The sequence below is a fragment of the Peromyscus californicus genome, unplaced genomic scaffold (assembly GCF_007827085.1).
Source record: "Peromyscus californicus insignis strain IS unplaced genomic scaffold, ASM782708v3 Scaffold_6__1_contigs__length_162567912, whole genome shotgun sequence".
Taxonomy (NCBI): Eukaryota; Metazoa; Chordata; class Mammalia; order Rodentia; family Cricetidae; genus Peromyscus; species Peromyscus californicus.
Window position 1 is genome coordinate 161938962 of NW_026294584.1, and position 72089 is coordinate 162011050.

The window sequence follows — 72089 nt, forward strand, 5'->3', positions numbered from 1 at the left end:
TTACATTACCATAAGCTCCTGGGGGCCTAGTTCAAAGGAGCCTCAGCCTCAATAATCCTCCATAGCTAGGATTGGTTTGTGTTTGGGGGCAGCTACCTCTTTCCAGCATGAACATTCATTTTTCCAATAACCCAATCTGTGCAGTAGGCATATTGGACCTTTTGTAAAGGTCTCCTCTTTCTTTTTTTTTATCCTGGTGTGCATGGGCAGAGTTGAAAATGGCTGGGGCTTGTAGGACAGCTATGGTGGCATACCCAGTCTTCTTTATCAGAAGATCTTTGCTGTCTCTGCCGTCAAACACTTTCTGGGTTATTTGTAATAGTTCTGACCTGTTCTTTCCTGCAAACCCATCCATCTTTTGTATCTTTCTATGTATGTTAGTGCGGGCAGAGTTTTTCTTTGGGACTGCCAGTTACCCAAATAACCACACAGAGACTTATTAATAATTATAAATGCCTGACCGATAGCTTAGGCTTGTTACTAACTAGATTTACAACTTAAATTAACCTATATTTCTTACCCATGCCCTACCAAGTGGTGGTACCTTTTTTCAGCACAGCATGCTCATCTCCTGCTTCTTCTGTGTCTGGCTGGCAACTCCACCTTTATTCTTCTCAGTGTCCTTTCAGTCTGTCTCTCTTCCCTAACCTCTTCCTGCCTAGCTATTTAACAATTGGTTCTTTATTAAACCAATGAGAGTAATACATATTCACAGTGTACAAAAGGATTAGTCCACAGCATATCAGGGGCCAATTGTGAAACAAAGGCCAGGTTACTTGCCTTGAGATTTGCTGGGTCCTCTGGGTCTACAGGAATGGATAAGTGATAGGTGTCCAGGAGGTGCTCCAGAAAAACTGAAGGTGACTCACATCTGCTACCTTAGACAGGTTAGTGGGCTTTGGGGCTGCCCATTTTCATCCCTCCTAGCAGAATCTGGTGGTATTCATTGAATGATCTCCTACCTCTCTCTGTGTTATACCATTGGGGTCTCCTTGGCAGAGCATGATCAATTGCCTCTGCCCCCTGGTCATCAGCATTGAAACTATTCCAGGGAGTGCTTCAGTTATTTTCATGAGAATTGGTTCCTTTTCTTTGGCAGTGAAGAGGGTACAGAGAATATACTGACAGTTGTCCCACACAGGTAGATGATTGAAAAAGATATAATCTGTAGCTAGAGTTTTTCTACCTGGCCCACAGTCAGGACAAATCTCTCTCACCTGCCAGTCCCACAGCCACTCAGACCAAACCAAGTAAACACAGAGACTTATATTGGTTACAAACTGTATGGCCATGGCAGGCTTCTTGCTAACTGTTCTTACAGCTTAAATTAATCCATTTCTATAAATCTATACCTTGCCACGTGGCTTGTGGCTTACCGGCATCTGGACATGCTGTTTGTCATCGTGGCAGCTGGCAGTGTCTCTCTCCTCAGCCTTCTACTTCCCAGCTTTTTTCTCCTCCTTGTCCCGCCTATACTTCCTGCCTTGCCACTGGCCAATCAGTGATTTATTTATTGACCAATCAGCAACACACTTGACATACAGACCATCCCACAGCAATAATCAATTAGAGAAACTAAGGAATTGGGGCTAATGATGAAAGGGGATTTCTGGTTCTTCTAGTTGTAGAGATCTGTGATGGAGAAAAGGACATACAGGTAGCGACTGAAGGAATGGCCATAGGGGAGCAAGGAGTGAAGGAGGAGTCAGGAAGGTCATATGGGACTCCCTAGCAGGTGTGAGGAGGAGAAAAGGCAGGGAAGTAGAGAAGGGTGGGGAGATGATAGGCAGAAGTAAGAAAGAACTATATGGTGGGGTAGGGGTAGGTGCAGACAAGGGGGCAGAGTAGGCCTTGGTGGTAGGGACTGAGGTGGCAAAGGTGGATGCTGAGGTGAGGAGGGGAGAAGAGGATAAAGATGGTATAGGCTTGCTAATCTTACTACCCATACTGCCCATCAGTTCAGTTGCCACAAGTCCAAAATAAACCAATTAACACAGAAAGTGCAAAAGACAGAAAGAGGACAGTAAACATGAAGCCAAAGACAAGACACACAGGACACAAAACCAGATCGAGAACCTCAGATGGGTGGTGTGACATCTTGTTTGTTGCCCTGGACAGAATATTGGGGTCCCCTCGGACCCCCTCAACATCCCAGATTGGTATCCTACAAACAGAACCATTCTATAACTCACCAGGAGGCCTCCATAAACACTTACTGCTTTTCTCAACATGAAAGTTCACTCCATAGTTGTGAACTGAAGGCAGTCTCGGAGCCTTGGATCATCTCAAGGCATGTGCCTCCTGAGGCAGCCACCTCCAGCCCCCTGGAGTTGTGGAGCAAATGTCCAGGTTTAGAATTTGGGTGAGTGGTCTGAATCTCACTGGGACTCTCCAGAAAATGTTAATCCCAAAGGCAAGAATAAGACCTCTGTCACAATTTGAACCAAATTTGAGGCAAACTTGATTTTTTATTGGGGTGCACCCAAGAGCTGGCTAGCTATTGCCTCCTAAGTTGGGTTAAAGAGAGCAGTCCAGGCCAGGCGGTGGTGGTGCACACCTTTAATCCCAGCACTCGGGAGGCAGAGCCAGGCAGATCTCTGTGAGTTCGAGGCCAGCCTGGGCTACCAAGTGAGTTCCAGGACAGGCGCAAAGCTACACAGAGAAACCCTGTCTCGAAAAACCAAAAAAAAAAAAAAAAAAAAAAAAAAAAAAAAAGAGAGCAGTCCAGAATCCATCTCTTGGGCCCCTTTTAAGGAGTAAAATCATGAGTAGTTTTACAGAAGAGAGACAATGGGGCAATAAGGAAATACAAAAAGGTCTTTTAAAAAAATCATGTGATCACCATGTGATTAGGGAGGGTTCAGGGATGGTCAGGGAGGGTGTGGGAGGGTATTCTCAAAACCAAATCAAGGTCATGGGTTGGGGAAGGTCAGGTTCCAGGAAACAGAGCAACTCAACTCTTTTTTTTCTCCAGAGCTTAAAATTTTCTAGTTTATTTCTAATAACCAACACTTGGTGGTTGACTCAGGTTTTATTTGCATTTATCTATAGTATCATTTCCTTGTGAAATGAACTAGTACTGCTCAATTAAACCAAATCAAATCATAATCATCTGAACTGTTTGCAAACTCCCATGAGCTAAATTTTAATCTTGTGTTTGCCTAGTACAGCCCAAGTTTTAAACACAGAAAGCACAAGAACAAACCAAGGCTAACACGTCGGATCTAGAAGATCTGGGCAACTCAGGAAGTCGACTTTTGAGAAGTCTGAGGTACAATTACAAGAGAGTAAGAGTTCGTGTGCAACCTACAGTAAATGCAGCAAGGAAAATAAGACAAAAAAACACAGGAAGCTTGTAAAAAATATTATGAAAATATTTCTACATATGATATTTTGTTTTAGATCAGCTGAAGTGAAAAACACTCACTCTAAAATCTCTTATCAGCTTTACACTACTTTTAATCAAGAGGATATTAGCAATTGCAGGAGTAGGTTATCCATCTTATTTCAAAATCTCTATCTGAAATAAAAGTTTAAGAAATATGAATATCCTTTAAATCTAGTTACCAGATATTGTACTTAATTGATAAAGGTTTTAAAAAAGCATAAATCATAGTTAATGAGCAAATTGAAGAAAGCATTTGAAGCCCATTTCTCGGTGACAGGCTGATAGAGACATGAATTTAAGTGAACATTTGCCTGAGATGTCTGATTTTTCAACACTGTCGATATCTAAGTAACAGAAGAATTCTTATTTCTGCATAATTTAAGCACAATTTTTTTTTCTCACCTGAAAAAACATATGGCTTAAAGTGCTTTCAGAGCTTTATTTCTAAAATTAAAATCTGGTCACTTGACATTCATTTTGTTCTCTGGTTTAAAAGTTAAAAGGTTTCTTCTAACAGTCTCTCCAGCAGCAAAGTCAGGTATACAAGGGGCCGGCAGTTGTGCTGGGGCTCCTTGTTACAGGAATTGTTTTCCTGTTTCTCCCTCTAGTATTTATCTGCTCCAGTTTAAATAAGTGAAGCATTCTAAGATGTTTAGTAGGCAGATCAAGCAACTTAACTCTTATGGTAATAGAAACTTGTTTTTAACAATACAGCATAATGGCTCCTGCCTTCAAAATGGAGCCAAACAGGTTCTTCACAGTGTGTTGACAGCTTCAGATGAGCTTTTGTTGGAAGCTCAGCTGTTCCCCTTAGAGCTCCTGTTGGAAGTAATGTTGGTTCTCCCATGGAGGGATCTGTCTGCAAAGAGATTTACCCCACAGCTGCAGATTTCTGAGAATCTGCAAGTACCAATCAGCAGTACCATGGGCTACTAGAGCAATTTGTGGTACTTCAGTACCCAGGGGACTGTGTTGATAACTAGCCTCCTGTCACAACTCAGGGAAGCAAACAGCCATGGGTCATCTGAGGCCCAATCCAAAGGGTACATACTGTCTTCGTGTTCCTCAAAAGTAGCAGTAATATTGTCCTGCAAGTGCTCCTAACTCTTCTCAGCATGGTGCTCTGAGAGGGGGTCCAATGACACCATCATTATCCACCAACTGGTTGATGGGCTCTGAGGAGATGGATATATTGGTGAAATTATTAAGGCCACTCCACGTAGTTAAAAGGGAGGTTTATTTTGTGGGGTGACTTACAAATGAAGGGATAGGTTACAGGGTCTGGACAAGGTGTAGCGCAGTCCAGCGGTGTTCTCTGAAGAACTCTGCTCAGTCTACCTCCAGCGTCCAGGGTCTAGGAACCAAGAGCGCCCACGCATCTGGATCTCAGGTCTTCAGGGTCCTCTCTTGGCCCTGCCTTGTAGGCATGACAGTTACCAAAGCCTCAATGGGGGTTGGAACTTCCAGATCAAGGCTGGAATGGCTACCCACTACATCTCCCCCTTTTGTCTAAATAAGAAGGTTCTAACCTAATACCAGACTATATACAAAGGAATGGTTATCAAATATTGCCCTGGAGTAATGAGGGATAATGACCTAGATAAGATGGAACTATAACCAATGAAAACAATATTAAGCAAGAAACACATACTAAAATCCAGAGGAGTCTAGAGCGTAGGTAAATGGCATGTTACAAAGATCATTCCAAAAGGTGTCCTATCCTAAAGAACCTGAATCTAATATTTAATATGTTCTAAGATATACACTAAGTTGTAACTATAACTGTTAATCTTCAATCCCATCAAAGACCTGAGAAGGAATATAATGGTACCTGAGAAATGGAAGATGGATGCAAGCAACTTTCAGGAATCTTGAAAGAGTAGACAGAGACAGCTGGCAGCCTGGACAGTCACCTAATGTTTTTCAGCATTGTTGATGCATTCAAATTGGCTACAGGCCTAGAGTATCTGACAGACCATTTTCGGAAGCAGGAATTCTGAAAGACCATCTTACCCTGTCTTGGCAGAGTTCAGAAGTCACTTTTCCTTGTGTCCTGCTTGTCCAGAAAGGACAGCATTGCATTCGTATGTCAGCAGTCGAGGCAAGGGCAGTTCTTTGCCCAGTAGGCCATTTTGTGCCAAGAAGACAAACTTCCAACTGGAAATGTCTTAGAAGCCCAATGTTCTCTCGGGATCAAATTGGTACTGCCAGGAGCAATTGTATCTCACGTCAACAGAATTCTAAGTTATTTAAATGCCATATTCTCTAGGTCTATGAAGTGTTTGAAGATTACCTGTCCATCTGACCTATGTATCTGTAAATCTGGACAACCTAACTAACATAACTATAGAGATGACAAGCATAGGTGACTATAAATCTATAAGTCTTATCTACCGAAATAACCTAAGGACTAAGGCTTCATGTACACAAGGTAAACAGTCTATAAGCAAATGTATGGTAAAGGACGATGACTTCAAAATTGTGACAATACACAAGATATTTATAACAGAGGTAGGAATGTATAGTGCGATACACAATATGACAATAATCTTAAATATATATCAATATACAGAATATCCTAAACAGAACATACATACAGTATGACAGATATAAATTTACATTTGTATCAATATTATTTCAAATAAGAGTAGAAATATATGTACATTATAATAAATATAGTTCTGTATTTGTATCAATATACAAATTATCTTAAACAGGAATATAAAAATAGTTTACATTTGTATCAACGTGGATACCTTGTTGAACAGGAAGACACTGCTGCCAGTAAGGATCAGCTGCTCATGAGAATGATGGTAGCAGATGAGAGTGATCCCCTAGGTGGGCTAGGTGACATTCTGTATGTCATAGAATTTCACTTTGTAGTCATTTCTGCAGATGGTGAGATAATACTGCCTGCTGGCATTGAAGTCAAGGTCAACACACCAGCTGCCAGTAGATGTTCTCTAAGCAGTATATCTGGCTCATATTCCATGTGTCCCAGACCCTCAGGGTAGTGTTACTTGCTGTGGCCACCTGGTAGTCATATGGGCTCTGATACACTGCAGTGAATGAACTTCAGCTGTCCCCTTCCTTCTAATACTGCTAATTTGGCCAGCACTGCCTGGCTTGAACTTGCTTGGAAGTCCTACAGGGAATGTGGCTGTCAGCCAGAGAATTGACTTTCTTCCCATCATCCATCAGCTGCCACATGAAGCAGGCACATTGTCAATGTGACAGAACAGTTCCAATTGCACAGTGCTTGCAATGTCATTGGTCATCCTTCACATGGCCACATATGTCTGGACTCCACTATCTGACATTGTGTTGTTTCGGGTGGCCAGCACACCTTTATCTGCTGGGCTGTCACTAATGTGCCATATCTCACCTACTTGATGGAGGAGAACATTTTTATTTATAATATTATTTTCATCATCAAAATTTATGATGAGGTGGTATAGCCATATCTGATGGGAATGGCAAAAATCATAAAGCCGGCACAGCTGAGTGACAAAGATCCAGCAAAGCTGAGCCACATGACCGATGCTGTGACCATCTTTCACTTTTGGTTTTGATCTCTGCATGTTGCATGCTTGAGGGGCTTTTAATATTTGTACAACTTAAGGATATTGGATTGATAGGAAATTTCTTATGAATCATTTATGCCTTCTTCCAGGAGTACTGCTTCTAAGTCCTGAGCATACTACCCCTACCACTTTTAGAGATATCCTTATTTACTTGAAGGTCTTCCTTATGCCTTGGAGGTTGTGATGTACATAAAGAAGCTAGAGATCAGCCAGGAAGTGGTGATACACACCTTTAACCCCAGTACTTGGGAGGCAAAGGCAGGCAGATCTTTGAGTTTGAGGTCTTTATGAGGCTCTGAGATATTCTTAAAACATCTGCCACAGCACTTACATAGGAACAAGATAATCAAAACAATGTAAACTTAAAAAGGTCAATAAGATTCGGTGGGCTAGAAGAGCTGGCTGTAGATCAGATTGCAAGCCTCTTCCTACTATACACTCAGGCAATTACGCGGCATATACCACAACAAAGTTAGACTAGCTGAAGCTGTCTGTGCCCTATACAGGGCTTATATTGATGGGCAAAGAATGGTGTGGAAAGATGATATAAGAATGAGGTGTCAGTGTGATGCCTAGATCGTGGGGTCCCCCAAAAGACCACCATGGAGACTGAATCCCACATGCAAAAGCAAAGAGCCTTTATTTTCAAGTTCAGAGCTTGGGCTCTCTGTCTGAAGCAGCGGTGAGAGCAGAGAGCCCAGAGACCAGGCCAGGTGGGGTTTCTATCATAGCAGAGGATGGGGTGAGGGAATTTCCAGGGTTCGGGACCCTGATTGGCTGACATTTGTCTAGGGATATAGGGAATGTTTGGAATGTCAGGTATTTCCCCTTAGATGCAGGTCTCCCTGGGTGAGGTCAGCTTATGACTTTTCCTGGGTCCAGGTGTTGCCTGCCAGAAGCTGTGTCTGGGACTTTAAACCTGTCATGGCAGCTGTGTGGTCAAGATGTTTTGCCCCCCCCCAGTCAGGACTTCCCTTTCTTAGAAAAGTTAACTTGTTAACCCCACAAAGCCACTGTGGTATCATATCACCAAGGAACAAAAGAATGCCAAGATTATAGACATATAAAGAAATTCTATAAAGATATAAAATGTAAACATTATATTATGCTAGAAATTGAATAACTGCAGCAGCTTTGGCCTGAAGATTTTTGTTGGGCCTATTGACACTCTGACCATTCAGAGTTAATAATCCATTGCTTGGAACATGGAAATCTGCTTGGGCTGGCTTGGAGACTTTCTTTCTGTCTAGTGTCCTTGAAGCCTCACGAGCTGCCAGCCGAGAATAGGCTGTCATATGCCTCTAGAGTTTTAAAAGTTGGGTTATGGGGTTGATGAATAAAAGTGATTGTAAAAGATAACTCTGTTTTGTCAAGGTTTATCAATGATGACTAAAAGATATGCAAGAGGAAGTGAAATACATTTCTGAAAACAGAAATGATATGGTCTGTTTTGGAACATCATGAATCTATCCCTGCATACTGAATTATGTATAAATAAAGAAGCACTCTGGCTGCTAGTCAGTCTGGCTGTGAGATTCTCCTGACCACCATGGCCTGGCTCAATCCTTCCCTCGCCTACTCCTTGCCTCCTTTCTGGAACCTATCAACCACTGGCCCCCAGCAATGTGGATCTGATTATTTGATTACATCCCAACCAAAAAAATAATGGCATCTGTTTCTGTAGTCTAAGGTGTTAGAGTATGTGCCTGGAACTCCAGCTCTTAGTTCACCAGTGTGAGTCCTCCATGATGTACCCATATCCTACTTCCCTAACACTGGGCCATAACTCATTCATTTCTCCCCTCCCCCAGAAATGGACTACCAGCCCCAGGCCAGCTCCCAGTTTGGTTCCAAGCCCAAGAGTCTTGATACCCAAGGTCTGGAAGCAGTAACACAAGCGGCCACTGTGATTGCTAACTGTACCTGCTACTAGGAGTCACTGGTCACTGGATGTGGAGCACAGAGCCAGGGATAGCCAAGGCCCACAGCAATAAGCCTCTAACCATAGCACCTAATGCCACAAATCTTTGACCTGTAGAGATGGGAGCCATAATCCTGTTTTTCAGGACCCAGAGCTGCAATCCTCTGGATCTGCTAGTATAGCTCAAGGGCCCTTGACCCAGAATCACCAGCACTAAGACGACACCTATTCCTGACTTCCAACCATATAAAGCAAAAGAAACCAGACAGAAACAAAACAAAACAAAAAACTCTTCAAGTGTTCTCCCTCACCCATCCCATATTATGTAGTTCTGGCTGTCCTGGAACTTACTATATAGATCAGGCTGGCCTGAAATTCACAGAGATCTTCCTGCCTCTGCTTCCAAAGCATTGAGATTAACGGCATGTGCCTGTTTTGGTCCTGAAGTTTTGAAAATAAAGGGAGCAGACCACCAAGTCTATTAACCAGAAGCAAATTTTATTCCACCACTGTGGGGCACCAAAACTTCTAGCTAGCTAGGGCCACAGGCAAGTCAGGATTTAGCGCTGTGACCATGAGGGGAGGACAGAATCTTCTTTTTATAGCAGAAAAATATATGCAGGATGGGGAGTTAAAGGAACTTTTACAATCTCGAGGTTGGGCCTTTAGGAGAATACATTCTGAGATTTATGACTTCTGATTAACAGGTGTTAGTTCAACATGTTTATGAAAGCCTATGACTGTCCTGACACAGCTGTTGGTCTGTCTTAATTCCTAAGCAGCTGTTCTTCCCATAACTACAAGGAATGTATGGCAAAGGGTCATGTAAGAGTGACTGCTAAAGATTAACTTGTTAGCTGTGATACTCCTAGAACGTATGTATAAGCTATATAAATAGGCATATAATTTTTTTCTTACTTTTGGGCTCTTCAGTGCCACTATACCCAGCCAAAAACCACATTTATTTTTAGGCCATCTGATTGTAAATTGTTTTATTTTCACAGGTCCTTTTATTTGTACTTAAGAAAATCATAGAGGATCCGGCCACTACATCCAGCCAGATCCTGCATATCCTTCTCCAGGGCCTAACCTGGTAAACAGATGAAACTTTCTAAAAGATCATACTGAGTGAGGTAACCCAGATTCAGAAAGACAAACATCTCATGTTTTCTCTCTTCTGAGGCTCCTAGCTCCAAAACTTCAGATGTGAGTACACATGCTGGAGTAATTGCAAAACCCAGCAAATTAAAAAGAGACCATTGCTGTTGTGGGGGAGCAGGGGAGCAATAGAGGGAAATGGCAGGGTACGAATAATCTGATGGGGTGTGCTAGATAGTTTCATAACAACTTGACACAAGCTAAAGTTAAGTCAATTAAGAAAATGCCTCCACAAGATCTGGCTATAGGCAAGTCTGTAGGGCATTTGCTTAATCAATGGTTGATGCGGGAGGGCCCAGCCCATTGTGGGTGGTGCTATCCCTGGGCTGGTAGTTCTGGGTTTGATAAGAAAGGAGGCTGAGTAAGCCAGGATGAGCAAGCCGGTAAGCAGCACCTCTCCATAACCTCTTCACCAGCTCCTGCCTCCAGGTTCCAGCCCTGCATGAGTTTCTGCCATCACTGCTTTTGATGATGAACTATTATGTGGAACTGTGAGGGAAATAAACCTTTTCTTCCCCAACTTGCTTTTGGTCATGGTGTTTCATAACAGCAATAGTAACTCTAACCAAGCCATGGGAAAATGGTTGTTAAGTAAAGACTCAGTGAAACCACCAAACTAGACCACTTTATGGGTAAAATAAAGTTTATTTAGGGAACAAATGGCCAGGTTGTCTCCAAGGATAGAGGACAGCAGTCACAGGAAAAAGGCTTATCAGTTTTGTTGGGAAGGTAGTAGTGGCAGGAGGCCCATGAGTCAGAGTAGCCAGGGGGTTAGAATGAGGACTTTGAACTGTTGCAGGCTTTTTGGGTTAATCAGGAACTAGATGCCCCTTTGGGGACAGATCAGGGTGGTATTGACTTTCCTGGTAAACAGGAACCCACCTTACAAGATCTCTGGGGAATGTTGGGCTTCATTTTCTGTTTACCTAGTCAGAGCGCAGGCCATCCTCTTAGGACACTGTCAGCAGCACTGCCATTTTTGGGGCTCACTGTGGTGATATATTGTGTTCTTCAATATACTGTGTCCCCCAATAAAATTTATCTGAGGATCAGAGGAAAAAGTCAGCCACTATAGTAAACACAGAAGTTAGGTAATTGTAACACATGCCTTTAATCCTATCATTCAGGAGGCAGGGATCTGTCTGGATCTCTGTGAGTTCAAAGTCACACTGGGAACAGAGCCAAGCATGGCGACACATGCCTTTAATCCCAGTACTAACCATAGAGGTCTGGAGGTCTGTACAGATAGACAGGAAGTGACAGAGCTGGGCAGGAAGAGGAAGTGATGTAGCTGGACAGAGAGAGCAGATGAGATAGTAGAACAGAAAGGCATATAGGTGTGGGTATACAGCAAGTGGGTCTCTTTGGAGACTGAGGTGTTGGTGTGGTGAAGTTAACTTGTGGCTTTTCCTATTCCTCTGATCTCTCAGGTTTTCACCGCTATATCTGGTTCCAGGTTTTTGTTTAATAAGACCATTTAGCAATTTGTCTACAGCTCACTTAGGATCTAACAATGGGGGCTTTAATTAGGTCAGGGGAACTAAATACAGGAGAGGAGGGTAAAATAACAGTAATGATGTCTGAAAAATTTATAAGGAATGACACTATTAACTAGCTACTTAAACAAACAAACCTATAATACATGTAAGTCTGTGTATAAATACACATATATAAATTAAATGAAACTTTCCAAGTGGGCTGACAATGGTCACTCTAAGAACCAAAGACTAACAAAAATCCCAACACCAGACATGAGAAGGCCTCTTTTGAGTTGTTGGTCAAGGCTGTTCAAAAGACTCAAAATACTACAAGTTATTGCTATTGTCCTTGGTCCCCTTACTCCCAGAGGTGGACAGTAAGTACCTATTGCAGAAGAAATCATTCACTTCAGACACAGGGCCCAGAGGCCCCTGAGATGAAACTGACTTGGAAGCCTCTTCCCTGACAACTAGCTTTCATGGTACCAGAAGGCATCATGCAAGCTTCCAAAGGAGGGAAGCAAACACCGGTCCTACCCAGCTATGACACCTATGAACTACAACAATGATACTGCATGATAGCCCTAAGGGGGCAAGAGTAGCACACATACCTTGGTGGTAACCAACAGCTTCTAATTGGACTCAAAACCTGCACAACAAGAAGGAAATCTTGCCTGGTAACAGAAACCTAGCCAACTACCCAGGGCTCATAAAATTATGGATCTTTGAAGAGAATCTGTAACTACTACTTTACTAAGCCAGCATAATCCCTAACTACATTATAAATATTTGTCCTTATTCCCACATATAAATGTAGTTTTCACCACTCATCTAATAAATTTCTTTTTTGTAACAGATGGAGATTATTACCAAAAATGTAGAATTTCTCTCCTTTCTCCTTCTCTCCATTCCCTCGCCCCTACCCCAACCCTAAATAAACTTGCCAGTGGATGTTGCGCGTCTGCCATGTGAGTAACTTTCCACTGTCTGCCATGCCCGCATGGCCTGGTCTCACCTGCAGTGGGGCACCTTGGCCCAAAACCCACCAAGGCCTCCTTAGTGCCGTATGATTACAGTGAGGACAAAAGATTCTAGGATCTAGAGGATTAGGGAGTTTGCTATGAGATTGTGTCTTGTAGGGATGTCATAAACTATACTCATAAAAATACTGTTTAAACATGAGCTGAACAAGGACAACAATAATAGACATGCTAATGTGGATGGGGTATGGTGGAGTAGAAGAGGGTACCCCTAAGGCCTCAACCCTACACAAAGAACTACAGGCAACTATGGAATGCTAACATGGGAGAAATAGTCTGTCTCCTGTAAGGAAGAGCACACCATTTGGTTATCCGATACAAAATGGTCAGTCCTGAAAATACATATAAATAATATTATACAGACTGAGCAAGTTGTATTTATATATTTAGTAATATATAAGTATAAAATATACATACATGCATGTAAAATGATTTTTAAAAAGGCCATGAATTTGAAAGAGAGCTAGGAGGGATATGTAGGAGGATTGGGAGGGAGGAAAGGGAAAGGGGAAATGATTAATTCTATTATAAGCTCAAAAAAATAGAAGAAATAATTAAAAAGAGAAATGAAAACCACAGAATAACACCAGGAAATGATAGTCACAGGGCCCAAAATTCTACCTGCCAAATACATGTATACTAGAATATGGTCAGGAAGATGTTTGGATGACAGGATAATTACATCTTTATTTTTGTAAACATTTTTTCTAAAATGTGCTGTTTTCTTAAATCTTAGCAACAAACCCATAGTAATAATGTATTAATGATAACCCTGTCACCATAAAAATACATATTCATGTTACATCAGCACTGATGTATATAATTTTGAAATGTCATTTATGATTATCATTTTCTAAATCATAGTCATTATTAGATTTTCTACTATAGCTTACTATGCTTATAAGGAAAAATGCAGAGCTCAGAGCACAGCTCAGGTCAAGCATTTGCCGAACTTCCTCATGTCCCTGGGTTTAATCTTCAGTACCCCAGGAGAGTTAGGAGAAGAAATGTAAATGTATATTATCAGAGTACATGTCTCTTTGGTTTTAAGAATACTTTTAATAACTTCCATATTGAGCTAATTTCTTTTATAATCTTATATAATTCATTTTATTCATTCAAAAGTATTTATTCTAAGCAGGGAACTGTGAACTGTATCAAAACGCCAATCAAGTTTATGGTACAAAACTGTCTTGTCCAACACAGCAAAAGCTAAAACTTGGGAGTCCTGAAAAAGAAGAGCAATGACTACTCAGAAAGAGAGTCACACAGGGTTTCTTTTGTGGAGAAAAGAGAACAACTTTATTTTATAGTCTGGTATTTAAAGGGCAGAGTAGAATTACTGGGAGTGTTGGGCTTTATCAGCTTTAGAGGTCATGAGGGCTCAGAGCTACCTCATGACATACATCTCCCCAAAGCTCAGGAAAGTATTTTCCTTCTGGCTTTTAGATTGCCTTGCAGCTTTCCATAGGACCAACAAGGGCAGGATTACCTAAATCACAGGTTACCCTTGAATTTAGGTTTGCCCATGATGAAAGCTTTACAGGCTGTCTGAATAGCATCCCTTTCCCCAAATAATTCCTTTCCTCAGTAGTTATCTTCTTAGTATGGCCTAAATTAGGTTTCTAGAATTGTTACATTCCAACCAAATGAATGGAGAAAATGAAATTTCAGGACAATCCCTATCTTTAGGTATAATTTATATGCAACATTTTATAATTTGACAATACAAAGCTAGCTGCAAGGGAGTCTTGAGGAATGTAATTTCTACTTTCAAAATGACTATGACTACAAGAAACTGGGCATGAAACAAGAGGCAAGGGGATCTCTGTGAGGCAAGCCTGGTCTACATAGCAAGTTCCAGGCCATCCAGGGCTACATATTAATACCCTGCCCCTCCCCCCCCCAAAAAAAAGAAGAGGAGGAGGAAGAGGTGGTGTAGAAAACAGAGAAAAATGAAGGAAACTATCATTTTTCTTTCTATCTTAGCATCTTGAAGTGCTGGGATTGTACATATGTACCACTATAACACCAGGATCCAACATAATTTCTTACTATGAGAAATGATATCATGTATTTTTCTAAAATATTGTTTGTAAGCTTAGGAAATAGGAAGGTATTTTGTTTTGTTATTTTTGGCTTTTGGTTTTTGGAGACAAGATTCCAGGTTCAGTTCTTAGCACCCACATGACATTTCATAATCATAACTCCAGCTCCAGGAGATCTGGTGGCCTCTTCTGGCTTTGTCAGGCACCAGACACAGACACACACATACGAACACATGCACGCACACGGTGCATTTATACACACGCAGGCAAAACAGCCGTACCCATCAAATATAGACATACTGTAGCCTAAGCTGCACTGGAATTCACTATGTAGACCAAACTGACATCAAGCTTGCAGTTAGGCTCCTGCTTCTGTATCCTGAGTGCTGAATTACAGCTCTATGCCATTCTACCCAGCCTGGACTTCATTGTAATAGGACACCAACTTCTAAATTCCTGTCAATATTGACTTGACTTTACCAAACCTATACTTAAAATATCTATAACCCAAAGTATACACTGGTAAGGAGAAATGAGGAATGCCATCTTTTGTTTGTTTTCTGGGTCTCTCTATTATGTAGCTCTGGCTGTCCTGGAACTCATGCCTTGAACTCACAGATATCCACCTGCATCTGCCTCCAGAGTGCTGGACTGATGGCTTGTGTTGCTATGCCTGACCTGCTGTTGTTGTAAAGATTTCTTTTTATTTGTGTGTCTGAGTGTATGTGACTGTCTGCAGAGGCCAGAGGCACCAGCTCCTCTTACAGGCAGTCGTGAGCTGTTGACATGGGTACTGAGAGCTGACCTTGGTCCTCTGCAAGAGCAGCAAGTGCTTTTAACCTCTGAGCCACCTCTCCAGCTCCTTTGTTGTCGTTATTGTTGTTGTTTTCAGACAGTCTCACGGCTCAGATTGGCCTCCAACTAAATAGAAAAGGATGATGATGAATTTCTGACTCTCCTACATCACAAGTGCTGTGCAGCCACTACTCCAGGTTTATTTTTGCTTGGGGTCAAACCCAAGGCTTCATGCATGCTAAGCAAGCACTCTACCAATGGTGCTTTAAGGTTCACAGCAGAGCAATAAGAAATTACTTTGAATTTGAACACCAAGTCTTCCCAGCACTGACAGTTTGGTTATGAAGAAGTTACAAAGACAATCTAAGTAGGTACTCAAATTATGCTATAAGAAAGATAGCAGGCTGGGTATGGTAGTGCACAGCTTGCCTTTAATCCCAGAACTTGGGAGGTAGAGGCAGGCAGATCACCGTGGAAGAAAGAAGCAGTGACAAAAAAGAGCTGAACTCAAGCCAGACTGTCAGTACACCCTGCCATACCTGACTGGGGCAGTGTTACTGTCTAGCGGTCTTGACTGGGTTCAGCTTTCTCTGCCAGTTACACAGTTAAAAAGCAGGAAAACTTTCAAGCTCAACAGGTAGCAGTGGAGAAATCTCAGACACTGAAAACAGGAGCAGACAGGATCAATAGTTTAGGAAGGGCTTTTATTGAGGGGTGAAGAAACACACACATGCAGCAAACACACAGAGAAAAAGACTCCTCAAAGTGGAAGGGGCACTTGGGGAGCTGGAAATCCAGTCTCCTCTTGAGGGTTAGGGTTTTTTAAGTCTCTGAAGGGTCTTGCTCCCCTAATTTGGTGTTGATCACTTTGAAGAAAGACGGGATGGCTGGCTGGACAACTATTGTGAAAACATGTCCTGTTGGGGCCTTCAGCTTGTGGAGCCAGTTCCTCAGTAGGGGCCTGCAGGAAGGAGAAAAAGCTCACAGGGCCTTTGTTTTAAGATGCTAGGCTTTTGTCTCAGGTCAGGAGGGTGAGGAAAAACCATCCATCTCGGAAGTTTTCCACTTTATTATCCAGTCATGGCCCCTCTTCCTATCTGTCTGACTCCAATCCCTCAGTAGGTGGACTGCCTCCCTGGACTACTATCTTATAAAAAGACAGACAGACAGAATGAGCAAACCACCTGGAGGGAAGGTGCAGGCATTGAGAGCTTGCTTCTCTTCCGCAGGACCAGGGTTTGGTTCCCGGTGTCAATGTCCCAGAGTGTGTACCTGTAACTTTAGCTTCTGGTGACACATTCTGGTCTACACACACACACACACACACACACACACACACACACACACACACACACACACATACACCACGCACAAGGTTAACAATGCAGGGCACAGTAGCACATGTCTGTAATCTCATCGCTTGGGAGGCTAGGGCAGAACTGCCTCTAATTTGAGCAAGTCTGGGCTGCACTGCAGGCCAGGGCTACAAAGTGAGAGCTTGTCTCAAGCAAAGAAACAAAAAGGTTAAATTACAAACAATGCTTGTGACCACGTTACTTTCCTAAGGAAAAAAGGACAGGACTCTGCTTTTAAAAGGGTACTGCGGTCCTTACCTGACTTTGCTGGAGCTTCACGCGCAGGAAGAAAAAAAAATGTACACCGAATCTCCTTTCTGGGGAGAGGAAGTCTGAGCCGGCAGCTGGAAAAACACTGGGCAGCCAGAGCGAGGAGGCGGAGAAACGTGCACTGCGCAGCCGCCAGAACACACCAGCTCCGCCCTTCTTCCTAGCTGTGTTTTGTTCTGGACCTCTGGGTTCTCAAGGCAGTTGGGAACCATAAAGCCCTTCTCTAACCTTGAGACTAGGGGCCGTGCCCTCTGGTCAGTCCCTATAGACCTGGAGCGCAATTGCACAGCTTTGTGGGCCATGTCTGGGGAATTCTGATTTATAAAACCTCCTGCAGAGCTGTATGCAGCCAGCACTGTCCTGAGAGGATGAATCTGGAGAGGTGAGTAAACTTTTAATGCACATTCAGTTGCGATAAATCATAATATATGGCTCCCCTATTGTAAAGTCACAGCCCACGGCGATTTTCAACCTGTAGGGCTCAGGTTCTGAATCTCTTAGATTCCCCACAGGCCCCTCAACTCACGACTCCAAAATTAAGCCATCTCACTTTCATCAATGAAAATCTATGATGTACAAGGAAAAAAATATCCCAAACTAAGAAAACGACAAGCTCTGTTTCTGTATCTAAATTTACCGTTTGAGGAATGCTCCTCAGATGCCTGGTCAAAATCTGAATGGGGGCCTGGCTCAGTTGTTAGGAGTTTTTACGTAGCCTGAGACCCTGGGAGCCATCCCTAATCCTAGCTAACACTCAGGAGTGGATGGAGAGGTTCAAGGTCATACTCAGCAAGTTAGAAGTCAGCCTTGGCTCCATGACACCCAGTCTCAGAAAAAAACAAGAAAAGAAAAGCTGGACCCATCTAGGTGACTCAGTGTGCCAGGGCCACTGCCAAGCCTGACAACCTGAGTTCCGCAGAGCCCACAAGTGTCCTCCTACTGTCACACCCCAGCACACACACACCACAATAAATAAATGCAATAAAAACTGTAGAGACCTGTGTTTAGGGGCTAGAGAAATGGCTCGGTGTAGTGTAGTGCTTGCAGAGGATCTCAGTTTGCCTCTCAGACCCACACAGGGTGTGCCTGTATTCCAGCTCGAGGGGATCCAATGTCTCTGGCCCCCTTGGGCATCTGCACGCATGTACACAGACACATACAGATGCACATAATTAAAAACAGAAATACCAGGAGCTGTCCCCAGTGGTAGACAGGTCCCAGAGAGGAGGGTGAGGGAAGGAGTGACCGAGACATGGTGGTCAGGAGAATCTTGCAGCCTGAGTGACTAGTAGCTAGAGTGTTTCTTTTTTTTCTTTCCTTTCTTTCTTTCTTTCTTTTTTTTTTTCGACACAGGGTTTCTCTTTGTAGTTTTGGTGCCTGTCCTGGATCTTGCTCTGTAGACCAGGCTGGCCTCGAACTCAAAGAGATCTGCCTGGCTCTGCCTCCCAAGTCCTAGGATTAAAGGCGTGCACCACCACCGCCCAGTGCCAGAGTGCTTCTTTATTTATACAGAATTTAGTAAGCAGGGATAGATTCATGTTGTTCCAAAACATAGATCATTATCATTTTTTCTTTGGACATGTGTTTCACTTCCTCTTGCTCATCTTTTAGTCATCATTGATTAACTGTGACAGAACAGAGTTATCTTTTCCAATCATTTCCCCTCAAGTTTTGACATCATTGATGAACAGAATTATCATTTTTACTCATGACCCCATAACCCAATTTGTAAGAATCTAGAGGCATATGACAACCTGTTCTCAGGCTGGTAGCTCTGGTTGCTTCAAGGATGCTAGAGCAAAACAAAATTTCCAAGCCAGCCCAGGCAGATTGCCATATCCCAAGCAGAGTATTATTAACTCTTTTTTTTTTTTTTTTTTTTTTTTTTTTTTTTTTTTTGGTTTTTCGAGACAGGGTTTCTCTGTGTAGCTTTGCGCCTTTCCTGGAACTCGCTTTGGAGACCAGGCTGGCCTCGAACTCACAGAGATCCACCTGGCTCTGCCTCCCAAGTGCTGGGATTAAAGGCGTGCGCCACCACCGCCCGGCCTTTATTAACTCTTAATGGTCAGAGTGTCCAAGAAAATTCCTCAGGCAAAAGCTGCTGCAGTTATTCAAATTTTTTTTTTTTTTTTTTTTTTTGGTTTTTCGAGACAGGGTTTCTCTGTGTAGCTTTGCGCCTTTCCTGGATCTCGCGCTGTAGACCAGGCTGGCCTCGAACTCACAGAGATCCTCCTGGCTCTGCCTCCCGAGTGCTGGGACTAAAGGCGTGCGCCACCACCGCCCGGCTTAGTTATTCAAATTTTGACACAATACAAGGTTTATGTTTTATATGTTTGTAGAAGTTATATATATGTCTAAACCTGGCATTCTGTTGTTCCTTAGTCCTATGATACCACAGTGAGTCTGCATGTGCTAACTTTTCTAAGAAAGGGAGGTCCTGATATCTCATTCTTTTATCATCTTTCCACTCCATTCTTTGCTCATCATTATAAGTCTTTGTGTAGGGCAATCAGCTAATCTCTACCAGCCTCTGCCTTCCTGTGTGCTGAGATTGAAGGCATGAACTACCATGCTGGGCTCTAAGCTTTCCTTTAATTACTTTTCACAAGTTGGAATCTCAGATGGGTGGCATCTTGCCCTGAGGTCACTACTCCTTTTATTTAACTTCTTAATCTGTTTATCTCCTTGGACACAGGATTTAGCTCTATTCCACTTCCTGGTGCCTCTTTTCTCAATCTGTATATTTTGTATTTTTTATTTGCTCAGCTTGCTCCTTTTCATTATAAATCTTCATTAGAGTTAACACTAATAACCACATGACAGAGTCTGTACTAGGCTGTTTTGAGATTTCCTCTGCCAATGGAATTAATCCAAAGCTCTTCACTTTAACCTCAGGCCGACTTTTCAGACAAGGGAAAAGGCAGCCACATTCTTCACCAAAATATCACAAGAACAATCTCCAGGCAACAAACAATTTCTTCTCCTCTGAAACCTCTTGAGAAATTGTCCCCCACCTCTCCCCCACAGTTCAAATAACTCTTAGAACCACTGTCTTCTATGCTCCTACTAGTATGCCCCATTAAGCAGTACTTAAAGCATTCAACTGCTTTTCTAATCTACAGTCCCTAAGTCCATATTCATTCAAAGAAAAACATGGTCAGGCCTATCACAGCAATATCCCAGTCTCTGGTACCAACTTCTGTCTTAGGGTTTCTATTGCTGTGAAGAGACTCCATGACCATGGAAACACTTATAAAGGAAAACATTTACTTGAGGTAACAGCTTACAGTTCAGAGGTTCAGTCCATTATCATCATGGTGGGAGCATGCGGCATACAGGCAGACATGGTGCTGGCTACAGCTTGATCAGAAGGCAACAGGAAGTGGACTGTGACACGAGGCAGTATCTTTAGCATAGGAGAACTCAAAGCCTGCCCCAACAGTGACACACTTCCTCTAACAAAGCCACATCTCTTAATGAGATCAACTACCACATTCATAGAACCACTGAGGAACGTGATGAGGGATTTAAATTGAATATGGTAACTCCATTTTGGTACCTTGGATGAACATTGTCTTGCTGTGTAAAGTGCTAGTAACTGCAATGGAGAACTTGAGAAAAACTATTCCAGGAAGAAAAACAATGGGGAATATAGTCTCTTTGCAAAAGTCAGCGTTACCTATTTCTGCTAATTGCATAATATGGCTTTTGTAATTATTTGCTTAGCTTGCAGCTGCAAGAAGGAAGCTGAGATGGCTAGTCTTGGTTGTCAACTTGACTACATCCAGAATTAACTAAAACCCAAAAATGGAGGGCACACCTGTGAGAGACTTTTGTTTAATTTGAAGTGGGAAGATCCACTTCTAGTCTGGATCTTTGAGGTATATACCTTTAATATACCTTTAGATATACCTTTAATCTGGATCAGCTGAGCCGGGAAAAGACAGGCCTTTCATCTGGATCTTGAGGTGGGAAAACATATGTTTAATCTAGATCATTTGATCTGGGAATGTTGTGCCCAGAATGAGACCCCCAGAGAGACTACCACCAAAGACAAGCGGACCCGGAATGCAAGAGCAAGGCTTTATTCGGGAGCAATATAAGCCTAGGCAGGGACCTCGTCAAGCACATCCAATGGAGGCTGGAGGAGGTGCCCAGCCTGAATTGAGCACAGCTTTTAAAGGCAAAACCCACAAGATTACAATAGCAGGAAATTTCAGTACGGGCACATTTCTGATTGGCTGGTTTTCAGGGACTTTCCAGAAACCTTATCTTTATCTAACCGCTAGGGGGGTGGTGGTTTGTCACCATTTCTCATTGACTGTCCGAGGGCTGGAACATTCTGTGGTTAAACAGTCACCATGGAGACCAGAGTTGGAACATTCCGTGGTCACACAGTCACCATCACATGATTAACTTGTTATTCTGTACTTTGTACTTTTGGGTTCCTGGAACTTGGGTCAACAGTGGGAACTCAAAACCTAAACCTAGAATAGAGATTCTTACAAACTAGAGGCCTTATTTTAAAAATGGAAGAGCTTTGGTCTCACAGGAAAACCAGTTTATAACCTGGGCTATAACTTCTGATGGAAACCTACATAAAGACATGGGAGAAGGAAGCTTTTGCTCTTTGCCTGCTTGCTCTCGCCTTGCTAGCAAGTCCATTCCTTCCCTGGCATTAGAGCCTACTGAAGGAGCAAAACCAGCAGCCATCTTGAGCAATTTTGCACTTATATATTTTTTTGTTTTGTTTTGTTTTTGTTTTTTTGAGACAGGGTTTCTCTGTGTAGTTTTGGTGCCTGTCCTGGATCTCTCGCTATGTAAACCAGGCTGATCTCAAACTCACAGAGATTCACCTGGCTCTGCCTCCCGAGTGCTGGGACTAAAGGTGTGCACCACCACCGCCCAGGGGAAATTTTGCACTTATAGCTCAACCAACAATTTCAAAGGATTACCTTATCCCTAGTTCCCTCATCCAATCCTGAAATGCCAAGACATGTAGCCCACTGCTTGTAAGCTTTTTCCCTATATAAACCCCTTGTAATGGTGCTTGGGACCTTTCTCCCCTACTCGATGTATTGGAGTGTTGGACGAGGTCCTTGCCCGGGCTCGAATAAAGAAACCTTTTGTTCTTGCATTGGAAAGTTGGCTCTGTGGTGGTCTTGTTGGGGGACTCACGATGTGGGCATAACACTACTTCTTTAGGATTCCAGCATATACTGAAGATCAGCTGAGACATACAGCCTTGTCAACTGAACAACTACTGAATTCTTGAACTTTCTGTTCACAGCCAACCATTGTTGGATTAGCTGGACCTCAGCCTGTAGGTCATTCTAATAAATCTCATATTCATTCTATAAGATATATTACTCTAGAGAACCCTGACTATTACAGAATATTTGGGGACTTTCCAGAAAGGATGTGGTTTTCTTGCTTAAATATGGACTTTGTAAAAGGCTTAGCATTACACTTAGGTCCTGAATACATAGCTGTAGTCACCAGATGGCTGGAATAAAGACTTTCAATTGGCTCATAGATTGTGTCTGAGTGTTCTTCTCTGATTGGAACTTGCAGCAGTTATATCTGGCTGGGTAGACATTCCTGAACATGAAGAGGATTATGTATATAAAGCTAATTGACCTCTCACTAAAACTAGTCTCAGTGCCTGAGTTCAGCAGTTGGGGAAGGGGCAAGTACAAGGTTTGTTTTAAAAAAAGATAAGAATTTAATGTTTGTCAGAGACCAAACAAGGACCATGGAAAAGTACTAGCTAAGCCAGAGAATAAGCCCCTACCCTAAACCGGATGCCCCCAAAGATAAAGAACAGGTCAGGCAGGTCAGGTAGCATAGCAACAGAACAATGGGCCCTGACCAGTGACCTTACCACCTAGCAGCCTCACGACTTGCACGACTTGCACGTAGCCCCTCACCTGCACGTCCCCCTTCACCTGCACGTACGGCACGTCGTGCACCCCTTCCCTCCTCCCCTCCCCCTCCCATACTATATAAGCCTTGCTGAGGAGAATAAAATTTGCAGCTTGATCAGAACACACTGTCTTGCTGTCTTCTCTCGTGTCTCCCCCATCCCTCTCATTCTCTCCCACAGATGGGTCACCCCCGTTGACACTCCGCTGGCCGGGGCAAATGTTCCTTAAACTCGACATTAAACCTTCTTCCTTTGAGTGTATTGTTAATCCCACTGAATGAGAGTGGAAACCACTACCCAACTCCCTGAAGCTTACCTCAATTTTTTGTTTATAAGGAGATAAAAGTTTTAGATATATTAGCATTACCAATGTTTGTAATCTATACTGAAATCTAATTGTAGAAAAGTAGACAACAGATGTCATACCTTGAGTCTTTGTTCATGCTTTTTTTTAAAAGATTTATTTATTTATTATATATACAGTATTTTGCCTGCATTATGTCTGCACACCAGAAGAGGGCACCAGATCTCATTACAGATGGTTATGAGCCACCATGTGGGTGCTGGGAATTGAACTCGGGACCTCTGGAAGAACAGCTAGTGCTCTTAACCTCTGAGCCATCTCTCCAGCCCCTGTTCATGCTTTTTAACCCAAAGCTTTTCCTTTTTTTCCTCTGTTCTGAGAGCTGGACATATAAATTGGACAGAGATGTTTTTAGCATGATGAGAAGCACCTTTGTATCTATGCTTAGAAGACAACCAAAAGAAATTTAAAATCTTAAACTTGTGACTGATAATAGTAGTATTTTATCAGCTTATCAGAGCTCCATTGATTGATATTAAAACTTTGAACCTTCAAAATAGAGGGAGAAAGAAATTGGAAACATTTTTTTCATTACCTTAGACTACTTTCTTATACCTTTACAACTTGCATTTACATACCTTAAAATACTGGCTTTCACATCCTCAGACACTTTCTTAGACCCTCAGAACTTACTTAAGCTTTCACATTTTCCATCTAACTATTTACTAGAGACACAATAGTTATTACTGAGAACGCTCATTGCAAAGCAGGTTCCTTTAAATCCCTGTCTTATTTTGCTCTCCTTTCTCCGTCACACAGGGCAGAGATTTTGGAGGAAACATTTATACCAACATGCTTGGGTCTAGAAAAGGGATCTATAACCCAACTCCACAACCAGCTATCCAATAAAGTAGAACAGCATGAAACAACTTTAATATTAGCCACACTCAAAAGACATCTGAATCCCTGCTGAATCCAGTGACCAGAAAGCCTAGGGATAAATTCTGAGCCCTTGCCATCAGAGCAGCCATGGCAAGCAACATTACTGGAGAGGCTGGTCTGGCAGGGATAGAGAAAACAAACAAAACCAATAGACACAGAACCTAGAAAGCTCACATGCTCAAAGGAAATTACTTAATGAGAAAGTTTCCAGGTGACAACCTCCCATAAAGGGAGAACTGGGGCTGGGTTAGGCCAGGTGGGAGTTGGCTGAGGGGGTTCTATGGCAAAGCTGGAATGAGTAGCAGGAGTACCGAAGGCTTCCAGTGGGCTAAAAGTAGGTACCGGAGAGGGAGAAGGGGAGACTGGAGGGGCTAGAGGAAGAGAAGGAGCTTAAAGTTGAGGCCAATGAGGAGGAGCCTTCTCAGCTGGATTAGAAATGGTTTGTGCTTCATAGCTAGGAGTTAGGTGGGGGAACAGGAAGAAGAGAGAGAGGATTTGGAGCAGAGATAAGAGGAAGTTGGGATATAGACAATGGGGATCCTCTTCCCATTTCCTTGATCTGAAGGATCTGAGTAGTATTGGGATCTAGGCTGTGGTTAAGCAGCCATTTTGATTGGTGCCAAGCATAGAGGCTGGAGATTTTCTAAGAGGCACCCCAAGGGTGAATGAGAGGGTATGATGATACCACTCCCATGGATTGGGGTTGGGGGTTGGAGTAGCCTGTAATCCAGGGTGTCCCCAGGACTCTGGAAGGACCAGAAGAGGAACAAGCCATTTAGTGGGTGTTGTATTTTAAAAGTGACATGAAGAGTCACACCATACAACAGGGCCAACATTGGAGGTTTATTGAGGGGAGGGGAGAGAAGGGGCAGAGAAGGGGCAGAAAAATGGGAAGAGACCAGTCCCTGGGGATGAGAGCAAAGGAAGAGAAAGAGAAAGAGACAGGAGGTGTACGAGGCCTGCCTTTTATAAGGAAATGTAGCGAATGTGCACAGGGGGTGCTCTTAGTGGCTGCAGCTGAGGTTATATACTGTCAGGACCCTAAGGGCAGGCCAGTACAGATGCCTGAATGCTAACAGTGGGTCATCACCACACTCGGTGAGGGTCAGGGCTAACCACTTGAGGAGATGTGGCACTTGGTACCAGGGCTTTCAATGAGGCCTGAAAGCTTGCCAGAAGGCAATGAAAAACCGAGCTCAGGAGTGAGGTCTCGTCGACTGGAAAGGGATGGGGAACAGGTCACATACTATTGTGATGGCCATTCCTGGTTGTCAACTTGACTATATCTGGAACGAACTATAATCCCCAAATGAAGGGCACACTTGTGACCTGGATCTTGAGGCAGGAAGACACATGCCTTTAATATAGACCTTGAGGTTGGAAGGCACACCTTTAATCTGGGCCACACCTTCTGTTGGAAGCCTATGTAAGGACAATGGAAGAAGGAAGGGATATTCTTCCCTGCTTGCCCTCACCTCCATCAGCACATCTGTTCCTTCTTTAAGATACCAGCAGACCAGTTGAGACACCCAGCCTTGTGGGAGTGAGCAGCTACTAGGTTGTTGGACTTTCCATTCATAACTAGCCATTGTTGGACTGCAGCTGGTAAGTCATTCCAATAAATTCCCATATATGTATATAGAGAGGGAGAGAGGAAGGTTGGGAGGGAGGGAGAGAGAGAAGAGAGAAGAGAGAGAAGAGAGAAGAGAGAGAAGAGAGAGAGAGAGAGAGAGAGAGAGAGAGAGAGAGAGAGAGAGAGAGAGAGAGAGAGAGAGAGAGAGATTCATTCCATAAGTTCTGTGACTCTAGAGAACCCTGACTATACAACTATCATAAAAGTCATGAGGGATTACAGGCAGGTCTGAGGGTGGAGGCAGAAAGGAAGCAGGACAGTAAAGGGTCACAATAGCCAAGGAAGCCGCAGGATTGCAGCTCTGAGGGTAGGGGGACAAGGGTCGGTGAAGAGGACCAGCCAGATGTAAGACTGTGGCTGGGAGTGCATCCATCTCCAAGAGTACCGGAGGGGTGCCAGATGCTCAGTGGTCACTTCCTCCGACTTGGGGAAGAGTTCATATCGACCAAAGGGGAAATTTATGGAATTATCCCTGGTGGATGGGGTGCTGAGAGATGGTGAGCTCGAAGGTGAGTGTGTTGTGGGTGGACTGGAGATGAGATATAGGGTCCCAACGTGGCTCAGAACTCAAGAAGGAACACAGGCATCAGGAGAACCTGTCGGCGGCGTTACAGCAGCAATATAAGGGTTTTCTGTCATAAGGGCATCTTGGCAATTAGGAGCCAAGGAATATCACATAATCAAACCATGTAACAAACCTCACATAAGAGATTTATTGGGGAGAAGAACAGAATGGCCGCTGCCTCTGAGCAGGAAGAGAGAAGCAGAGGGCTGAATGGAGGGGAAGGCTTGTATATGGTTTGGAGCATGCGCTGTGAGCTTAGTGGGAAAGTATAAGATGAAACATTGTTTGGCCGTTAACGCTGAGTCATGGGTGGGGGTGGGGATTTCCAAGTTTCTGAGCTCAAGGTCAAACCCCTGGCAGGATGTTTTTCCTTTGACCTTTGTCTTGGGGTCAAGTCAGGGTTCAGGGTGTTTTTTTCTTGGCTCTGTTACCCTACAGTTATGTCTCCATAAATGTCTACACTTGCAGCAGCTGGTCCCATTCATGTGGCTCACAATCTTGTAACATAAGTGATTTCGCCCAGGCTGTATGGCTACAGGAACTACTACTGCACGTGACAAACTGAATCTGTAGCCCGTGGCTCAGCAGGAGTGGTTTTTAAGGAGAAAAATGGGGAAGTCCGTGATAGGATGAGTTGATAAGTCCCGATTGGTCATGTTAGTTTAGCCAAACATTTTTGATAGCTGGACCTTGGTGGTCAGCCTCAGGAATGAGTCAGGCATGAGGAAGTGGCTGAATGAGTCTAATGCGGAGTCTAGTGGTTTAGCAAAACAGTGCGGAGGGACCAGGACCTGTGCCATGTTTGCCACTGTGGGCTTGTTAGAGCCCTTCAGCACTACCTGCCTATCTATCTATCTATCAATCATCTACCTATTTTTTTTTTCCCTTGGTTGAGAACTTTGTCCTGGAACTTGCTAGGTAGGCCAGGCTGGACTCATTCACTCACAGCGATCTTGCTTCTCCCTCCCAAATGCTGGGTTTAAAGGCATGCACCATTACGCCCCGCAGAGGGTGCATTTTCTTTCACGTACTTCATAGAAAATGTTGCCATCCCATCTGAAGATTGATCATTGCTTATGAGATCTTCATCAACTTATCTTCACAGAATTACAGCTTGTCTGAAATAGAGTTTCAACCCCATCCCAACTGACTGGATCGGTTATATTCCCGCCTGCAGCTTGGCTTTTTGCTTCAGAAGCCCTCCAGGTGATTCTGGTGCAAATTCCAGGCGCAGGGCGAGGCTTTGACCTCCCCTCAGGCTGCAGAAGGCGCATCTGCCCGGCACTAGGACCGTGGTCGTGGCGCAGACGCCCGGGGCGGAGCGCGGAGCCAGCTGGATCCGCCCAGACCGAGGCCGCCTCCAAAGCTCCGCGCTCGGCGGAGGCCTTGATCCATGCTAGAGGCGAGCGAGCACCCGCAGGGGCGGCAGGTCTGTGGCGGAGCGGGCTTTTGTTCTCCGTTCGGGGCTCAGGGCTGGGTCTCGGTCACCTCGGTCCCCGCCGAGGGGCGTCGCTAGCGTCTCCGCAGCCCGCTAGGGTCGCGGCGCACGGGGCGGGCGCGCGGTCTGCGGTTGTTGGCCTGACCTAGCGGGCGGGCTTGTTGCAGCTTCACGTTCCTTCCTGTCTCGGAAGGAGAAGCAGAGCTTTGTTTTGCTTTTCGGTTTCTTTCTGGCTTGTCTTCCGCGCCTTCACCGCCCCCGCCCCTGCGACCCGGCGGCATTGCATTGCGCTCCTCCCTCGAACCTCCCAGGCCTGGGTGAACACCGCGGCCCGCAGCATCTCGGAAGCACTTTGCATTTGTGGTACTTTGAGTGCCTTCCTAGAAAAATGAAAAAGCAGGTGAAGTGTGTTAGCTTGGCATGCATTCCAATAGGCCAGCAGCCGAACTTGCGTGGGTATTTAAATTGTCTGCCAAATGTGTTACATTTAAGGGGAAGTTTGTTTCTTGTTAGTATGCTAAGGTCTTAGTAACTGCTTCCCTAAGCCCCAGTCGGGTTTTCTTTTACCAACCCAATAAAGAAAATTGCTAACGAAGTATTTTTTGCTTTGGAATTTAGGACAGTAGTGGACTTGGAGAAGCGCACTTGAATTCTAGTGGCAGGGAATATTTTGAGACTAGCCTAGTTTAGTAGTTTTGTTTTTAGCATAACTAATACCAATTCAGTAAACTTAGTAAATCTCAGTACTACTTTAAGGAAGATAGATATGCCCTCTGATCTTAAAAACGTTTCTTGCTTTTCCTAGGCTCAAAGGCGTGAACATATTCCTTGTGGGAGAGACTAAAAGGTAAAATTGTATTTACAGGTAAGTCTGCACTTTAAAAAGCCTGTCCTGGTTCTACAGGATAACTATTCACATTTTACCGTGGAGTAATTTTTTATGGAATAAAATGTCGTTGAATCAACATTGGTTAAACCTACAGAACTTGGCCTGCCATTGTTTGCAAGCCTTTAATTCCACCGTTTTTTATGGAATAAAATGCCGTCAAGGCACGCAGATCTAAGTTCAAGGCTAGCCTGGTTTACCTAGTAAATTCCAGGTGAATCAGGACCTATATAGTGAACTACTCAAAAACTCCCCCCAAAAGCTGAGAGATGGTGGTCCACGCCTTTAGTCCCAGCACTTGGGAGGCAGAGACAGGTGTATCTCTGGGTTTCGAGGCCAGCCTGGTCTACAGATTGAGCTCCATCCAGGTCAGCCAGAGCTACACAGAAACCCTGTCTCTGAAAAAAATCAGGAAAACAAAAAACAAACTGCCCCCAAACAAAACCCTCAGGAACCAGTGCAACAACAGTGGATTTGATGGCAAAGCTTAAGAAATAATATTATTGGTGCTTAACAGTTTTTATTTATGCCTTAGTTTTAAAACAGGGGAGAGGGTTATTATTAATATTACTATTATTTTTTTGGCAGCATTGGAGATGGAACTTTGAGGGAATTGCTACTGTAGGAGAGGTTATATTAGGTGGTGAATTAAAGTTACCTAGGCAAAGATTAGCTCTTATTTTTAAAATTTTTTTGAAAATTTGTTTTTTTATGAGCATAAGTGTTTTGCCCACATGTAAGAATATGTTGTGTGTACTTGGTCTATGGAGGCTAGAAGAGGGTGTGGATCCCCTCGAACTGACGTTATAGGAAGTTGTGTATCCATCATGTTGGTGTTGGGACTCTACCCCGGGTCCTCTTCTAGGGCCACAATACTCTTAACTGCTCAGTCATGTCTTTACATTCGGTGATCTCTGAGGGTTCCATCTCTCAGTAAAGCTTGTTAGAAAGCCTCTTCTGCTGACGGGGCAGTGGTTTCTGTAGCTGCATGTTGCAGTATGTTATTTGTGTCCAGGTGTTGGCGCCTCCACTTGGCTGTACCCCTCACTGTAAAATCTCAGAAGAATTTTACTTCCCTCTTCAGCTTCTGTAAAATGGGATAACAGTAGTATTGAAAGACCCTGACCCTTCAGGCTTACACCCCCCAAGCCCCAGGAGAATGAGGAACTAAAAAGCTAGTTCCAAGGGCAAACTGACTCAGCCATTATTCAACCACCCACAATGTAACAATGTAAAGAGATTTCTATTAAGAGATGCGCTCAACTGTGACTGGGATAATTGTAAGTGTTCCAGGAAAGACCACTGTAACTTTTGTGTAACCTTCACTCCCACCCTGATACCCCCCTTGAGGTTTTGGGAAGAATGTGCATGGGACATGATTGTACCCACCCTGTGATCAGGCTATGATTTTTGTGAAATTAGCCTCTAGACATAAATCAATCAGAACGAAATTGTATGGGAATTGTAATCTTATGGCTTTTGTGGGTTTTTTCTGCTTGACTCTAGAACACTCTTAAAATAGCTTCTGGCACATAGTAACTGCTTAATAGAGCTTAAGTTTTATTCTGTTAGAGACAGTGTATTTTTTTTCTTTTTTATGACCGTGGACATTTTAAAGCTATACTATCTTGCAGTTCAACTTGCAAGAATAAATTAATGAACTTTGTGTATATCAAACCCATCTCTTGTAGCTTGGCCTGGTCTTGAACTTGCTGTCTAGCTGGGCATGATCTCTCTTGATCCTTCTGGTTCCTAAGTGCTGGAATTAGATTTTCACTCCCTGCTTGTGAGGTCAGATTGCTCAGCAAATTCCTTGGTTACAGAGATCTTGCCCTAGTTTGGTTTTTCCCTTTTATCTATATGATTAGTTCCTTCTCTTTTACATTATCAGTGCCATGATTTTAGGAGCTCAGCTGCTTAGGGAATTGTAATCGTGTTAAAGTTTAAGGGTGAACTTCAGGCATCTTTGTCTTACTAGGGCTTCTTTTCCCATTTCTTTGGAAACCAATCCATGTAAAACAGAAGTGGGAAGCATTCAGTTTTAGATAAAGCAAGACTTTGTAGCAGCCCTGGCTACAGAAATGCAAACTAAGAAACCCTTAAGACCTTGAATTCTGGTTTTTTTTTTTTTTTTTTTTTTTTTTGAGAAGCTTTGCAGGGCTTAAAATTCTTGATATGCTAAATGAAGTTGTAAATGAAAGGTGTAGTTAGAGCCAGCCTAGTGAAATACAATCTCAAGTGAGATTAGAACTATGCCACAAATGAGTGTCTAAGTGAATACTGCCTTTGACCTCTTACCCAGTCTTAGACAAGACATCACAAAGGTGGCTGAAGTCAGGTTTTTATTTTCATATGAAGTAGAATGTATAAATTGAGAGAAACAGGTTCAATTAGAAATCAAACAAATGTTGCTTCAAAGGAAAGGATTGATTTTTTTTTTTTTTTAAAAGAGAGAAACAGGTGAAATAACTTGTTTTGAGCAATTTCGATTGGTGCAGGTGGTCTGTTCATATACTTAGGTCAAATGTGATTGGTTGTTATGTGCACTTGAGTACAGGTGCTGTTGGAGTCCAGAAGAGGGTGTCAGATTCCCTGGAGAAGGAGTTAAAGGTGATTATGAGCTTCCTGATAGGGGTGCTAGGAATTGGGTCTTCTGCAAGGTTTTGTTTATTGATTTATTTATTTTTCTTCTTTCTTTTCCTTCTCTCCCTCCCTCCCTTTTTGGTTTTTGGAGACAAAGTTTCTGGCTGTCCTGAAACTCACTATGTAGCCCAGGCTGGCCTCTAATTCACAGAGAACTACCTGCCTCTGCCTCCTGAATGCTGGGATTAAAAGTGTGTGCCACTCTTCCTGGTTCCTTAAAGTTGTCTTCAGTGTTACTGTGAATAGAAAACCTTCCTTAGTTTCTGGCTTAATTATGAAGAAGTACATTTTTTTCTTTTTCTTTCATTTTGATTTTCTTTTGTTGATACAATATCTTGGATAGCCCAGACTGCCCTCAAGTTCATGAACTTCCTGATTCTCTCTTTAGAGTTGTAGGAATATAGGCATATGTTACTATACTGTGGGAGCCCACAGTGACTTCTGCTTGTGGCTTGATTCCATCTTGATTTAAGGTCAAGCTTGTTTCTGCTCCTCAAGGCTGAATAACGGGATGTTTGGTCAAAGATATGGTTACTACATGTTTTGAGAATTAAGGAGGTGTTTATGATTGTTCGGTGAACCATGGTAACGAAATCTTTTGCTGCCCTTGCTTTGGGTATAAAAAAAAGCTATGAGATACAAATTCGGGGCTGCTGCAGTATTCGAGAGCCCTCCCGATTCTGTCTCTTGTCTCTTTCTTTCTTAATCCTCACTCCCCTATTCCAATTTTGTTCAACAAGTCGGCTGGTCCCAACACTATATCTAGCTGGTTTTATGATCAATCTTGTATTTGTGACCTAGCCAATTTAGTTATTTATTTTTGAGAAAAGGTGTCATGTAGCCAGGGCTGGCCTTAAACTCATGTAGTGAAGGATGATCCTCCTTCCTGCTTCTGCCTTCCAAGTGGTAGGATTGCAGACATGAGCCATCATGCTTGCCTTCAAACAGTTTTTAATTCAATTTAGAACAAATTTCTTTTGATTTTCTATATAGAAGATATTTTCTACAAATAGGTAGCTTTCTTTAATCTGGAACCTGAGTTACTGTCATCCACTCTGCATGCTTTATTGTAACTGCCATGGCCAGAACACCTAGTAAGTGTTGTGTAGAAGTTGCAAGACTGGGCATCCTTGTGTTCCTCTCTCTTAATGTCACTCTTAGAACATTAAACACAGCAGTGGTTGTGGGCATTTTATTTTTTGTAGTTTTATAACCCTCAGCAGTTCTCATGCACATTGATTGTATGTAGATTTTTGATTGTGGTAACAATAGGGGTGTAGGTACCAGCTTTTTTTTGAATCTTCATCCTCACACTCAGGACAGTTATACAGGGATACTGCTAATGGAACATCTTTATTTTTTTGGCCCATGGTTTTTATTGGGCATGGTATCAGTATGTGTACACACAGAGTCCCCATCTCCTTTCTGGCAAATACGTAGAGTGCTCAGGGGATTGCCTCTTGAAGCCCTTCCTGTGAATGTTGATGGTTCTTGGATTATCACTTCAGTTGAGGACAGAATGGCCCTTCTTTTTCCACTACCCTTCTTTGCTGGTACAATTCTCTTGGACTTAAGTTGGAAGGGCAGTTGGGAATATTTTAAATAAACTTTCTCTATACCTATTGAGATCATCTGATTTTCATCCTTTTTTAATTTTTTTGTTTATTCTGCATTAATTTGGGATGTTGAGTGAACTTTGGATTACTGGGATACATTACAGAGTCATGGTATATAACTAATGTGTACTTGGATTTTACTTGCTTGCATTAATATTTCTTGAGGGGTTTTTATGTCTTTATTTGTGAGAGATTATCTTCATTTTGTACAGGGTAATATTGGCTGAAAATAATTCAGTTGGGTGGTTTTCCCTGTCTCCTGTGTAAAATTGATTTTAAACCTTTAAAGATTTAATGTGACTAACAAAGCCATCTGAGCCCAAACATTTCTTTGTGGGTAGCTTTTTGGCAAATTGTTATGGTTTGAATGTAAAATGTCATCCATCCCTTCAGGTAGGGTAATGATTGGGCACAGGGCACCCCACTAGTGGTGTTGTGTTGGGAGGTGCTAGAATCTTTTTGTTTTCTTTTTGGAGACAGTGTTTCTCTATAGCTCTGGCTGTCATGGAACTTAACTCTGTAGACCAGATTGACCTTGAACTCATAGGGATCCCCACTTGCCTCTGCTTCTTGAATGCTGGATTTAAAGATGGATGCCACCACCTGTTGCTAGAGTTTTTCTGCCTGGCCCACAGTCAGGGCAAATCTCTCTCACCCGCCAGTCCCAAGCCTCTCAAACCCGATCAAGTAAACACAGAGACTTATATTGGTTACAAACTGTATGGCCGTGGCAGGCTTCTTGCTAACTGTTCTTACAACTTAAATTAATCCATTTCTATTAATCTATACCTTGCCACGTGGCTTGTGGCTTACCGGTACTTTACATCTTCCTTGTCCTGATGGCGGCTGGCAGTGTCTCCCCATTCAGCCTTCCACTTCCCAGCTCTATTCTCCTCCTTGTCCCGCCTATACTTCCTGCCTGGCCACTGACCAATCAGTGATTTATTTATTGACCAATCAGCAACACATTTGACATACAGACCATCCCACAGCACTTCCCCTTTTCTTTTCTTAAAAAGGAAGGTTTTAACCTTTACACATCTCCAAAGTCAGCTTGGTATATTTGGGAATTTGGGCGTAGCTTCTCTTACTACTTCCTGCTGGAGGGGGGCGCTGTATCTTATGGGGACACAAAGAATACTTTAGGATTATGGAGTAGTCCATGAGGGTGTATCGTCTGAGCCAGTTACCTTGAAACCATTCTGGATGTTGGATCATCTAGGCCATGGTGTCATTGGAGACCTTTCAGGTGGTCTTGGCTGGTCAAACCTGATGTATCTTAATCTGGAACAAATCCATAGCCTCTGGCTTTCTGTGAAAACAAAAGCAGAGACTCCTTTCCAAAGCAACACATCCTTACATCCAAATTTTGAAGTCAAGGTACCTTTAAAATATACATTTTGGCATAACTCAACAGCTTTTACAATCAAATGTTTTTCTGCAGTTATGAATATCAAAGAGAACATAATCCAGATTCTCTGTGTGGTAGCCATCTTTACGCGGCTTATTTTTTTATATTAGCTTGAGCCTATTGGTTTGAACTGCAGCCTTCTAAGCTAAGCCTGAAACTGCGCTGGCGCTGCTGGCTCCGCCCACTTTAGCTTTCCAACATGGCGGTGATACGTTTTCCGCCAGCTCTGGGAGCCATCAACTCTCAGAAATAGTGTGTCTATGCTTCTATCAAAGCAGCGTGTAGCCCAGAAACCTCTTTTTTTTTTTTTTGTACTAGCAAAGGCTAAATCCAGCACACAGCTTAATGTGCCACTTGCAGAGGCCTCATTCCCACCATACTGCAGGTCAAGCATGCATGCACGCTAGGAACCCGCCTGTAGGTCAAACCATCAGGCTGCTGCTAACTTGAAAGAGACAACTAGGAACTGTTTTTAGCTCCATTTTAGAATCTTTTTACTCAGTTTTTAGGTGGAAACTCTTGCCAACACGTTGGACGCCATTTGTTGCTAGAGTTTTTCTGCCTGGCCCACAGTCAGGGCAAATCTCTCTCACCCGCCAGTCCCAAGCCTCTCAAACCCGATCAAGTAAACACAGAGACTTATATTGGTTACAAACTGTATGGCCGTGGCAGGCTTCTTGCTAACTGTTCTTACAACTTAAATTAATCCATTTCTATTAATCTATACCTTGCCACGTGGCTTGTGGCTTACCGGTACTTTACATCTTCCTTGTCCTGATGGCGGCTGGCAGTGTCTCCCCATTCAGCCTTCCACTTCCCAGCTCTATTCTCCTCCTTGTCCCGCCTATACTTCCTGCCTGGCCACTGACCAATCAGTGATTTATTTATTGACCAATCAGCAACACATTTGACATACAGACCATCCCACAGCAACCACCACCAGTCGAGGTGTTGGAATCTTTAGGAGGTGGGGCATACTAGAGGCACTAAGTCGTTGGGGTGTGTCTTTAGGAGCTGTGTCTTGTCTTGATCCCTTTCCACATTCCTTTCTGCTTCCTATTACTTTGTACTTTATGAGTTTGAGCTATTGTGATACGTTTCACAATAAGCCCAAACAGTGGAGCCTGCCAACCATGAACTGTAACTCTTGAAACCATGAGCCAAGATAAACATTTCCACTATAAAGCCTTTCCTGGCTTGGAATTTGCTGTGTAGAACAGGCTGACCTTCAACTCAGAGATCTACTTGCCTCAGCTTCCTCAGTGCTGGATTAATTAACATCTTTGTGGGTGATGAGGATTTACTACTGAATCAGTTTTGGTCATACTGTCCTTGGGGATCACTGTTGGTGTTCACTTGTTTATATTCCCTTGGTTGTAAAGTTGTAAATAATGTTCCTATTTTGTTCTTGATTTTACTATTCAAATATTTTCATGGTCAGTCCAGTAAAGGCATTAGTCTTGATCTTTTCTAAGAACCTACTTATGGTTCTGTTGCTTTTTCTATTTCTGTATTCTAGTTTGATAGCAGAAGGTAATAAAATAGCTATAAGAAACACATACCCATAGAGAATGTCCTTGAAGCTTCCATAGTAGGTCTTGGCTTTCTGAAAGTAGGATGGATGTGCTTTCTGCAGGTAACAGAGACACATGGTCTCAGAAACCATTTGTGTCCTTTAAAAAGTAACTTAAGGGTTGGAGAAATGGCTCAGAGGTTAAGAGCACTGGCTGTTCTTCCAGAGGTCCTGAGTTCAATTCCCAGCAACCATCTATAATGAAATCTGGTGGCCTCTTCTGGTGTGCAGTCATACACACAGAACACTATATACTGAATAAATAAATAAATCTTTAAAAAAAAAAGTTCAGCTAAAAAGTAACTTAAGGTGGGACTAGAGTGGTGGCTTAGAGAGTAATAGTACTTACTAATGTTGGAGAGGGCTTGTGTTAGTTTCCCAGCATCCAGACAGTGGCTAACAACTGACTGTGACTTCAGTTATATATAATGCCCTTCTGACCTCTGGACAATGCATACACTTACATGAATGTAAAACACTCATACACATAAAATAAAAGTAAACCCTTAAAAAAATTCAAGCTTTGAAAGTACATATTTTTATACAGGTTAAATTAATAACACAACTCATTTAGAAATGATAGTATATCTTTACATATTAGCATTAATATTTTCACCACCACCCCAAATAAAATAGTGACTTTTCTAATTTTTTTGTAAATCATGGTAATAGTTGACTTATTATTACAAAATAGTTGAGCAAGGCATGATGGTGAATGCTTCTAATCCTAACACTTGGGAGGCAGAGTCAGGTAGAACGCTGAGTTTGAGTTTAGCCTGGTATATAATGTGAGTTCTAGGCCATCCAGAGCTATATAATAAGACCCTGTCTCAACACACACACTGTTTTTGTTTTTGTTTTTTTTTAAAGCTGACTGTTGGCATAGGCCAGTAATACCAGGACTCTCAGGCTGAGGCCTTGGATTGTAGATGTATCCAACCTTCTTATTAAATAATAAACACAGAACCAATGCAAAGAAGAAAGCCAAGAGGTCAGAGCTAAGAGCTAAAACCTTACCCTTCCTCCTGCGGTGGTCCTACCTCTCCGAACCAGAGCTATCCCTGTGTTAAAGTCTTTATATAGAGGTCCTGTCCTGCCTTCTCATTGGTTGTAAACCCAACCACATGACCGCCTCCTCACAGCCTGTCTGTATAAGCCTCCAGGTTTTCCATGATTGGTATTAAGATTAAAGGCATGTGTATCCAATAATGGCTATATCCCTGAACACACAGAGACTTACCCAGCTCTGCCTACCAAGTGCTGGAATTACAAGCGTATGTTACCACTGCCCTGCTTTCCTATGGCTTGCTAATAGCTCTGACCCCCGGGCAACTTTATTTATTAACATACAAATAATATTTTAATACAAATAAAATATCACCATATTGGATCACAAATTTGAGGTTAGCCTGGGCTATATAATGAGTTGTTGGTCAGCCTGGGCATCATGACTGAAATTTACTGTTCACTCTGGCACTAAAGACTGCTATAAATCCTGACAAGTCTATGTATTTAAATTCTACTGGACCTGGACTAGCAGGTCATTCTTCAGTGACAGGTTCCTGAGAGGGAGGACGAGGGAATGAAAAATGAAGAAGATAGGAAGACTGAGTTGTGGTGGTCTTGACGCACAAGTTATGCCAAGCAAGTTTATTAAGAACAGCATCTTATATATGATCTGCAGGGGGAAATGGGAGAGAGTCAGGAGAAAGCTATCTTACAATGGGGCAAGTCAGCTGAAAGCGAATCAGTCAAGCAATGTTGTACAAAGAGACCAGGATATCTCAGCTGCATCACTGACTGAGCACTCAGCGTCCTTGAGACTGATAACTCTAGTATTCTTCAGGGGGAAAAGTCAAGTTCTTAGGAACTGAAACCTTAACTCCTTTGAGGCCGTTGGCCCTTTGCCAAGTCTGCCTCTGGGCAAGGACACAGAACTAGTTCCCTTTGTCCTTTAGCAGGGCCTCTGGAGAAGCCTTAGGTCAGTCTGGCACACAACACATGCCTAGAACAGTGGACAAATACTGTGACTAGGATGGCTTAAATTTTAGAATTAGTTGGCAACTGAGTGGTTTCCATTCTTTCTGGCCCAGCAGACTTAGTGAACAGAATTGTTGGCCAATGGAAGGACTCCCAGGAACTCCCATTGAGTGCTAGCTGTGAGAAGGATGTCCTTGAGTAACTAGTATGTTTTTTTTTTTTTTTTCTGTTTCTTCACAAGACAGGCTAGTTAAATTAAGAGGCAAGGTATTTTGGCAAAATGTGACTAATTCAGAAAGCTAGTCCAATGAGATGGACAGTTCTGTCACAGTGGTGTTTTGAATAAGAATGGCACCCTTAAGCTCATATTTGAATGCTTAGTCACCTGGGAGTGGCACTATTTGAGAAGGATTAGGAGGTGTGGCCTTGTTAGAGGAGGTGTGTTACTGGCAGGGGAGGGGCTTTGAGGTTTCAAAAGCCCAGGCCAGGCCCAGTCAGTCTCTCTCCTTCCCCTCCCCTCCCCTCCCCTCCCCTCCCATGCCCTGCCCTCTCCTCCCCTCCTCTGCCCTCCCCTCCCCTCCCCTCCCCTCATGGATCAGGGTATAGCTTTCAGCTTCTGTTTTAGCACCATACTCACCACCACATTCCCTGCCATGATATGTACTGACCCTCTGAAACTGTGATCAAGCCTCAGTTAAACACTTTCTTTTGTAAGAGTTTCCAAGGTCATGGTGTCTCTTCATAGCAAAATAGTGACTAAGATAGTCACAAAATGTGTCTTGCTGAGAAGCTGGTTTAGGGCAGTTTATATAAGGTAATTGGTGTTCCCACACTGGGTATTGTAGCATGAATCTTAGAGAGTCTTATTAATAAAATCAAACCTGAGGCAAGTTATTGGGGTGAAATGCTGGAAGGTCAGAGAGACAGAACAAACCACAGCTAACCTCACATGGCTAACTTCTCAGCTGGTCTTCTTTCCTCAGACTGGAAGCTTCTGTGTCCTCATGTGAGGTTAACTGTGGCTTGTTCTGTCTCTCTGACCTTCCAGCATTTCACTCCAATAACTGGCCTCAGGTTTGATTTTATTAATAAGAACTTTTAAGATTCATGCTACAACTACAAGTTTAAGGTTAGATATGGCTACATAGTGAGACCCTGTCTCAAATGTGTAGATATTTGGGGACCCCTGTTCAGAACTGGGACAGTAGTAAAATACCGATATATTTTGTACTGTCCTGGATGACCTAGTGAGGTGCTCAGCCAGTGTTCTCATCTCTGCAGCCTGGAGTCCAGAGTTAAACTTCTCCCAAAGTTTGTTTCCATGGCCTGTTTCTTGTTGTGCCAGTGACTCTAGTGTGTCCCTTCCCATGACCCATGTGGTTGCAGTGCTGTATTTTACCTTCACACAACACTTGTGAGACAGGGAATTTTCTCCCTGCCAACTTCTTTAGTTTTGTGCACATGCCTTCTGGGTATCCTGATCTCCCATTCAGTACTGTATCATCAAATTCTACTAGTTAAAGGGCTCACTACCACAAGACTGTCCCAGTTCCCATTCCTTGGAGTCCTGCACTACCTGCAACTGATTGCAAATTTAAGGGGTATCTTGTAACAATTCTTTCTTTACTATACTCAGATGCAGTGGATAGGGCCACCCTTTTTCAAGGGGTGGGTAGGGTCTCCATCTCTAGGCAGAGTACACTATCCTGTAGCACTGCCTTGTATCGAAGTTTACTCTGATGCTTGCAGTGTTAAACTCTGGCTCTTCCTGCTTTCTAAAGCTATGGGTGGGGTTGAAAGTTCTGTGCTGTTGGTGCTGAGTGCCTCCTGAGACTGCCTTGAGTTCTTCCTCTTATCAGTAGTACACACTCAAATGTGAGCAAAAGAAGCTCTTGACAAAAGAAAGTAGAAGAAGGTGCTCCTGTTACTTATGGCACTGCAAGTGATGTAATGTTTTCTACCCAGGGACAAAGGTCAAATGATATTTTTTCTTTTTCGTTTTTATGGCTAGGCTAGCACAGCCTTGGACACACAGGGTTCTGGAAAGGGGGGCAGTGGTAGACAGAGACATAGGACTATGATTCTGGCTTTATTTCAAGAATGAATAAGTTTTATTTTCCCACAGTTGTTTTTTTTTTTTTTTTTTTTTTTTGGTTTTTCGAGACAGGGTTTCTCTGTGTAGCTTTGCGCCTTTCCTGGAACTCACTTGGTAGTCCAGGCTGGCCTCGAACTCACAGAGATCCGCCTGGCTCTGCCTCCCGAGTGCTGGGATTAAAGGCGTGCGCCACATTTGTATCTATAGCAGTTTAGCTATCGACTAACAATAGAGTTGAATGCCAGTCGTCCCCTTTGTACCATTCTGAGTCCCTCTTCCACACTTCTCTGTTCCTGTGGTCTTGTGTATGCTGAAGGACATTCTTCCTTAGACTTAGACATGATCTCATGCCTGTAGCTTTCTGAAGTCATGTAGCCACACCTCAGTCAGGGTTTGTACTTGAAAAAGGAACTGTAGACCATCTGGATCCTCACAGTTTTAACTTTTTATTTTGAGATGGGGCTTCACTGAATTGCCCGGGTAGGCCTTGAACTCACTCTATAGTTTAGCTAGAACTAAGAACTTAATGTCTTCCTGCTTCAGCTTTCTGAGTGCTGGGATTATGGACATGCATAGCCAGACCTGACTCAAATGTCTTGGTATATCACAAGTGATATAGCCATAAGGTTGAATGCTATGCAGGTAGAGGCATTTTTAGTGAAATATAATAGCCTGCCTGTGATATGAAAAACAGACACACAGTAGATTGTGTTTGTTAGGATTCCTTGTGTTTTAAAAGATGTTTTAGATTTTGTTTCATTTTTCAGATAGGGTCTCTCCACATTGTCCAGACATACAGTTTATGAGTAGAGTGAATGTTTAGCATGCTTGAGTCGCTCTAAGTCCATCACCCTCACCTCAAAAAATAAGTAAAAGCAGAAAAGTGCTACTTTAATTTAACAGGTGACAGCTGCTTTCTGTGGAGTCAGTTTTTACACATTTCATTGATTTTGACAATTGGCACAATTATGTTGCAACTCCCATTACTACTGCTCTATCTGGGTATGGCTTATTAATGTGAGGTCCTTTTGTAGTTACCTTAGATATAATATGCTTCTATTTTTCTTTGAAATTCTGTCTAAGCAGAGTGATTACCACAAGTTTGAAGCCAGTCTGGTCTACAGAGGGAGTTCTAGGCCAGAAAGATTCTGTCTCAAAAAAAGTGGGGGAGTAGGGGAAAAAAAATTTTATTTTATTTATTTATTTTTAAAATTTATTTATTATGTATGCAGTGTTTTACCCTCGCCAGAAGAGGGCACCAGATCTCATTACAGATGGTTGAGAGCCACCATGTGGTTGCTAGGAATTGAACTCAGGACCTCTGGAAGAGCAGTCAGTGCTCTTAACCTCTGAGCCATCTCTCCAGCCCCGGGAGAAAAGTTTTCAATAAAAGATCTTTATTTGTATTTCTTGCAGATTTGTGACATTCAAAACCACAGACTACAACAGTACTACTACTAAATCAGATCAACTATGAATTGGAATGCAAAGCCAGAGAATGCTACCCAAAACCCACCACCGTATTCTAAAAACCAGTCATCTGTTTTGCAGCAGTTTTTAATGCCTTCCACAACTTCTCAAAGTTCTTTCAGCTGTCTTGCACAGAACCAAGAAGCATGCATGTATCCCAGTAATTCAAATTCAGCTTCACAGCCACTTCTGAACGTCAGGAGTTATGTAACTCCTCAGATCTCCAATATGCATAATAGGACTGTTGTGGCCTCACAGACTTCAGTAGAAAGAGTCACGTACACAAATGTTAAAGGAGCCCAACAACCAAACCACAATTTGCAAACAGTGTCTTCAGGAGTTATGCAAAATGTCTGGATGAACTCACCAATGAGGAATTTTATGCCTTCTCATACAGAGGCAACCGTATCCCATAAACCTGATGGTGGGACTAATATGCCTTATGTGCATGCACCACAGAGTCAGCTTGTCACATCAGATACCTATTCTGTGCAACTACAAATGACTCCTTCAAATTCTGTAAGAGTTCCTATAACTTATCAAGGAAATTATCAAGGAAATCAGGGACTTAACCACTCGATACCAGATCAGCTGGTTGACTGGACACAGTGCACATCCAATGAACTTACTTACCCAGATTACAGGACACCTACAAAGCAATATCCTTATTTACCACAAAACTTTGTGCAAGACCCTTCTGTTCAGAAACAAAACTTTGTGCCATCTACATCATTACAAGTTAAAAATAATCAGCTTCCACCTTCTACACAGTCGTTACAGTCAAAGCATCCTGTACCTGTGTCATCATATCAGTATGCTGCAGAAGCCAGCAAAAGACTCCCTGCCCGCCCTTACAGCTGTAGATATGGAAGCCAACAAGTGCAAAATTCTCAGCCTATTTCTAGACATTTGCCTCTGGAAGTTCCTCAGAGTTCAGAAATACACTCATCTGAAAAAAAGAAAGATACTTACAAAGGCTTTCAACAGCAGTGGCAGAACACTAATAAAAACGTCAGCACCATTGGAAAATTCTGTGAGTTGAAAATAAAACAGTCTTACAGTGACTCTGTTAGTTCTTCTGGGGATGGTCTTCAGACTCTTGTTCAGAATAATCAAGAGGAAAGAAAGTATTCCTGCAATCCAAGTACAAATCAAGTAATAGACACAAATGCCACAAAAGAAAAGCTGGTGAGGGATATTAAATCACTAGTAGAAATCAAAAAGAAGTTTTCAGAACTTGCAAGAAAAATTAAAATTAATAAAGATCTTTTGATGGCAGCTGGTTGTAGTAAAAAAGCCAATAATTCTTATACTGAACCAACTCAGCACTCTCAATTTTCAGCAAAAGAAATGTCTGCTAAAAGTGATGGTCACTGCTCCATGGAATTGCTAGCAACATGTCTTTCGCTTTGGAAAAACCAGCCTCCAAAAAACACAGAACATGTTCCAAAACCTTTAGAAGAAAAACAGTATAATGCATCAAGAACCAGTACAATAGCAGTTGGCAGTTCAAATCCCACGAATGAAGTTCATGTTAAGAATTTTTGTTCAGGTGTTAGAAATTCTCAGAAAATGACCAGCTCGTCACAAGCCGTCATGTCCGTTCTCACACCGAGTTACGAGTCTTCAGATGTAGCTGTTGGAAAAGGAACAGAGCTTCAAATTGCTGTGGTGTCACCCTTAATTCTTTCGAATATCAATGCCTTACCTGGAAAAGCATTAGCACCTGAGGTTGTACCTGAAACTGTGTATCCAGTTGTTAAGGAAGGCAGTGTTTGTAGCTTACAAAACCAGCAGCCAGAAAATACAACAGTAGCTGCTGCTTTGCCCTTTGATGTTACAGGAGCAGTAGCAAGTACTACTCTATCAGCTGAGCTTTCCATGCCCATGCCTAAGGAAAAGCAGCACAAACCAACACAGGATGATCTAGACATAGCTGATAGCAGCCTAGGAAAACACTCTCCCCTGGGTGCTGAAGCTCTGCCTAACCCTAGTGACAGCACCATTGTGAGTGGGCCCATGTTACAGATTGAAAGTATCTGTTCTCTTGCAGAAGGTGATGTTTCCTACAATTCCCAGATAGCAGAGATATTCAACTCTGTACAAAATGAACCCCAGAAGCCTTCACCTAATCAGCAGGTAATCAATAGTCAACAAGAAGAACAAGTAGGTGACACTACTAAAAATAAAGACATTGGTTTTCAGAAAGATAAGTGTGTGCAGTGTACAGATGTTCCTCATGAAGTCACTGAGCAGCCAGAGCTGCTGCAGCCTGTAGAGCCAGCATCTAGTGAGTATGTTGGAGCACACAGAGAAAGTCTAGAGGAAAGCAGTAAGGAGAACATTGGTGGAAAAGAAACAGCTAAGGATGTGTGTTCACCAGCTGTTGTTCAGCAAGATCCTCACCCTCAGGAAACTGATATGGTCAGCAATAAGTCAGGCCACAGTCTTCCTGAAATAAATGAGATTAATGATGAAAATGAATCTGTCTCATACCTACATGACCAGCTGTCAGAACTTCTAAAAGAGTTCCCTTATGGCATTGAAACTATGACCAGACATGAAGTTTCTGTGGGCCAACAAAAGACAAATGAAATCTCAGAAAATCAGACTGGTAATAAAATTGGTAATGTGTCTGGGGATAGCACAGACCAAATAAAAATTACAGTATTAAACTCAGAACAAATCAAAGAATTATTTCCTGAAGAGGATCAGCTCTGTGTCTTAGACAAATTGGCAGAACCTCAGAATAGAAAAGTCCATGCAGAAGTAAAGAGCCTGTGTGACTCACAGGTCTCCAGAGAAGAAAGTCATGACCCTGGAATGTTGGACCTGGAGAAGAACAAAATCCATTGCTGTGCCTTGGGTTGGCTCTCAATGGTTTATGAAGGTGTGCCTCAGTGTCATTGCAGTTCTATGGAGGAGAAAGAGAAAGACCGGTGTTCTTTGGAGATTGACAGTTGCAAACAAGGAGAGCAGTCCTGCAGTAGTGGAATCACTATTTTTGAAATTAATCCTATGTCTGATAACTCAAAAACTCCTCTGATCCAAGCAGCTGAGAAAGGCCATTTTTCTGAAATACGTGGTGAAAAGATAAAAACATCTAAAACAAAAGACAGCAGTTCACCAAGGGTGGAACAGGAATTTACTGGTCATTTTTCAGTTAAGTGTTACAAGAAAGATAAAGATGAATATAAAACAAAACAAGATAGCTCACTGAAAATGGAGCAAAAAGTAAAAAATGTTTCATTTGAATGTGACGGACCAAATCCCTTAAAAAGCAATAAAACAGCAACCCCTGAAATATCTCATGTGATAACTTCCAACTCTGATAAAAATATGCTGGCATTTTCTAAACAAGCTTCTCAGGAAAGCCTACAGAAAAAACACATATCTCAAGATTCAGGTCCAGGAAAAGCACATGCAGGACTTTTGCCAAATAAAGATCCATGCAGGAGGAATAGCATTTTGGTGCAGTCAGTGTCACCAGAAAAGAAAAAATTAAAATTCAAAGCAGGTGGCTCCAGACTGAAATATTTTGAAAAAAGAAAAACAGACCATGTGCTTATCCCAGATGTGGAAATAAAAAAGAAGAAATATGAAAAACAAGAGCAAAACAAAAACACTGGAGACACACTCAAACTGTGCAGCACTCTGACAGAACCAAACGAAAGCACCAGTATTAAAGAAAAGACAGTGCCAAGTTCTGAGTCCTCAGACTCAAAGGGCAGCTCCTCTAAGAGTACCAGAGTTATAACCGTGCAGGAATATTTACAACGGCAGAAAGACAAACATATAATAGGGAATAATGCTTCCAAAAACATCTGTGTAGAGAATGTGCCGTGTGACCCTGAGCCCATGAAGTCCAGTAAGCATTCTGCACCAGCAAGCTGGGGAAAGTTAATTGAGGGGCAGGGTGTCAGTGCAGAGCCCTCAAAAGAACCAGAACGTAATTCCTCCAGCCATGGCAAAAATCCCAAAGTCCACCATTCTGAGGAGTCAAGGCTATACAGTGTGTCAAGAAATAGTAAAGGAAAATTTGATAGGAAGCAGCCAGACAAAGCCTATATTGATAAAACCAAATTAGAAAGATTGACCAATATGAGTAAGTCCAGCCAGATACCTCTCCAGGTAAAGGAACAAAGGAAACAGTACCTGAACCGGGTTGCATTTAAATGCACAGAACGGGAAAGCATTTGTCTCACCAAATTGGACAGTGCATCCAAGAAGTTTAGTAAAGAGAAAAAGAAGAGTAGGGCATATACACCCATGACAAAAGATGACACAGACAAACAGATGTTGGAGTTTAAATTATGTCCAGATGTGCTGTTGAAGAATACAAGCTCTGTTGATAAGCAGGATGCACCTGGGCCTGGGCCTGGGCAGGATCAAGCCCCTGTGCAAGGTTCAGTATGATTTCTTCATGGGGGGTGGGGGGACAGTTTCACACGGTTCAGGCTGGCGTTAAATCATCTAGGTTGGCCTTTTAACTCTGATCCTCTTGTCTTTATCTCCCAATTGGTAGGAATGTAGGCCACAGGGCCCAACCAGTGATTTGTTTATGTGTGAGGCACCCATAGAGGTGTAGTCCTAGGAGTGCGTGAATGGGATGGGTTAGAGTTGGGGTGACAGTGAGTCAGTGTTCATCGAGCAGCATTTGTTTTGTGTTTGTTGCCCTTTATTTTAAATTATAGTAAATTAGTACTGGCAAATTTTCCAAACATTTCCTGAACACAAATATTTTATTAAGTCCCTAAGAAACTACACTGAAAAGCATTTCTTGTGGTACAAGTTTAAAAAGTATAAAGTGTATATTTGTTTCAAGAAGTTTTGGTTTTGTGGTATTGGTGGTCAAACCACCAGCACTCTGCCACTGAACCGCAGCCACAACTAGTGTCTTGGATTTAGTTTCCTTTTGTACTGGTAATTTCAAAGCAGCCTGTATGTGAAACTTTGTTCCAAATATTGAGAGGTAATGTACGTGTTAATTAATGGGTCAATTTGTTGCCATCTTTGAAACTTAGGATGAAGATGTTATCCCCAAGTTAAAATGGTAACATCTAGTCTACTTATAAAACAGAAGACCTGTAGAAGCTGTAATTGCTTGGAACAAATTAATCTCTAATTACAAAGTCTAAATAATGATTGGCAGAGTGGTACATATGGAATGCTAGAGGCAGAAGAATCCTGGGAGTTTAAGGCCATCCTTGGCTATAAGATGTCATCTCAAAAACTAAGAATAGTGAAAAAGCCAGAGTCGCAGTCGTGAGTCATAGGTATTATCTCCATGAAGTGTACAATTAAAGGGGAAAATGAATGAATAGTTATGGTTATAAGAGAAGGTTTTGAAGTTGTAGATATTATAGCTGATACATTGTGCATTGAAACTCAGATTGGAAAACGAGTCTTTTAGTTGAAATTTTAGTTTTGTCTCTTTTTTTTTTCTTCTGAGTATATCTGTGGTGATGAAGCTATAGCATAAACAGTACTTTTTGTGGAAAGTGATAGGTATAGAAGACAAAAATAATTTTGTTTAAAATGACTGATTTCAAAATAAGACATGGTTGCACACATCTTAATTTCAACATGTAAGAGGCAGAGGCAGGTGGATCTCTGAATTTGAGACCAGATTGGTTGTAGTAAGCTCCAGAACTACATAATGGGACCCTATCTCAAAACAAATCAAATTAGAACCAAAAGGATCATTTCAATAGGCGTTTTTATTAGGTTTTTAGAATCTGAGACCTTGAGTGTAACTGGGAATTTGGAATTGAACAGGGGCAATGAGTGACTTCCTGTCTCATACCTTTAAATAAATACCCTGAGAAATGTTGGTGATTCAGCCCAGATGAGGAAATGTTTATTTAGTGTGAAAATTAGAAACAATTCATTTACCTATTATAAAATATTCAATTTCCTTACCTGGTAAAAATAATTTTTCAGGTTCTTTAAAAAAGTTACATTACATATGGTATATAGGTATAATATAAGATACCCCATGATGTAATATATAGGTAGGTTTTTTTTTTTTTTTCCGTTGTGCTAAAATAGAGGAGGAATAAAGATTATATATCTGAAAACAAATATTTAAACAGTTTCAGGAATAAAAACTACAAAAGAAGACTGGTTAAAATGCATCCCTACAAGGACAAAGATGTCTGAATCAAGTCAAGAAATAGGTAAAACACCATCTGTTTTCATTTTTTGTTTTGATTTACCAGCTTGTCTATAACATGGATATAATCACAGTACTGTCTCAATGCATGATTTTATTTATATTCTTTTTTTAGTCCCTTGGTGTTTGTTTCTGAAGGTAGGATAGCGTTCTGTTTTCTCTGTCAGGATGGAGTGGGAGGCCAGGATCTAGTTCCTTTTAACAGAAAAATAATACACTGAATTAGGTGAGTTTTGACATAAAGTCTTGAATTTTCTGGACCTGAGCGGACCTCAATTTTGACATTGTGTCAAGTGATATGTGAATAAGAATATTGTGTAATTGTGATTAAACTCTTCCCTAAGATCTGTGGCAGGCTGGATTGGCCTCCAGTAATGTCTGCCAACCTCCATTTGCTGATTTGCAGGCTCATTCATTCAATTCCCTAAACAAGATAGGCAAGGACATTCCCATTTGTCATCTGGCTTATTGCGTTGCTAGATTAGGAACTTGAACCTGGTCTCTCTCTTCAGAGTTCATTGAGGATAGCGGTGCAAGTGTTTTAAAGGACTAAAGGATGGTTGTCCTGGTAGCTTTCAGTTTGTTGGAGATTGGGCTCAGCCTTGTACTCACTGTGAGCTTCTGATCCTCTTGCCTCCACTCTCACATGCTGAAGGTTTATGTGCTGCTAAGAATAGAGTCCAGGGTTCTGTGCACATTAGGCAGGAACTGTGTTAACTGGATCCTCCGTTTAATTTAAAGTGGAATGAATGTATTTCATAGAGTAGATCTGAGGAGTTCTGCCTTCGTTTTGCTTATTTTAAAAGAAGCCTTTTAACGAGTGGTAGTAGCTCACACCTTTAATCCCAGTACTTGGGAGGTAGAGGCAGGTGGATTCCTCTGAGTTCAAGGCCAGCATGGTCTACAAATCGATTTCCAGGCCAGCTAGGGTTGTTACACAGAGAAACCCTGTCTTGAAAAAAAAAAAAGCAAAGGTAGTTTCAGAGTCTTGAAATTGGGATTAATTTTACTAAGAGCAATGACAGAATCTTTTTAAAAGATTTATTATTATTATTATTATTTGCTTTTTTTGAGACAGGGTTTCTCTGTAGCTCTGGCTGTCCTGGAACTTGCTTTGGAAACCATGCTGGGCTCAAACTCAGAAATCTACCTGCCTCTGCCTTCTGAGTGCTGTGATTAAAGGTATGTGCCACCACGCCCGGCCAAAAGATTTATTATTTTTAATTAGTGTATGAGTATGGGTCTCTGGGTCTGTGTACCTGAATGCCCTCAGGGGTGTAAGATCCTCCTGAACTGGATTTGTAGGCAGTTTTGAGCCACCAATATGCATGCTGGGAATAGATCTTGGGTCCACTACACTGTTATACAGTGTTAATCACTGAGTCATCTATTTTTTTTTTTAATTTTAAAAAATTGTATTTTTTTATGGAGGAAATTTGACAAAGGTGAGAATAGAGATTCAGACATGTATAGGCAAACATGTACAAACTGAGTCATAGACATACTGAGATAATGCACATAAGAAAAAGCTTAGCTAGCCATGCTGTTTCATGCTTATAACCCCAGTACTTGAGGGGATAAGGCAGGAGGAGTATAGAGAACTGGAGACCAGCCTGGGTTACAAAACAAAGTTCTGTCTCCAAGAAGGAACAAAAAATGGGCTGGGGATATGACTCAGTAGGTTGGGTGCTTGCCTTGCATTCTTGAGGCTCTGGATTTGACATTCAGTGCCAGCCTGTTAGGGGAATACACAGGATCAAAAGTGTAGGTGTAGTGAAGAGGGGAAGGAGGCCCCTGAAGTGAGAGAGAGCAGCTATAAATGCATGGAAGCAGGAGAGACAAGACCCATGGAACAGTAAACTAAAGGGTTAAATGAAAAGGGAAGGTACAGGCTTTTCAGAGGTAGATTATTAAAGTTAACCCTTTACATTCACTGTTTGGAACTGGCCAAGCTCTTTATTGCTCTTTTCTTTTTCCCTTCCGTTTCCCTTCCCTTTCTCCTTTTCCCCTTCCTTCCCCCTTTCCCCTTTCCTCTCTTTCCCTTCACTTCCTTTCCTTTCCCTTCCCTTCCCTTCCCTTTTTCTTTTTTAATTAAAAAGATAGTGTCTTGCTGGGTGATGGTGGTGCACACCTTTAATCCCAGCATTTGGGAGGCAGAGCTAGGTGGATCTCTGTGAGTTCAAGGTCAGCGTGGTCTACAGAGTGAGTTCCAGTACAGGCACCAAAACTACAGAGAAACCCTGTCTTGATAAAAACAAACAACAACAAAAAAGATGGTGTCTTATGTAGCCCAGGCTTGCCTTGAACTTTGTATGTAGTTAATACTGATCTTGAACTTCTGGTTATCTTCTCTCTTCCTTAGTGAGTGTATATGTTGGGTGAGAGAATTATGTGCATTTGGATGTAGTGCCCTCAGAGTCCAGAAGAGGACATTGGATCCCCTGAGTTACAGGCAGTTGTGAGCCCTCACTGTGTAGGTGCTGGGAATCAAACTTGTGTCATTCTTGCTCTTTTTTTCCCCCTTGAGACAAGGTCTCACTGTGTTGCCTTGGCTGACTTAGAACTCTCTTTGTAGAAGCTGACTTCTTCTCAGAGATACACCTGCCTCTACCTCCCAAGTGCTGGGACTAAAGGTAGCTACCACTGAACCATCCCTTGAGTTCTTCCTTTGGTTTTTGAGGCAAGCTCTTGTTGTGAAATTCAGACTAGCCAGGCGGTGGTGATGCACGCCTTTAATCCCAGCATTCTGGAGGCAGAGGCAGGTGGATCTCTGTGAGTTCAAGGCCATCCTGGTCTGCAGAGCGAGTTCCAGGACAGCCAGAGCTACACAAAGAAACCCTGTCTCAAAAAACCAAACCATCCAACAAACAGAAACCACAACAAAAACTCAGACTGGCCTTGAGCTGAAGATCCTCCTGCCTCAGCCTTGAAAATGCTGTGGTTATAGGCATTTACTGCCATTTCAACAATCTACCTCAGTTTTCTGCCCCCACACACAATGCACATTTCCTGTCTCATTTTTTTCAGTGTATGTTTGTCATATTGAACATTAAGTATCAGTTTTGTTTTCTTAGATCGGGCTGATTCAAGACTCTCTAAGAGAAGCTTCAGTGCAGATGAATTTGAAACGCTACAAAACCCAGTAAAAGACTCAAATGTCATGTTCCGGACCTACAAAAAAATGTACTTGGAGAAGAGAAGCAGAAGCCTCGGGAGCAGTCCAGTGAAATAGGCACAGGATGTAGTGGTTTTACTTTACCACCCGGCTATCTAACTTTTTCTTTTCAGGCTCCCTTGCTGGAAATAACTCAGGACTTTCACATTTGGATTTCTCAGCCAAGGAGTTCAGTTACAGCTCATGTCTTTCATTGATACTGTGTGACTGAAATGTTGGATTAGCTGCTGGTGAGCAGGCAAAGAAACAGATTGCATTTGTCTGGGAACTACAAAGTATGTGATCTTCTATATATTGAACCATGTTTACTATTTTAAGTCTTGTTGGGACAGTAGTGCACACCTGTGATCCTAACATTTGGCAGATGGAGACAAGAGGATCAAGAATTGGTCATCTTCAGCAGCATAGTCCATTGAGGCCAGTTTAGACTACATGAGGCCCTCTCTCCAAAAACAAAACAACGGCAACCAAAAAGAATGTGAAGGTGACTTATACAAATCTTACTTTGAAATGCTGTTATGCTGACATAACTGTTCATTAGCTAAGGACTTATTTGACTGGGACTGTAAATATATTTTTGTTTCTAATAAGCACATTAGCAAAACTTATTTTTCAGAAAATGCCTCTGTGAATGTCAAAAGTATATTCCTAAGTATTTTGTACCTTATTGTAAAGGTTTTTTCAGAAGTCTTGTTTTATACTTTTGTTAAACTGAATGGAATTTTTGGATGATGTCTTGACATTACTTTTCATACTTGAAATAAACATTTATTTTTTAAAGAACTACAGTTGAAGTCTTCATGGTTTCATTTCTCTTTGTTTTCTTACAATTACTAATAGACATTATAGGATAAGTTAGGCACATCTTCAAGGAGGCTAAGATGGCCTTTGCTATAGAGGACACAGAATGTTTACTTCTAGGAGAGCATTGGTTATTTATAGAAAATTCTTCCCTCTCCCAGTGGTGGAAATGGAATTCTAGACCTCATGCATGTTAAGTGCTCTGCCACTTAACTACACCTCTCATCCTGTTTCTTTTTTAACCCCTAGTGTTGTATATATAAACATTGAAATATGAAAGTACATTGAAAGTGTAAGGTAGACAAGAAGATTTTAAGATAATTATGCAGAAAGTTCCTTGTAGATTCAGCTTCCATATACAGTTTCCACCAATCTTGTGGGAAACACCTACTTACAAGCTTTTTATGAAGTATCAAGGAATACACATGATTATTCGAAAATGCTATTGTACTTTTTTTCCATGAAAAAATATGAATGGAAGGCTGAGGCAGGAAGATTGCTGCTAATTCAAAAATAGTCTGGGCTAGGGAGTAAGATCCTGTCCCAATCAAAAGAAAAGGTAGAGGTTTAGGCAGTGAAGGAAACCACCAAAAACAGAAAGCTGGTGAAGATGTAATTGAATGAGGCAGCATATTTAAGCCCCAGCAAGCAGCAGAACTTGGTAGCTTTAGCTATGTGGTTCTGGCTTTGGAGTTAAGGATACAAGAGAGGGGTTATGGAATCTCCCTTCCGTAACTAAGGAAAGCTGCTGAGCCCAGGCATGTGTTAAGGATGTCCCTGTATGGAGGCCCAGAGAAGACATTGTGTGAAGCTATGAAGGTGAAGCCTGGATTGCCTTGGAGACCCCAAGATGTTTGAAATGCCAGAGTCATGGGGTACCTGCCAAGGAAATCTGCTAATGGATTATCAGCCCAAAAGAATTGTGTTGCAGTCAGCAAATCTGAAAGGAGTTATAGATCTGAGGAGCATTTTGACAACAGACATGGAGATGCAGTTTGGAATTTGCCCAGCTGGATTTTGTCTTTTCTTTGGCCTAATATTTCCTTAATATCCTCCCTTTCCTCCCTTTTAGAACAGTAATGTGTATCCTTGCCATTATATGTTGGATGTGTATGATATGCTTTTGATTTTGACTTTATAGGGGATTACAATCAAGAGATTGCCAAGATTCCCGTGAGAGATGACTTTTACGGGGTTGAGACTGTCGTAGCATATGGGGACTTTTAAAATTGGACTTAACACATATTTCCATTATGATATTGTTACAAACTCATGGGGGCCAGGGAGTAGAATGTGATAGTTTGAAAGAAAATGGCAAAAAAAAAAAAAGAAAAAAAAGAAAATGGCTCCCATAGACTTAGGGAGTGGCTTTATTCTGAGATGTCACCTTGTTGGAATAGGTGTATGTAACATGAATCATAAAAGGTCTTATTAATAAAAACAAACCTGGAGCCAGGTATTGGGGTGAATGCTGAAAGATCAGAGAAACAACAAGCCACATCTAATCTCACCTTGCCAACTTTTCAGCTGATCTTATTTACTCAGACTGAAAGCCTCTGAGGCCTCATCTGAATGGATCTCAACTGAACTGCTAAAAAGCCTAAAAGTTTAAAAGCCACTAATTCCTGGTTTTCACAGCTTATATACCTTTCTGTTTCCTGCCATCATTTCCTGGGATTAAAGGTGTGTGTTGCCATGCCTGGCTGTGTAGATGTAACAGTCTTATTTAAATAAGAAACACAGAGTCAAATGTAGAGTTAAAAGCCCAAGAGGTCAGAGCAGTAGCTAAGAGCTGATACTAAAAAACCTTTCTTACCTTTTGCTGCCACTGCTGTCCTTCCCCTGACAAAGAGGCCTACTTTCTGTGTGTCTGTCTTTTTATTGACTTTCTGTTCTGCCTTCTTACTGGTTGTAAATCTAACCACATGACCTCCTCATCACTGCCTGTCTATACAGACCTTTAGGTCTCTATGGTTGGTATTGAGATTAAAGGCGTGTGTCTCCATACTGGTGGTCTCTATGCTGGTGGTGTCCTTGAATACTTGCTTGTCATGTGATCAGGATTAAGGGTGTGCGCCACCACCGCCCAGCTTCTGCTATGGCTTGCTATTAGCTCTGACACCCAGGCAACTTTATTTATTATCATACAAATAAAGTCACATTTCAGTACAAATAAAATATCACCATATTGCCCCCTTTCTATTTTAATAAAAAAACAGGAAAAAAGTTATAACTAATATAAGAAAAACTATATACAAAAGTACAATAACTATATACCATATATACAAGCAATAAATACCTAAACAATGTCTAGTCCATTTGCATTTGACAAATTCAGAGAAAATAATTCCATTATCTATCCTATTTTGGTAAGTCCAAAATGTACCTGATTCACTTTCTATCCTAACTTATATTACTAACAACTATCTTATAATGTCTTTCAAATTTATACACTTACTCTTTAGTGAGTTTCTTTTCTAAAATTCTTAACAAGGAAAACTATAACTATCTAAACTTTAACTGTAACTATCTAATCTTCAACTCCCTCAGAGACCCAAGAAGGAAATATTACCTAACAAAAATAAAAGCAGGAAGTCCACGCAAGCAGCTTCCAAAAAAAATGTGAGTTGACAGAAACAGCCAGCTGCCTGGACAGTCATCTGAGGTTTCTCCACAGTGTTGGGGTATCATCTTCAGCCTATAAGCTTAGTGTATCTGACAGACTCATTTGTGAAGTAGGATGTACACAGGGTAACAGTTTGACCTCACATTTGGTGAGAGCGGTCCATGTACCAGAAACACCTGAATTCCACTAGTGTCATGCCATGATTTAGGATTTTAAACTCTGGAATTGTTGTTTTTTGAATTCAGCTGTCTATTCTTCTTGGCTATGTGTGTGTGTGTGGCTTCATCTTGGCATCCCGTTCTCCACATCCCATTATTAAATGCCAGTCTACTATTGAGAGGTATGAGCTTAGTTACTCTTCAAGAATAACTGTTTCAGCTGTCATTCCACTGCACGTCAGAAGCCATCAGCCCACTTCCTGTTCATTTGCCTTCGAAGAAAAGGGCACTGTACCTTTTCCGGATGGCAAAGGCCACTTCAGGGATGGTGCCATATTGTCCTGGCCTCAGAAGATGCCTTTTGTTAAAGCCACAACCACACTTGTTTTCGCAAGAATTGGTAGACCTTTGTTTCATGTCCTGTCTGTCCTGTTTGTCAGCAGTCAATTCGAGGATACTTTGTTGTTCAGTGGCTAACTTTTGCCACAATGAAAGTCAACTCCATATGCAGTTTCTTCAATGCCCATATTTTCTCTGAAGTAGATTGGTACTGCCAGGAGCCAACATGTCTCATGGACATAACAAATAAGAAAAATTTTCTAAGTTATTAAAACATTTTAAATGCCATATTCTGTAGATCTCTGAAGGGTTTGAAGATAACCTGTCTAAAATATATCTGCTCAATCTTGAAAACATACCTAATATGACTCCAAGTTCTATTGCAATGTCTAACTACTAACTTTCATTTCTTTTTATCCTAATAGTTGGTAATAATAACATTCAAGGATCAGCAAATTGCATTACATTGTTAAATGAACGGTATAAGTACAATATTTTGAACAAGATTAGAAATATACATATAGCATTTTCTAACAATACCAATCTCAATATATATAATTTGTATACAATATACAAAAATCCAATCCAATGTAAAGTATTTAAAACTAGTAATTGTCTTTTAAAAGTAGATTCAATAATCTTATCTTTTTATCTATATCATATCTATATCTTCTCTTTATTTTTCCAAGTAGACTCAATAATCTACCCTCTATTCTATCATTCCTTTGTATCTTTTTTTAAAAACAAGAAGCTTAAATCTACTCTCCTTTGCTTAGCCCTTTTCCTAACCCTTAACAACAACTTGTAACCAACCCTCCTAAACAATGAAAATTATCCCAGACCCAAAACCCATTAAAAGACCAAAAATCCACCCGCCCCACACCACCTCTTTGAGAATGTGGGCGTTGTATTCTTAAAATTGCTTCTTGCTGGATATGGGCGAAGGTATCTTTATTCTGAAAAGAAAAATTTTGGGTTAATTGTCAAATTCTAGGAAAGGTAGCTATATCCTTTGTTGTCCAGTCTGTATATAATGCCAAAGTTCAGGGTTTATCTCAAGTCCTTATTCAAGTAGTCTTTGAAACTGGATCATCTCAGCTATCCCCCTCAAAATTGCTATGAGCACTTTGTAGTCCAAAGCTGATCTGTAGATGATGTTTGTCAGCTTAGTGGTATTATTATTGTCCATGTGGAATTACTGTTGTGGGGCCCCATCTTCTTCCTGGAGACTTCAGTTGATGTTAGGCCTGGCCGTGATTTCCTGCAGAAAACTGATAAGAGATTCAAACACAAAGACATGTATAGGCAGCTAATTAAAGCCTTTTTTTTCTCTAGAATTAGTTAGTATTCTATATGACCATTATTATCTTAACAAAGTTTAATATATATATTAATCTTGTAAATTTTGATATAAAATTCATACTTTAAGAAAAGTTTAAAGAATCAGAATAGAATAAAAGGATTGATCTCCTATTCCTTGTTCTCCCTCTCTGTTGTTGATCCAGCTGGGATCTCCCGCTCTCCCAAGCTCTCTTTCCCTTGACCCTCGCCCTTCACTACCCCCACTCATGTCCAGGCTGTTCATGTAGATCTCATTCCATTTCTCTGTCATTGGGCAATCCCCATGTCTTTCGTGGGGTCCTGTTTTCCAGGTAGCCTCCCTGGTGATGTGAGTAGCAGTCCAGTCATCCTTGTTCCACATCTAGTATCCTGCTATGAGTGAGTACATACCATGTTTGTCTTTCTGAGTCTGGGTTACCTCACTCAGGATGATTTTTTCTAGATCCATCCATTTGCCTGCAAACCTCATGATGTCATTGTTTTTCTCTGATGAGTAGTATTCCATTGTGTATATGTACCATATTTTGTTTATCCATTCTTCAGTTGAAGGGCATCTAGGTTGTTTCCATGTTCTGGCTATTACAAACAATGCTGATATGAACATAGCTGAACAAGTGCTCTTAGGAGACCATGGTAAATGAAGACCACATGAGCATAGGAAGAAGCAAAGTGCTAGAGAGGCCCACAGAAATCCACAAAGATACCCCCACAACAGACTGCTGGCAATGGTCGAGAGATAGCCCGAACTGACCTACTCTGGTGATGGGATGGCCAAACACCCTAATGGTCATGCTAGAAACCTCATCCAACTACTGAGGGATCTGGATGCAAAGATCCATGACTAGGCCCCGGGTGGATCTCTGGGAGCCCAATTAGCGAGAATGACCAGGGTTTATATGAGCAAGAATTGTTGAGACCAAGGTTGGATAAAGCACAGGGACAAATAGCCAAACGAATGGAAACACATGAACTATGAACCAATGGCTGAGGGGTCCCCAACTGGATCAGGCCCTCTGAATGGGTGAGACAGTTGATTGGCTTGATCTGTTTGGGAGGTATCCAGGCAGTGGGACCGGGTCCTGTGCTCATTGCATGAGTTGGCTGTTTGAAACCTGGGGCCTATGCAGGGTCGCTTGGCTCGGCCTGGGAGGAGGGGACTGGACCTACCTGGACTGAGTCTACCAGGTTGATCTCAGTCTGCGGGGGAAGGCTTTGCCCTGGAGGAGATGGGAATGGGGGGCGGGCTGGGGGGAAGGTGAGGGGAGCAGGAGGAGGGAGAACAAGGGAATCTGTGGCTGATATGTAGAACTGAATTGTATTGCAAAATAAAAATAAATAAATAAATAAAAGAATTGAGATTAGTAGTAATAGAATAGTCCCTTAATTAATTTGGTTTTTCTCCTGTCCCATATCAGAAGATGGCTCTTTCTTCTGGCATGATACAGGGAGTTTGCATTTTCCTTTTAACAACATGCTTGAGTTTAAAGAAGGAGAGAGCCATTCTCCAACTCCAAAGCCAGCTTTAAATTTTAATTGAACTGGGACTACAAGAAGACCAATAGTGTTAAATGTCTTTAGAGAGGAACAGAAACAAACATTGAGGAAGACTTATGAAATTTTATAGATGATATACCAATAGGCCATTTTACTCTTTTTCTTGGAACATTTTTTCTAGATGATTTGTTCTTTTTCTTCAGATGTCTCATTTGTCCAGTGTTCTTCAGATTCCTTAACTGTCATTCTCCTAAAAGACAAAAAAACAAAAAAGAAAGAAAAAAGAAACAAAACAAAAAGAAAAAAAAATCCCACCTTTCCCCAAGACCTCCCCAAGGCAAGGTTCCCTTTTGGCAAGTTATATCCGATTAAATGAAAAGGCATGTGTTAATGGTATAAGTTAGTTTAAATTAGATGATCATGCTGGTTGATGAACTATCACCTCCTCTAATTAAGAGGTTTCTCTTGTTCAAATCGAACCTTAATCAATTTTGATGGTATCCACAGCTTATCTTCTCCTGTAGAAATAAAAGCAAAACCTCGTCCCCAACGTAACACATACCCTGGTTTCCATTCTGAGGTCAGCACATCCTTAAAGTATATAGGCTGATTTAATTCTGTAGTTTATTATCCAATGTCTCTCTGCAGCTGTTGTTCCTTTCTCATTAGCATTGATAAAATTCAAAGTTAATAGAGCATTATGCAGTCTATTTCTGGGGGGTTTTGTTACCCCTTTCTGTTTATTTAGCATATCCTTTAGAGTTCTGTTTGATCTTTCTATAACTGCTTGACCTGTAGAATTATGTGGTATACCTGTAATATGCTTTGTATTGTAATAAGCAAAAAACTGTTTCATTTTAACACAGACATATGATGGAGCATTATCAGTTTTGATTTGTGCAGGTATACCCATGATGGCCATAACTTCTAGCAAATGGGTAATTACAGAATCAGCTTTTTCAGAACTCAAAGCAGTTGCCCATTGAAATCCTGAATAAGTATCAATGGTATGGTGTACATATTTCAATTTTCTAAATTCTGCAAAGTGAAACACGTCCATCTGCCAGATTTCATTCCTCTGAGTACCTTTTGGGTACATCCTGCTGGTAATGGCATCTGATTGTAAAAGGAACAAGTAGGACATTTCATTACAATTTCCTTGGCTTGTTGCCAGGTTAGGGAAAAATCCTTTTTTAAACCTTTACCATTGACATGATGTTTTTTATGAAATTCTGAGGCCTCCAGCACATTTCCTATCAATAATGTATCAATCTCATCATTACCTTGTGCTGGAGACCCTGGCAGACCAGTATGGGATTGGATATGAGTTATATATAAAGGATGACTCCTTTTCCTGATTGTATCTTGTAACTGAATAAATAGTGAAGTTAATTCTGAAGCATCAGGGATAAATTCTGCAGTCTCAATATGTAATACCACTCTTTCAGCATACTGAGAGTCAGTAACTATGTTGAGAGTTTCTGAAAAATCCATTAATACCAACAGAATAGCATACAATTCTGATTTTTGAACTGAATTATAAGGACTTTGAACCACTTAAATTTTCTGATTTGTAGCCTGCCTTTCCTTGTTTGTTGGCATCTGTATAAAATGTGCTAACTCCAGATAAGGGTTTTTCCCATACAATTCGAGGCAAGATCCAATCAGCTCTCTTTATAAGATCAATTCTATTGCTTTTGGAATATATGTTGTTAATTTCTCCCAAAAAATTACTGCAAGCTCTTTGCCAAGGTTCACTTTCATTTTTTTTTTTTTTTTTTTTTGGTTTTTCGAGACAGGGTTTCTCTGTGTAGCTTTGTGCCTGTCCTGGAACTCACTTGGTAGCCCAGGCTGGCCTCGAACTCACAGAGATCCGCCTGGCTCTGCCTCCCGAGTGCTGGGATTAAAGGCGTGCGCCACCACCGCCCGGCCACTTTCTATCCATAATTTTTCAATGTCCTCCTTAATTAAATGTATGACAATTTCTGCTGAGTCTATTCCTGCTAATTGACGAAGTCTCAATTTTCCTTTTCAAATCAAGTCAGAGATTTTTTCCACATAAGTTTTTAATTTTTTATTTGGTTTATTTGGTAAAAATATCCATTCCAATATAATATTTTCCCTCTGCATCAATATTCCTGTAGGAGAATGCCAAGAGGGTAAAATAAGCAAAATGCAATCCTGCCTCAGATCAATATGATCCACGTGTCCTTCTTGTACTTTGTTTTCTACCAAGGCCAATTCTTTCTCAGCTTCAGGTCATAATTCTGTTTGACTATTTAAGTCCTTGTCACCTTCTAAGGTTTTGAACAAATTATTTAGTTCATTCTGGACCTATACATTTGAGGCATCTTGCACTCTGTTTCACCTGAGATAATGTTCCAATTCCTAACAGCTGAATGTTTACCTCCTGAAGAGGCCAAGTTGGATGTCAAAATTCTGGTGCAATTATGGTCACGTCAGCACCTGTGTCTACCAGACCAGACAATAAAACACCATTATTTTTATTGTTAATTTTGGTCTTTATTCATTTATAGAAGTTTGCCAAAAATTTTTCTTTATGTTTTCTCTTGAATTTTCTGTTCTCTCTGTCTCAGCTGTTTCATCACCCCAAGCAGCCTGGTTTATTCCATTAGGCATTTGGTTATTTAATTACTCTGAGTAGGGGTTTCCTCTATGACTGCAGGAAAGATCTGAACTGGATTTGCTATGGGGGCCTGCCTGAGGCCCCTCTGGGAGTTTCCCGAAGCTCGAGGCAGAGGGTTACCCTGTCTGTCCCTTGTTGATCTACATTAGTTGGTCCAGTGTTTTCCCTTACCACACCTTCTGCATACTTTAGAAACATTCTGTTGCTGTTGTTCCTTGAAGAAACATTGTTTTTGTGAATGCCTTTTTTACAGTCCCTTTTCAAATGTCCTTGCTTTCCACATCCAAAACATCTGACATTCCTCAAACCTCTTGTCTTTAATGGCCTGATTATTCTCTTGCATGTTGTATTCGTACTCTCAAAAGCCAAAGATTCAGTTATTGTCTTGCTAGCTTCTGAATTTGGGACCATTCTCTTTACTGCTGAAGTCAGTCTTTGTAAGAAATCAGTGAAGGATTCTTTTGGGCTCTGTATAACCTTTGTAAATGACTCAGTTTTCTTTCCTGGTTCCTCAATTCTGTCCCGTGCATTCAAGGCTGCCATTCGACATAGAATTAGGGTTTGGTTATCATATAAACATTGCGTTTGTATTGCAGCTTATTGGCCTTCTCTAACAAGCTGATCCTGGGAGATTTGTGTACCTTTAGCCATCCATTGTTTTTTCTATGTTTTTAGCTTCCTCTTTGAACCCCATGAACCACTGCAGCTGTGCCCCAGGTTCCAGAACAGCATTTACCAGCTCTCACCAGTCCTGTGGTATAATCTTATTATAAGTTGACCAGGAGTTTAACATTTGCTTTACAAATGGGGAATGCATGCCATAAGATACCATTGCCTCCTTATACCTTTGTAAATCTAACATTTCAATTGGAGTCCAAATATTTTGTGCATTCACTTCACCAGGTAGCTGCTGTACAGTTACCAGATAAAGTAAGGGTGATTGTGTGAAAACAGGCTTTCTTTCTTTAACCTTATAATCCAATCCTGGAACAATTTCACCATTAATTTCTTCTGTCTGAATCTGAATTTCTCTATAATTCATTTTAACAGGTTTAACACATTTTTTCTAAAGCTTTTATCCTGACACTTAAATTGGCTATCTTTTTAAATAGTAAAATAAGGATAAGGAAAGTAATAATGTGCATAATCCCATCAACACTAATCTCATATAGTTGTTCCATTTTCAGACTGCCTAAAATTTATCAAAGTCCAATTTTCTTCTAATGTACACATAATACTCATTTTTCTTAAATGTGGAAATTTTTTTTTCTCTTTTAAATAGTTTCCTTTAAAATATCTGATATCTTAATTGACTTACCAAGTCTGCGTAGAACAGTAGAAATCCGAGGGAATTTCAAAACAGCTACCTAGCGTCTGAGGTGGGAATTCAAAAAGAGAGAGAGAAAGAAAATGGAAAGAAAGAAAGAGTCATATGTTCTGTCTTGAGTCTAGTTGAGCCTGGGCTCTGGCTTCCTTAAGTTCCAACCATGTGTGTTGGTGTTTTGGCTGCAAGAAGCTCTATCTGTAGTTGCACTTAGCTGCTGCAATTAGCGGTAGCTCTGGCAGGCCTGAGTTGTTGGTACCACTGGCTTTTTTTTTTAGCCTGAGCCACTTGAGTTGTCAATCTGGCTGCAAGTAGCTCCAGCTGTGGGTAACCGCTTGTAGCCATGGTTAGTTGGGTCTGGGGCCTAGGCCGAGCTGGCCCGAGCTGGCCCAAGCTGGCCCAAGCTGGGGAGCTGGGGAGCTGGGGAGCTGGGGAGCCGGTCGGCTGCCAATTCGCCAAGCCCAGTCGAGCGGTTTTTAACGAATTCTTGTCATGTTGGGTGCTAAATGTAGATGTAACACTCTTATTAAGTTAGAAACACAGAGCCAAATGCAGAGTTAAAAGCCCAAGAGCTCAGAGCAGTAGCTAAGAGCTGATACTAAAAACCCTTTCTTACCTTTTGCTGTTACTGCCGTCCTTACCCTGAGAAATCAGAGAAACAACAAGCCACATCCAATCTCACCTTGCCAACTTTTCAGCTGATCTTGTTTACTCAGACTGAAAGCCTCTGAGGTCTCATCCGAATGGATCTCAGCTGAACTGCTGCAAAAAAGCCTAAGAGTTTAAAAGCCACTAGTTCCTGGTTTTCATGCCTTATATACCTTTCTGTTTCCTGCCATCATTTCCTGGGATTAATGGTGTAAGTCACCATGCTTGGCTGTTTCCAGTGTTGCCTTGAACTGAACAGAGATCCAGATGGATGTCTGCCTTTGGAATGTAGGATTAAAGGCATGTGCTATCACTGCCTAACATCTATGTTTAATATAGTGGCTGTTCTGTTCTCTGACCCCCAGATAAGTTTATTGGGGTTCACAATATATCAACCACAGGTATGGCTTTGTTGGAGGAAGTGCACCACGAGGGTTGGACTTTGACATCTCAGAAGCTCAAACCAGGCCTAGTGGCTCACAGTCCTGCTACCATTGGACCTATATGTAGAACTCTCAGCTGCCCTCTGAGCACTATGTATGCTCTGACATGTTGCCCCTGCTTTGGAGTGCTGGGATTGAAGGCATGCACTACCACACCTGATTCTAAGCTTTAATTTCTTTTTACAATTGGAAGTTTAGCTGGATAAGAACTTGCCCTGAGGTCACCACTCCCTTTATTCTGTTTAACATCAGTCTTTTCTTTAATCTGTTTATCTCCTTGAACACAGAACTTTATTCTACTTTGTGGTGCCCCCTTTCTTCTCAAATTGTACATTTTGTATTTTTCCTTGCTCAGCTTGCTCCTTTTCATTATAAATCTGCATAAGAGTGAACACAAATAACCACAGAGTCAAGACTAGTCTGTTTTGATATTTTCTCTGCTAATACAATCCCAAACTCTTCAATTTACTCTCTGGCAGAATTTTTTGGACAAGGGCAGAAAGCAGTGAGATTCTTCACCAAAATATCATAAGAACAGTCTCTAGGCCATGTAGTAACATTCTTGTCCTTTGAAACATCTTCAGTCAGGTCCCCACAGTTCAAATCACCCTCACACCACCACTGTCTTCCATGTTCCTACTAGGATGGCCCATTAAGTCCTATTTAAAATGTTAAACTGCTTTTCTAATCCAAACTATCAAATTCCACATTCCTCCAAACAAAAGCATGATCAGGCCTATCACAATACCCCAGTCCTTGGTCTTAATTAGGTTTCTATTGCTGTGAAGATACCCCATGACCACAGCAACTCTTATAAAGGAAAACCTTTAATTGGGGCTGGTTTACAGTTCAGAGGCTTAGTCCATTGTTATCATGGTAAGAAGTATGACAGTAAGCAGGCAGACAGTGCTGGAAAGGTAACTGAGAGTTCCATATATGGATCTAAAGGCCGCAGGAAGAGACTGAGCCACTAGGCCTGGCTTAAGCTTCTGAGATCTCAAAGCCCAACTGCTAGTGATGTACTTCTTCCAAAAAAGCCATACCTGGTCCAACAAGGCCACACCTCCTAATAGTGCCACTTCCTATGAGTCTGTGGGGGCCATTTTCTTTCAAATACCATACTATGAAAAGGTTGAAGGAGAGAATGAACTCCATAGAGTCATTTTCTGATCTCCAGTATTGCACACACACTAAACACACAATTGTAATAAGTAAAAAAAAAAAAAAGTAAAGGGTGAGAATAAGAGGAGAGAGAGAACTGCCATGTGAAGAAGAGTGGGAATAGGCACCGTTTTCGGGGCAGGCCCATGTTCTAAGAGTGTTAGATATCTATCTCTTATGGGATTCAAATAAGGGAGTGACACCCTCCCCTTAGTCCTGTGTGTCTAGTAAGTTCTTGGGCTTGCTTTTCCTGAGATCCCAATTTGCTTTGATGATTTTATAGAGTGGCACTCATTCTGCTTTAAAAAAATGTTACATTTATTTATTTATTTATTTGTGTGTGTGTGTGTGTGTGTGTGTGTGTGTGTGTGTGTGTGTGTGTGTATGTTCTATAAACATACATGTAGAGATCAGAGGACATCTCATGGGAATTGGCTCTCTTTACACCACATATGTCTTCAGGATTGAACATTGGTCTATTGTTTTTCTGCCAGTACAGTGGCTGCACCTGAATGTACTGCTGTTTCAGCCAGTAACTACAGCTCCACAGTTACTAGCCCACTTCTCATAGAAGTCCCACCAGATCTGCCTCCTGCTGCTTTCACCAAATATAGTTTTTAACTAAATCTCTATTGTTCTATTTACCAATAAAACCTCGGGAGTCAGAGGCTGGTGTGAAAACCTGCTAGCTCAGAGAGGTTGAAGAGCAGCTAGCAGACCTTCCCTCTTTGTGGGCATCTTAGAAAGAGAATATTTCTTCTGCCACTCCAAACCAAAAAGGACCACCACACTCAAAGTCCCTCCCTACTACTTCCTGTGTGTCTCAATCCATTTTCTGTACTCCCTCTGACTTTGACTACTTTCTGTCAACTAGCTTCTGGCTCTGACTCCTGACCCAAGGTTGATTTAATTTAATTAATGCAAATGTAAACTTGGGGTTCACAGTGTGATCATATATCATGCAACATAGGTCTTTGGGCACATCTGTTTCTACTTTTTGGAATAAGTTCCTTTATAGTCCATGCCTTTTGGGTGGTCCTAGATAGATGGTATTTATGTTTATTTATATACCAAGATATGGATTCATTCTCCATCTTTAAAATGGAGTTCCCCAGGGCAAGACATAGTCTGAAGAAACAATTTTATACACTAAGGAGTAACTTAGGGGAGAGAGTAAGCCTATCCCAATACAAACTAAATTTGTAAGTGAAAAACAGTGGAACAGTAAGGAAGTGGCAGTATAACAATTGCCCTCCTAAGAATTTGAAATATTGTGTTAAAGGCATTGAAATCATCACAATTTACCTTCATTAAAATTTAAAATACACCAGGCAGTGGTGGCACATGCCTTTAATCCCAGCACTTGGGAAACAGAGCCAGGAGGATCTCTGTGAATTTGAGGCTAGCCTGGTCTACAAAGCCAGATCCAAAACTACACAGAGAAACCCTGTCTCAAAAGACAAAAACCAACAACAACAACAAAAAAGATTTAAAATACCATATGAAAGAGAGGAAGGTGGAGGTAGCTGGGCTTTAAAGCATGGCTCTCTTTGTAGATTTAAAAAATTATTTTTCCTGTATTTTCTTCTACTCTGTTGCATTATCTTTGGTTCAAAGAGTGAAATCTGCATTGTATTGATGAAGGAGAAATTGAAATAATAAAATTGATGTTATAAAGGACTCATTAATAAAGTTGTTTAGTGTTGGACGATATTACCCTTTTTGTTGTGATGATTCCAACTCCTTTAACAGTCTGCCATACCCTGGCAGCTTTCTCTAAGCTCAATAATGTGGAATCTCCCTTCCTCCCCAGCAAAGTTTCCTGCTCTATACCTAGCCTTTTCTGGAGGGTGTCCATGGGCCTAGAGGAGTGACCCTATCTGAAAGCTGTCTCTAAACCAATCTGAAAGCTGTCTCTAAACCAGATGCCTGTCTCTAAAACCGGATGCCTGACTTACTTATCTTTAGCTTGAACCCTGACATAGATCCCTGCTAGAAGACTCCCATGTACTAGGAGCCTTATGATAGGAGCGTGCCTCAATGCAGATTAGGTGATGCCCCACCACTATCCCCAGCCTTTATATTCCCCTTTCTTTCTGGAATAAAGTGGAGTTGTAACACTTAACTGCCTCCCAGGAGAGCTGTCTCCTCTCTGGGAGTCACAAGCTGTGCAACCCTGCTCATTTGTTTTGTGCCCCCAGTCCCTCCTCCCTCCCCCACCCCCCAGACAGTGCCCTGTGATCCCAAGGAAGAATTGTGGAGCAAACCACAGTTCAGAAAATATTAAAGCTATTCAAAGTTGAATTTAGCTGAAGGTACACTGCTCTGATATGACTGGAAGGTGAGGAACCAGCCTGACTCCATTTTAAGGCCAGGAGCCATTTTGCTGTTTTGTTAAAAATAAGTTTTCATTTACTGTAAGAGCTGAGTTTCAGTCTCCTGGAACCTGACCTGTTTTTAAGAACATCCTGACCTGTTCTAACCAGTGACCACAACCCATATGATGACTGTTTTTCAAAAATTTCTGTACTTTCCTAACCGCCCATTGTCTTGCTTCTGTAAACATGCTTACAATTATTTGTGGTTTTATTCCCCCTTAAAAGGGCCCTGATAAATGGACTCAAGACTTCTCTCTCTAACACCATTTTGGGCAAAGTAGTCACTGGCCAGCTCTGGGGACTCAAATTGCTCAGTTTAGTCCAAAATTGTGGTACTGGTCTTAAGCTCATCTGGTGGGATTAACAAGGTAAGTAGTGTACTAACCAGGCTTGTTAGAAACTACTGGGTGAAAATTTTGTATTATAATTGAAGTTTAGCGTTGCTGAGAAAGTTTCTGCTAATATTTGTTCACCAAGCATGACCTCCAATTAGGCTCCATTCCCAAAACAAAAGGAGACAACCCTGACTTATAATTAGCTGTTAGGCCCTTCTTCATATCACAGAACATATCTCTAAGGGTCACCTCAAGAGGCTGCTATGCCTGCATCATGAGTTCTCCTCCCCCAACAGGATCACCAAGGAGCTGACTACGGATGAAAAAACAAAAGGTTTCTTTTTTTTCTTTTTTTTTTTTTTTTTAAATTTTGCAATACAGTTCAGTTCTACATATCAGCCATGGATTCCCTGTTCTCCTCCCTCCCACCCCCCTCACCTTCCCCCCAGCCCACGCCCCATTCCCACCTCCTCTAGGGCAAAGCCTTCCCCCGTGGACTGAGATCAACCTGGTAGACTCAGTCCAGACAGGTCCAGTCCCCTCCTCCCAGGCCGAGCCAAGTGACCCTGCATAGGCCCCAGGTTTCAAACAGCCAACTCATGCAATGAGCACAGGACCCGGTCCCACTGCCTGGATACCTCCCAAACAGATCAAGCCAATCAACTGTCTCATCCATTCAGAGGGCCTGATCCAGTTGGGGGCCCCTCAGCCATTGGTTCATAATTCATGTGTTTCCATTCGTTTGGCTATTTGTCCCTGTGCTTTATCTAACCTTGGTCTCAACAATTCTTGCTCATATAAACCCTCCTCATTCTCACTAATTGGACTCCCAGAGTTCCACCCGGGGCCTAGCCATGGATCTCTGCATCCAGATCCCTCAGTCATTGGATGGGGTTTCTAGCATGACAATTAGGGTGTTTGGCCATCCCATCACCAGAGTAGGTCAGTTCGGGCTATCTCTCGACCATTGCCAGCAGTCTGTTGTGGGGGTTTCTTTATTTAAGCCAAGCCCCAGGCAGGGACTTGGTCTGACACTCCTGTTACAGTGAGTGAATGAGGAAGCCCCAAGCACTCATTACAAGGTGTTTATATAGGAAAAGCTAGCATGCAGTGGGTTACATATGATTGGACAAGGTAGCTGGGGTGAGGTAGTTCTTTGAAGTTACTGGCTGAACTATAAGTGTGAAATTACTAATGACTGACAGGGTGCAGGCTATCTACAGAGACATAAATTTTTTACTCCCTATGCCCTGTTTTGCTGAGCCCAGGATATATACATTCAGATTTCTTGTTCCAGTCCTATTTTCACATGAGTTCAATCTCGGGTCAGCTCTAAATTACTGATCAGCTTCTGGGTTCATTTATAGATCAGCAGGTACCTTCAGATGGGGAGCTGGCTCTCAAGAGGGCTACTGATTTTTCCCCTTCAAGGACAGGGAGTACAGGGTCACAGCCATTAAGTCCTGGTCTGCCTCTAAGTTCCCTGTGCTCCTATCAAGAAAAGCATAATTCTGCCAGGTGAGCAAGATGAATCCAGGTAATGGCTGTTCGAAAAGAACAGCACTGGTATACTTAAAAAATAGTTCTAGCAGTATCTTTACTGTGTAAATCTCCCATTTGCCCAAGTAGCCAGACTTGCAGTCTCCTGCCTCTGTTTAAACTGTCCAAAATGTAACTTGGGGCCCAGTCCTGAAAGATATTTAAAGATGACAGTGTATGTAAAATGTATAAGTTTACAATGTATATGTTAGTAAAGTCTATTCCTGGCTGGCCCCTCTTCAGGCATTAGCCAGAGCCATATTAAAGAGATTTTAAATAAATCTATATTAAATAAAGCTATATTAAAGAGATTTTCCTTTATTACTTATTTCCTTTATTTTATATTTCCTTTATTCTAAGTATGTGGGATACTTTCTCAATGGGAAGACATATTAATTCTAAAACAGTATCTCTCGACCTGGGTCTCTATTAACAGGACATTCCAAACTGCCCAAAGGACCATAAAGTTACTGTGGTGGTTTGAAGGAAAATGGCCCCCAGAGGCCCATAGGAAGTGGCACTATTAAGATGTATGGCCCCTGTTGACTGGGTGTGTCACTAGGGAGTGGGCTTTCAGGTCTCAGATCCTCACTTCCTGCTGTCTTGCTGGCCGAATGTAGATCTCTCAACTCCTTCTCCAACACCATGTATGCTTACACACTGCCATGCTTCCCACCATGATGATAATGGACTAAAATTCTCAAACTGTAAGCCAGCCCCAATGAAATGTTTTCCTTTATGAGTTGCCATGGTCATGATGTCTTTTCATAGCAATAGAAATCCTGATTAAGACAATTACCTTCTTGCAGAGGCTTTCTGATAAGATACAAAGGCACTTGTCCCCTTAAGAGTTATGCTAGAGGCTGGAGAGATGGCTCAGAGGTTAAGAGCACTGGCTGCTCTTCCAGAGATCCTGAGTTCAATTCCCAACAACCACATCATGGCTCACAACCATCTATAATGAGATCTGGTGCTGCCTTCTGGCATGCAGGCATACATGGAGGCAGAGTTGTATGCATAATAAATAAATAAATTCTTAAAAAAGTTATGCTAAATGGGCTTCTCTATCGTCTGGAGCTTCGTGTTACAGAAACAAAAGCCTATGTCTTAGTTAGGGTTTCTATTGCTGTGAAAAGACACCATGACCAGCGCAACTCTTATAAAGAAAACATTTAATTGGGGTGGCTCACTCAGTTTCAGAATTTCAGTTCATTATCATCATGACAGGGAACATGGCGGTGTATAAACGAACATGGTGCTGGAGTAGTAGCTGAGAGTTCTACATCTTGCAGGCAACAGGAAGTTGACTATGACACTGAGCGAAGCTTAAGCAAAAGACCTCAAAGCCCACCTCCACAGTGACACACTTCCTCCAACAAGGCCACACCTACTCCAACAAAGTCACACCTCCCAATAGTGTCACTCCCTTTTGGGGCCATTTTCTTTCAAACCACTACAGCCTGCATTGTTTTGCTTTGTTTTAAATGTAAAATGGGATTTTGGAGCCGTGGTGAGGGTGATGGCTTAATAGTTAAGAGCACTTGCTATCTTCCAGAATATCCATGGAAGGCAGGTGGATCACAACTGTTTTTAACTTCAACTCCAGGGGATCCAAAGTTCTCTTCTGGACTCCATGGAGCACCCACATCCACATGGCACATCCACGGCATACACATACTAAAGCACACATGTAAATTGGGGCAATGCCCACATCTCTTAGGTCCAAATTGCACCCCCCCACAATGGAAATTCTGGTGACCATGTCTTTAAGAGAAAATACTCTGATAGGGTAAACAGAAGGATTATTATTGGGTAACTGTCCTAGTTAAGGTTACTATTTTGTTGGTTTTTGTTTGTTTTTGAAACAGAGTTTCTCTGTGTATCCTTGGCTGTCCTGGAACTCACTCTGTAGACTGGGCTGGACTCAAACTCAGAGACCTGCCTGCCTCTGCCTCCTGAGTGCTGGGATTGAAGGTGTGCGCCACCACAACCTGGCTGGGGTTACTGGAATGTCCCAGGAGTATCTTCTGAAGTGTCCAGGTTCTCATCTCCCAGGACACAGAATTGTAGCACGAGTCCTAAAAGATCTTATTAATAAAAACAAACCTGGAGCTAGGTATTGGGGTGAACGTTGAAAGATCAGAGAAACAGAACCAGCCACAGCTACCTCACCTTGCCAATTCCTCAACTGATCTTGTTTCCTCAAACTGGAAGCCTCTGTGTTCTCATCTAAATAGATCTCAGCTGAACTGCTGCTTGTGGTGGTATTGTGTTCCTCAAAATTTTGTGCACCCTAATAAACTTATCTGGGGTCAGAGAACACAACAGCCACAATATTAAACACAGATGTTAGGCAGTGGTAGCACACGCCTTTAATCCTAGCATTCCAGAGGCAGAGATACACCTGGATCTCCGTGAGTTTAAAGCCATACTGGAAACAGCCAGGCATGGTGACTCACGCCTTTAATCCCAGGAAGTGATGGCAGAAAGCAGAAAGGTATATAAGGCGTGAGGACCAGGAGCTAGAGAATGGTTAAGCTTTCAGGCTTTTGAGAAGCAGTTCAGCTGAGAGCCATTCAGATGAGGACTCAGAAGCTTCCAGTCTGAGGAAACAGGATCAGCTGAGGAATTGTGAGGTGAGGAAGCTGTGGCTGGTTCTGTCTCTCTGATCATTCAGCGTTCACCCCAATACCTGGCTCTGGGTTTGTTTTTGTTAATAAGACTCTAAGATTCATGCTACAGCTGCTAAAAGCCTAAAAGCTTAATAAAGATTCTAGTTCCTGTTCCTCACGCCTTACATACCTTTCTGCTTCCTGCCATTACTTCCTAGGATTAAAGGCATGTGTCACTGTGCCTGGCTATTTCCAATGTGGCTTTGAACTCACAGAGATCTAGACAGATCTCTGCCTTTGGAATGCTAGGATTAAAGGTATGTATGCCACCATTTTCTGGCCTCTTTATCTAGTGACTGTTCTGTTCTCTGGCCCCAGATAAGTTTATTAGGGTGCACAATATATTGGGCAACACAATGTCACCACACAGAATTATACCAGAGACACATATGTTCCTAATAGCCACATTCATGAGCACAAGAAGTACTAGTGGAAGTTAGAAACAGCCCCTTTTACATCTTTGTTCTTTTTCTTAATTAAATAATTAAGAGAGGATCTCATGCTGGGTGGTGGTGGTGCACATCTTTAAGAGAGGCAGAGGCAGGCAGATCTCAGAGTTAGTGTCTTGAAAACAAACAAACAAACAGAGAGGCTCTCATGTAGCTAAAGCTGACCTCAAGCTGTATAGCCAAGGATGCCTTTGATTCTTCTAGCTCTACATCCCAAATACTGGGATTGCAGGTCTATGCCAATCATACCTGTCTACTGTTTCTTTTTATAACTGAGATGTATTTTGAGTATATGTGTCTCTTTTTAAATGTTTATTTCTTATTTATTTATTTATTTATAGTAGAGTTGCAGTTTATTAAGAGAGATTTTAAAGGACAAGAAAGAGCAGAAGAGAGGCATTTTGGAAAAAAAGGTACACTTAAGAGTGTGGGTATGAGTTTCTGAAAGAAGAGTTGCCCAAAGTTTTCTTTTTTAAATTTTAATTTCAATTATTTATTTATTTATTTATTTATTTATTTATTTATTTATTTATTTATTTTTGTTTTGTTGAGACAGGGAACAAACTGTCTCACTGTTTAGTGAGAACTCACTGTTTAGACCAGACTGGCCCTAAAATCATAGAGATCTGCACGCAATTGATCCTGATTAGGAAATTGGAGGTGCTGCTAAGGGAACAAGATTAATCTATGTCTGCAACCTGGGGAAATTGGAACAAAGGAGTAGATTTAAGAAATTTATGGTTGGCTTGGCATGGTGGTTCATACCTTTAATCCTAGCACTTGGGAGGCAGAGGCAGGAGACTTTCTCTGAGTTTAAGGCGAGCTTGGTTTACAGAGTGAGTTCCAGAATGCCTAGGACTACATC

General features: G+C 41.8%; 1 protein-coding gene across 7 annotated transcripts; it reads left to right on the forward strand.

Annotated features, from left to right (window-relative positions):
* The first annotated feature begins 17236 nt into the window (after positions 1 to 17236).
* Resf1 (retroelement silencing factor 1) lies at positions 17237 to 51657 on the forward strand. Of its 7 annotated transcripts, none has more exons than XM_052722126.1 (5): positions 17237 to 17419; positions 28651 to 28710; positions 41466 to 45924; positions 47615 to 47698; positions 50769 to 51657. In XM_052722126.1, the coding sequence occupies exons 3-5, from the start codon at positions 41523 to 41525 to the stop codon at positions 50924 to 50926; spliced, it is 4644 nt and encodes a 1547-aa protein (XP_052578086.1). In that variant the 5' UTR covers positions 17237 to 17419; positions 28651 to 28710; positions 41466 to 41522; the 3' UTR covers positions 50927 to 51657. The 7 variants fall into 7 exon arrangements, with proteins under 7 accessions (XP_052578086.1, XP_052578089.1, XP_052578091.1 ...); XM_052722129.1 differs by having other exon boundaries at positions 28651 to 28692; XM_052722125.1 differs by lacking the exon at positions 17237 to 17419 and adding an exon at positions 27740 to 27836.
* Positions 51658 to 72089: the final 20432 nt, after the last annotated feature.

Bases quoted from the DNA above. Each gene is read 5' to 3' on its own strand.
- Resf1 (XM_052722126.1), top strand. From the start codon at position 41,523: ATGAATTGGAATGCAAAGCCAGAGAATGCTACCCAAAACCCACCACCG. The intron at 45,925-47,614 runs GTTCAGTATGAT...ATATTTAAACAG, and splicing joins GGATCAAGCCCCTGTGCAAG to TTTCAGGAATAAAAACTACA. The intron at 47,699-50,768 runs GTAAAACACCAT...TTGTTTTCTTAG, and splicing joins TGAATCAAGTCAAGAAATAG to ATCGGGCTGATTCAAGACTC.